Genomic DNA, 52,563 nt, shown 5'->3' with positions numbered 1-52,563 from the left:
AAGTACATATTTATATCATACGTTTTTAAAACTTGGCTGACTATTATGATAGAGGTGGGTGGCATCAAGATCTTCCAGGAATTGAGGTGGGGAATGATCCAAAAAACGATGGGAAACACTGTTCTAAGATATGTAATGGTCTACTTGTTTAATTTCCTCATTATTGAATTTTATTGTTCTGGTTGGATATAGCTATTGAACATAGCTTGGGGAATCTTTAGGCCAGCTGTTTTTTTGCTTGCAATTTGGAGTTCATAGATGCGAATCTGTAATTCATGCGCAGTTGAAGTAAAGATAACTAAGTCATCTGCAAAACGTAAAGAGCTTAAATATCTTCCATTTATCTTCAGACCGTTCCCTTCCAAATCAAGAAGTTTGAATATTTCTACTAGACATGCTGAGAATAATTTTGGAGATATTGGGTCGCACTGTCTTATACCTCTCGGCATTTCCACAGTAGAGATGTTTCCATTGAAATGAATTACTACTGTGGCATTTGTGAAAGCAAATTTGATGGTCCTGATGTAAGGTTCCTCCACTAGCTGATTTCCTAATGCTTAAAGTATCGAACAAGTTTTTACTGAATCAAAGGCTTTCTCATAATCACTAAAAACAATACATTATGGTAACTGATATTCATTACACCGTTCGTTGTACAACTTGAATATGGTCCATTCTACTAAAGCCACTTCGAAAATCTGCCCGTTCGTTTGGTTGTAATAGGTCTAGAGTCGCACAAAGTCCATGAGCCAAGACTTTTGTAAACCACCGATAGTAGACTGAGAGGTTGGTATGTTCACCTTTTTTATGTATCAGAATTTGGGTAGCCTTCTTTTATGTTCTTGGTGCATCATTTTTCTTCAGATATAAGGTGAATAGTTTTGCTAAGATTTTGTAGATCATTTCTCCACCTGCGTTTAGAAGTTCAACTAAAACTCCATCCTCACCTCCAGCTTTTACATTTTGCAAGCTTTCAATTCTCCACATAACTTCTGGTAGAATCTGTGGTACCTCATATTATTTTTTATTATTATATTCTGCTTATTGTTATTTCTTCATATTTCATATTCTTCATATTATTATTACTTCATTTTATATTATGTTTTTAATATTATATTATATTATATAAAATCATGGTACAAGAAATCTTAACATCAGATTTTAATTCAGGTGAAGGTGATCCTCGTGGACCAGAGAAACCACACAAGTGATAAAGAACTGATAATCGATCCCGTGGTAATTGGTCTGCATGCACCTTGTTTTCAAAGGCCTACCGAGCAGAAATCTTTCCGATGGGGAGTTTCAAATTTCATCTCCTTTAGTGAACTAGAGTCACATGACAGTCCTTATCTCATAGATGATATTATATATCTAAAGATGGTAGTGTTCTTGACATAATTTCTGTGCTCTAAAGTAATAAATATCGAACTGCATATAAATGATAGACAGTTTTGATTTTTACTTCATCGACGTCACATGTGTGACCTCCAACAAGGCAATCTATACGTGATACGTTTATATAATAATGGGTGAACATCGCCTCTTTCATTAGAAATGAAAATGATAAATACAAAACTGATATTTGTTTACTAAAGAATAATTTTTGAACTTTATAAAAATATATAAAATATAACATAGAAATGATTAGCATGCTTATCTTTCCCACGATATAAATGTATTATAGGTTTTCTTTTCATAAGAAACACAATAATTATGACTGATTTATTTGACAATGTAGAGTGATTGTTTTCACGCTGCGTGGAATGTTTTTACTTGTTTTTTAGTCACTGACTTGACAAACGATGTTTAATATTTTCTAAATAAGCACTTGAAATGTAATGTCCATAAAAACATTGCTACATAAAAAATTCATCGTATTAAGGGAAGAACAAATTAGAATGAAATGAAAGGATAATTAAAAAAAACTAATTATCTGAATTATAATTTAAACACTGAATTAATACATTTATAATATTGTAAATAAGTTTATGTTTATATAATCACCAAGATATTCGCCAAACGTTTGTTTGCTGTTGTTACAGTTTTCGTATTATGATGAAGTCTGTAACTTTATCATAATATAAAAAATCGTTATATTTGATACACTAACTGAAATAGAAGATATCTGGTGCTACAAGTGGATCACGTAACCGGTATTTGCGATGAGAAAGTTTAAATTATTCTATGTAGAACACAGTTGTAAGATCACTTACTTATTCACTCAAGATTACTTTCAAAGCCCAGAATTAGGGAATTTGTAATTAGGTATTACCAACTCCTAACGCTAATCCCCTAAGTGGCCATTCGTCTGGATGTCTTTGAGCAATTTATTTTTCATCTCTGGTTAAATAAATAAAAAAAAAACGAGGCATTCAAGTAGCAACTGCAGTTTGGTGCCAAACAACAACACAAAATGGATGGCTGTGCTTAAATGATGTATCATTTTACAGTTCAAAGCTGAGGATGAAGTTTAAAGGTTGATGTTATCTGCAACCTACCGTTATGAAGATGGTGAACACAAATTGTGCATTATCTTTGACTAGCAATTTTAAGCCAAACACGGTTGAGAATTTTTTTGTGTCTATTCCATACTAGATGCATAAGAACCTATAACACATCTTTGCTGTTTATTGGGTACAGGCAAGGAAAGAGGCATACTGACATTTTTCTTGAAACGTTGGAGGTTGGAATTGTTGGGAACAATTCATGAAGAAGAGTGTTCCAGAGGACAGTGGTACATTGGATTAAACATAAATATGAGAAGCAGGTTTTGTGTGTTTGCAGTTGTAATGAAAGATATATTGGCCAGCTCTACTAGCTGGTCTTTTTTTTAAAAGACCCAGGAGTGCAGAGTCCATGAAAGTATCTGTAGAAAAGACACACAGTTGGTACAGTGCATTTCTAAGATGGAAGTTGAGGTCTGTCAGTAAGGACGGAAGTTATCGATGGCATGTGTTTATGACAGGAGGGTATAGAGATAAATATCAGTATGGAGAGAGCGAGACAGAGAGATCCGATCCCGTTCAGCGATATGTGTATTCATGAAGGTAAAGATTGGTGTGCTGACATCCTTTTTCGAGAGAAAAACACAAGACTTAGTTTTGATGGGATTCAAGGTGACCAGTTTATCCTCGCCCCCATTGAAGCACGATGTAGAAATCAGTGTTTAAGACATCAGTTACAGACGATCTTGAAGTCCAGAATTTCTGAGCACTGTGTGGTCATAGCAACAGTTCGATAGGCTATATCTGACATGAGAAAAATCGGAATTTTATATGCGAGATTTGAGATTTATTTTTGATAGGATCTCAAAAAAAAAAAACTTACGATAGAACTTACACTATTACATATATTAATACATGTTAGGATTTTTGAGCTACAAGATGAAAGCAGTTGATTTCACACTTTCTCTCTCTCTCTCTCTCTCTTCTGAATACTCCGATTTATTTATTGAGGATTTAGCCTCACCAACAGTAAATGCACGGGACGACGCGGTGGCATTTGTTACTGCTATTGAAGAAGCCGCATAAGAAGTAGGCCTGAAAATAAATGCCGAGAAGACAAAATACCTTTTAATGAGCCGCCATGCTGCTCAAGATCCAGAGGGAGCTGCACGGTTTGAGAGGGTGAAGGTATTTAGGTACTTGGGTTCTTTCGTGACTGAAGACAACAAAGTTGAGGCTGATGTCCAGAGTCGGGTAAATACTGCGAATGTGGCCTATTATCAGGAGCGTCCCCTTTTCGCCTCGCGCTTGCTCTCTTGGACTACAAAGGTGGGACTATACAATACTTTGATCGGGCCTGTTCTCCTCTACGGTGCTGAAGCGTGGACTCTCACGGCGAGACAAGCCGATCACTTGAGAGTATTCGAGAACAAGATGCTACGACGTATTTATGGAGGGGTCATGGCAGACAGAGTCTTGAAGAGGCGGTCCAATGCTGCCATACAACTCGGCAGACATCTTGATGGAGCTGCGGGCCCGGAGTCTAAAGTGGCTGGGGCACCTCTACCGTATGGGCCCCGAAAGGACTGTGAGATAAACGTGGGAGGCCCGACCCCGATCAGGGAGACCAAGAAAGAGATGGGCGGATCAGGAGAAAGAAGACCTGCAGGCTGTCGGGATGGAGACCAGAACGTGGCAGACAGTCGCAGAGGACCGTGCCCATTAGTGACGTGTGGTGCTTGAGGCCAAAAGTTCCCCCGAGCTGAGCGCCAGGCTAATGTAATGTAATGTAACAGTAAATGCTTGAAGGATGGTGAATGGTTGTACGCTAGTTTTTAGAAAGTTATTTAAAGCTAAATGAAACACCAATTCCCCTTCTAGGAATAGAATGCATTAATTGATTAATTTATTTTATTGTATATTAATATTACCTCTGCATGGCTCTCTCTTTTGAAACGATGTTAGTTGCAATAGGAGTTTCAAAAGAAACGATTCATAACTCACATGGTTTGAACCGCTAGTTTATATTCAAAACTTGTTTTCTCGATAAACTTTGCTTGTGCCAAAATATTCTAAATATCTTGCATTTATATGTCTTCCAGGATGTAGCTTAATCGCTCGAGGACTACACAGTATTAATTGTGTAGTCCTTGAGCTGTATTCTAAGTAACTTTATGTTGGGTGGAGTCTGTACCTTTTCATCAGCTATGGAAGAGAGAAGGAGCTATGCCAATTGCATTAGCTGTAGTTTTAACCTCTGCAACATATCCATGAAATATTTCTGCGCATTAGTGACAGTTTCAATGCGAGAGAGAGAGAGATGAAAGAGACAAGAGGGTAGTTTTACTTGCTAATCTGTATGCACCTGTGTCCAGAAAAAAGAAATCATTTATAATGAATAATGAAGTGGGAAAGGCGAAAAATATTCGCCTTTCTCACTTCAAAGAATAGGAAAGCTAAGCCCCTGGCATATTAAAACACTTAATAAAATGTATAGAAAGATATTTATAAGAAATGTTAATCGCAACATCATTATAGGATAATCGATAAGGTGGGTGGGTACTACACAGTAGTTATGGATGTTAAATATAATATTTAGTGTAAGACCATTCAAGAAACAGCTCAAGTTAGTCTCCGACCATGCTGTAGCGAAAATCATTGGAACTTTTCTCACCTACTTCCGGCCTCCAATATAAGCAAGATGATATTCTTACACCGGATGACATTAGGATATATCATCGAATTCCATTATGCTATGGATATTTGTGAAACTCATCGACTTTTATAATCAACCATTCCATAGCGGAATACAAACCGACAACTTGTTATGGATAGGACGGAGTCACAAATTACTCTCACTCAGGTTGGCTCGTTTTAGTACATATGCAAAATAAAATACAAGACATTAACTAAAAAAAAAGCACTTTATTAAAGATACCAAGTAATTTTATATAAACTTGGTTTTAATCCTATTTCCTAAGTTAGCAAACAGACAAGTAAGTCAAGTTTGCGCCTGCACGCAGTGCAAGTCTGAGGCAACGGGTGGTAACATAGTGTCATTCTAAGGCAACGGGTGGTAACATAGTGTCATTCTAAGGCAACTCGTGGTAAAGGTGGAGTAAGTTCCGATCACTTTCCTTAGAATTTTCCTGTAATGCAAAGCACATCCTCTTGCGGAGATGTATGATACTATGCGATGTGATGCAATATGATATGATGCATCATATTGCATCACATCACATCCATCTGATGGAATGGAAAGTAGAATAAAAAGCTGACGATCTTTACACTATTATATACACTTTATTAAACTGAAAATATGCACACAACGTTTTTACTATTCTTCTTCCAAATTTTCAAAATCTCTTCAAGGTAAGTCTCCTCTTATTCAGTAACTTGTCTCTGTCTCTTTGCTAAAGAGAAGTCAAAAATCTGTCCAAAGTTGATTGAACTTTGTTTTTAAAGTGATTCAGACACGTCGTCAACCAAGGCACAAAGTCTGTTAATTTCAGCTTTGTTGGGATGCCACTTTGTAGCCAATGACTGAAACTCTTCCCAGTAGTGCAGCATTTTTTTAATGTCACCTGTTGGCATTCTTCCCTTTTTTATTGCTGTCCTCCTCCTCTGATGAGCACTCTTTCCTGATTCAGTTGCTTTTTCAACTCTTCAAGATCTTCTGTTGTCAGATCTTTTGAGCATTCTTCAACTAGTTCTTCTATATCTTCATTTACCTTCAAATGTAATGCTTTACCCAAGGAGACTATCTTATCCTTTGAATTCTTCCGCTGCCTTTGCTGTACTGTGTCCTGCCACATTTTTCTTCAAATTTTCATCAATCGTTCTGGCTTTGCTTTCAACGATTTTCCTTTCAAACTCATCACTGCAGCGAAAAATGTTTTCGGATTTATCCCAGCAAACTGAGTGACTTTGGAGATCATTATGAGGATTGTTTGGGAAAAGAAAATGGCTGGATTGTGCTGATGCATGTGTTCTTTTAAAGTCTTGAAGTCCAGGGAAATCCTCCTTAATCCTGAACATTTGAACAGCAATTTAAGTTACAACATCCCTGATAGCCATGCTGCAGTTATTCAATACTGGCGTTCACGACAACCCACAAGTACGAACGCTATAAATCATGGCGCGTTGGATAGAACAACTTAAAAAATACAACAATTATGTATTGCATTTTTGCCTGTAATTCTCATTTTTTGTAACTTCAATTTTTATTATTGTGTTCTACCTTTAGTGGATACCTGAAGAAGGCTGTAAAAGGCTAAAATTAGTTGTATCGGTTTCATTAAAACTTAATATTTTATCACGGTAAATATCTATTTTTTTAAATGTACCATAACAACTGAGTAGAAGCTCAGGAACACACACACACACACACACATAACACAAAAAAACTTTAATGAATCACGACTAGTTTCATCGGTGTCCCGACTTCTTCAGGTGAGTAAGAAATAACACAAAAATGACTTAAATGGCAGGAAAACGTAAATTGCGGGAACGTAAAAACGGGGTTTTACTGTATATATATAAATTCCTCCTCCTTTATGATTTTGTAGGGATACAATGTTTCTTTGTGGTGTTTTTATTTTGCTTTCAATGTTCTCACGCCTGAAGAAGTCAGCTTTCCGACGAAACATGTTGCGGGTTCAATAAATTAATCGTTTGTCTCATTCTCGGATTTCAGTCAGTATAAAAAAAATGTGAACATATCGTCATACGTAAATACAACAGATTATTATATTGCTATTGCTGTTACCCTCCTGCCATGATTAGAGCTCATATCTCAATAACACCCTATCCTTACATTGCCCTCTACAGATTACGGGGAATATGAAAAGCATTTTTACTTCGACAATCTAGCCAATATATATAAATAAATAAATAAATAAATAAATAAAATATATATATATATATATATATATATATATATATATATATATGTATAATTTTGTACTTATAATTGCGAGGTGCTTGCAGTATGTACGTTATTTAGCAAGTTATTTCAAAAGGCTGAGTTCCGTTATTGATTTTTGATAATGCTAATTCTTCAAGAGTTTTTCCAGTGTTTGGTAATTCTGGATGTACTTTGTTCTCTCTTGCAGAGAACACACTGTGTCTCCAGTGTGTTCAAGATTAAATTAATTAAATTTGGTTTAGTGGATTTGTTTTGGGGGGGGGGGGTGGCTGCCTTTAGTTTGATGACCTATACTTTGGAATATAAACTTAAAAAGTGAGAGAATGTGTTTTTACATGAATTTGATGAAAAATACTATTCATTTATAATCATTTACCCCATTGTAATCTAAGCATCTAAAGAGAATATGAAATGAATACCAGACATGTAGAAATGCCTTGGGAACATTCAAAGAAAACACGAAAGTTAACAATAAAGGTAAGTACTTGCTGGATTTCTGAATCTAACATGACGATGTTGGCACATAAAGTTAGTAATGCTTCATTCCCACAGATTCACACGGGTTAAAAACACATGGTGAAAATGTGTCATTGATATAAAAAAAACTGATATATAAAAACAAAAATAATAAAACACGGAGTCCCGCAAGGGTTTGTACTAGGACCTATCCTATTTTTAATACATGTTAATGATTTATGCAAATAAAAACTTTTTGATGAAATGATATCCTTCGCCGACGACACGACATTAATATACACCGAAACAACCCATGAAGATCTAAAAATTCGGATTAATAATGATATGTTAAATCTAAGCAAATGGTTTATCAATAATGGACTTAACATTAATACCGATAAAACGAGACTTATGTATCTCACGTTAATAGATAAGCCAGACCACGATATAACCATAAAATGGCATGAAAGGAAATGTAATGACATCCTAAATTGTAACTTTAGCTTAATCAAAAAAACAAAATCAGTCAAGTATTTGGGCCTCCTTATCGATAGCAATATGAAGTGGAACTCCCACACCACTTTCTTAACAACTAAGTTTAGGTTTATAATTAATAGAATATATTACGTTGAATGAGGGAAGAGATCATACCCTTGGAGGGTAATGGATGGCAATGCTGTAGCCAATGAAGTTCTAACTGAGGCTCGGCTATTGCTGTTACCCTCCTGCCATGATCAGAGCTTTAATAGCCCAATAACACCTTATCCCTGCAATATCCCTGCAATGTCCTCTACAGATAACGGGGAAGATGAAAAGCATTCTTGCTTCGCCCCTTTAAGCCAGTCCTTATAAGGACTATAAGGACGTTGAAAAAAAGAAAAAAATATAGGGTTCAGCACGTTAATCGACCGTGAGCTGCGGTGATTAATAATACCATTGGGGATAATGGATGGCAATTCTGTAGCCAATGAAGTTGTAACTGAGGCCTAGCTACTGCTATTACCCTCCTGCCATGATCATAGCTTTAATAGCTCAATAACACCTTATCCCTACACTGTCCTCTACAGATAACGGGGAAGATGAAAAGCATTCTTGCTTCGCCCCTTTAAGACAGTCCTTATAAGGATCAGTACGTTGAAAAAATTGTAAATGCAGCATTCTTACGATGCTTACACTATTCCTGGGTAAATTCCTCACGCAATATGGCATCACCTGTTAGGGTGGAGATTATTACAACAATCTGCTTCCATTAATAAGAATACAAAACAGAAGAATTAGACCCATAACCACTACTGACTTCGCACATTCAACCAACGATCTGTTTTCAATCTGATAATAGACAACGATATGTTGTCTATTATACGTAAAAAGGAACGCTCAAAGTTTCTTTGTATATAATGTAGAGTCTATGGATCACGCTGCGGCCAGAACATGCTGGAAGTACCCAAGGCAAACAAAGAAATTTTCCATAAATCCTTCGAATACCTAGCGACAAGCAGCTACAATAAACTCCCAAATAAAACTAAATCTATAACCTCAGCTTATGCATTCCGAAAAAGATTGAGAGACTAGATTTTCAACATTGGGACTAAACAATGTTGACAATTAATTTAAACGTATAGTATAAGGGATCATTATAACTCTCATATCATATCCAATTAACGTATCAATATACTAACTAGTTTCATTCACTTAGGAGACTATTATATTAACATGTACATCAAATCAAACCGTGTAAGTGAATCCTCATAGATACTGTCACTGGACTCGCAGCGACTATTTCGAACTGATATAATTCTCTAGTAAGCAATATGGCTACGGCCCTTGGTTACACATAAATACACAAACTAACTTACTTTATCACTGAAACCAGTAACTTATCATAAACTAATTTGTATATATATATGGAAAATGTCGAAAAATGCTAACTCACTCACGGTTGAAATGGTTTAAAAATATAATGAGAATGAATTCAGAAAGACTACCATAAGAAGGTATGAGATGAAAATGGATGGAAAAAAATATAAGAAGAAGAATACCATGGAAAAAGTGAAGAAATGAACCAGTCGCCGGAACTATAAATATAAATATATTTATATTATATAATTATAATTATATATAATAAAATTATAAAAATTATCATAAAATAACGAAGAAAGTCAGTAAATGTTACAAGAAGATATAAAAAAAGTATTTCTGATATAACCCGCATTTCGTATTCTTTTTTGAGGATTATCTAATTTACATCATTAGGTTCTGTATTCTGTTAAGTACAGCCAACAAACAAAAATTCTAATCGTCACTGCACTACTTATATAACTGTAGAACATAAATATAAACATTGCTCGCTGAGTAATAATCAAGCGAAGGATAGTGACAAGGTACTGTGTTTGTCCGCGGTACATTCCAGTTTATTTTAAACTAAAATAATGTACGTTGAAATTTTTATTTTTTTGTTTTCATTTTCAGGAAAAAAAAAACAAAAACATATTTTAATATTTTATTTTTGGTCTTAATCGCATATATTACACAGCTGTGTGACTTGTGCGCCTCACTTTGTTAACATCTGGTTTACTACTACAATGTCTACTCCAGAGAGATGCGATCAATATACTTCAATGCGATCCCTGAAAACACAAGCAATAAAGAGCCTAAATATTAAATAGACGCACTTAATAATAAGGAATCCATGAAATTATTTTGCGTCCAGCTACGGTAGTCGCTCAAAGACAATAACGCCACCATTGATCTAATAGTCTGCCAATCAAATCAGATATTTCTGCGCAAGAGATTTGCGTTTGCTTACATGTTTATCTGTTGATAACATATCTGTTTAAAACCAAATTATAAACTTCACAAAAATGATACACTATAAGAATATTATCAAAGCTTATGAATTAGAAATTATTATAACTATTATTATTGAAAAAATTTCGTTTACAAAAATGCATTTTAAACTGTATATTGGCTTATTGAGCAGTGACGGCATAATTCTGTTCACACAGTAACACACACTGGAATATAATTTTTATGAGTTATAATATTGTATAAAATAAATAACAAAATACAAGTTCATTATATTTACATTCCTTGGAAAAATGAACATGCCGGTTATAATTTTTCTAATTAAAAAATCACAAGAGCACTACTTCTCAGAGGTGGAAGAATACATCCAACTACAAACACAAGGTTATTGTATTTCACTCGTGCATGAATACAGTTACAAACACGACATCGGAGATGAAAGCATCTGAAAATACAAAGAATTTCTACATAAGTTTCCATATCCCGGCGTTGTAATTTTCCAGTCGAATGAACAAGCAGTGCTCTTCCGTTGTGAACTTCTACATGTCAGCCATGAACAGCTAATGTTTATTGACACGCATGAATAAATAAAATCCGGAATTTTCTGAATTAAGAATAACTTTGAAAAAAATAAAAATAAAAATTTCCACACATTTTGTGTCTTTCATGGCCCATCGTATGGTCACTGAAATTATACTTGCTCTATGGTCACTTTTTTTTTTTTAAATCGGAATTAAAAACCGAAGGTTACCGAATAAGAAATCGTACACCTCACGTTCCTTTAACAAATATTTCGAAGTTAGTTTTATGAACACCTCGTAAATTCAGTTAACTGATTTATTTAAAAATGAAGGGCTTTATATTTAAATATTTAGAAATATTTATTTAGAAATGTTTAGAAATGAAGGACTATACATATGATAATTACATAATATAATATCACTGATAAATGATATTCAAAATGCCTTATAGTCCTTATAAGGACTGGCTTAAAGGTGCGAAGTAAGAATGCTTTTCATCTTTCCCGTTATCTGTAGAGGACAGTGTAGGGATAAGTTGTTATTGAGCTATTAAAGCTCTGATCATGGCAGAAGGGTAACAGCAATAGCCGAGCCTCAGTTAGAACTTCATTGGCTATAGCATTGCTAACCATTATCCTCCAAGTGTATTAATCACCGCAACTCAGGTCGATTCCCCAAACCTAAATTCCAATACTCAAAATGGCTTTATGTCCTTATAAGGACTGGCTTAAAGGGGCGAAGCAAGAATGCTTTTCATCTTCCCCGTTATCTGTAGAGGACAGTGTAAGGATAAGGTGTTATTGAGCTATTAAAGCTGTGATCATGACAGTAGGATAACAGCAATAGCTAAGCCTCAGTAACATCATTGGCTACCGCATTGCCATCCATTACCCTCCAAGGGTATTAATCACCGCATCTCACGATCGATTTTCCACCGGCACCATGCTTTTCTCGATTAGAGTTTTTTTGTTATTGATGCTTTTCTCGCTTAGGATTTCTTTTTTTTTTTGTTATTTATACTTTTCTGGGTTGGTATTTTGGTTTCGGAGGGAAGTTTTTTTTTTTCGAAGTCCTTATAAGGACTGGCTTAAAGGGGCGATGCAAGAATGCTTTTCATATACCTCGTTATCTGTAGAGGACAGTGTAAGGATAAGGTTTTATTGAAATATAAAGCTCTGATCGTGGCAAGCGGGTAACAGCAATAGCCGAGCCAGCATTGCCATTTTTCATTACTATTCCTATCAATAGTAATGAAAGTGAACATATCTCAATATTTGCCATCCATTACCCTCCCAGGGTAATGGATGGCAAATATTGAGATATGTTCGCTTTCATTACTATTGATAGGAAACATAAATTGGTGTAATAATAACATGGAAGATTAAAAAGTAACTTTTTAAAGAAAATTAAAAAAGATTAATGTCTTAAGTTATTATTTAATTTATCTAATGTTTTATTAAAATTATTACTTTAGCCTTAAGAGCAGAGAATGATAGTAGAAAAGGCGACAATACAGATTGTTGTGAAGTTTGCAAGCATATCAAATGGGCCAGTAAAAATAAATTAATAATTGGCGACTTCAATTTGCTCAAAATAATTAGGGATTGTAAAATAGCTGTTATGCTCACGGTATGCATTTTCCTCACGATCTTTTTTTTTTTATTTTTATTTCCTATACTTTTTGTTTTCCTACTTGGTAATCATATCTGGAGTTATGATTACGAAATCCCGGGATACTTAGAAGATCATAGGCGCTTAAGTGCCTACTAGAGACACATATGATATGTTGCTGTAGATTATCAGCGAATGGGATTCCGAACAGTATACTGAATTTATTGGAGTTACGTGTCTATAGGCTACAGTGGCGGCTCGTGGCTTGAAATCGTGGGGTACTTAAGTTTCGAAATATAAATACACACTGTAAGTACAGTGTACACGTGTTTGGATAAAATATCAAAATTATGGTAAAAATTTAAAAAAAAGTAAACATAAAAAAATATTGTTTATTATCGATAAAATCATACAATTTGGTATAATTCTAAATTGCTTAAAAATTACCATAACAAATATTATGTCATTAATTGTAATGTCTAAATATTTAAAGAGACGGAGTAAACACGATAAGCACTACGAACACTCTACTACTGGCGCAAACTGCATATAAACAACTGTGGAACTGCGCGACGGACAGTGCCGTATTACGCTAATAGCACTCATCTCACTATGACGTGCATATGTTTGCAGGAGTAGCAATATACCACTATGGTAAACACAGTGCCGCTAGCATCCTTTGTCTTCCCAAGTGCTACAAGATAGATTATTATTATTATTATTATTATTATTATTATTATTATTATTATTATTATTATTATTATTTTTACAAAATAAGATAATTGTATGGGTTTGTTGATGGAAAATTAAATATTACAAGCAAATATAAATAAATTAATAAATATATTTATATATCGAGAAAAACTGGGGGTACTGCAGTTCCGCAGTATCAATGCATAAGCTACCCCTGATAGGGTAATAGAACTGCGGTGTTTTCACGGTTGATAGTGATGAGAACCAGTGTTGTAATTCGAGGAATGCAGATTCAAGCTTCTTACTTAGCGATCTAGTTTCTTGCACTGTGATATCATTCAAAGCCTAAAATCGGAAATTTTAGGCTTTGAATAATTTAATTTACAGTCGGTCATAATGCCAAATCTTGTGAGTCTTTGGCAATATCTAAGCAAACTGGACCGGAGTGTTGCTGCTAGTCAAAGCTAATGTGTTTGACAACTCAGTAAATCTGAGTCAATGTGTCGCTGTTTTCCTTTCAGACCACCAAACTGCTTGTCCAGAATATTTCCTATATTTATCACTGCCTTCGCTAGGTGCGAAATAACTCCCCGAGAGATCTTTCCTAGACATGAGAACAGGCTGATGTGGTGATAATTTCTGCAATTTCTGTGGAAATTGCAATTTTTTGCCACGTAAGGAATTAAAACATCGACAGCAAGTTTCCAGCGTGAAAAATAACGAAGTTAGATTATTTCATTCATGATTACAGCTATGTACATAATGTCTTTGTTAAGAAGGCGTAATTAAACTTTTCAAAATTCTTTCTGGTGTTGGCTCTTTCTTGCAATTCAGTTTTTGGAAATTCACATGAATCACATCTGACCAGCCTCATCGGTTTTCTGCTCTTGACGCTGGTCTGATGTGATTTTCATGTCTTCTCACTTGGATGTATATATATATTATCAATGAAGTTCAGATCAACATACCTCTATGCAATTAGGACCGTAATGTTTCTAATTAATTGAGGAAAGAAAGCCTCAGCTTTTCCACATCATTGAACATGAACAGTTCGTTCTCCGCTGATTGACGGGAAAGTTTGCGATCCCTGAGAAGAACCTTCATTTTCCCTAAGGATTGGTTTTTAGTGAGAAAGAATTGGAGTTTTCTCCCATTTTCGGGTCCGAAAGTACTTGAACGCATAACAAAAATAATCAGTGTTAGGTTGAATTTCTTTCGATTGATCCACGCCATAGTTTTCTAATCGCAAAGTCGTTTACACATACCGGCCATTTAATTAGAAAACTTTATGCAGACGTGCGTAAACATCACTTACACAGGGTATATGTAAATTAAGTGGTCATGCTTAACCCGTGTTCTAGGCAACCACCCAAAAATGGTTCTGGTCAATCGTCAATAGTGTTCATCACAATTGGAAAAACAAAGGATAATCCAGAGTTCAGTAACTGCTTATTTTGAAAACTAACAGTGGAAAAATAACTCGCATTGCTTGTCTAAGAGGCGTAACTGTGATCCTAAGAAGTCTGACAGGAATGAGATCGCCTTCGTTTGAGTAAGCTTTCACGAGGAAACAGAATGTGTGCGGCAATGGACTGATATAGTAATCAAGACTGTTCCCGAACCACACCTCACCGAACTATATACAGAGAATGGAAGTGAATCGGTACTGGCAGTCGAATGCCTGTACAGAAACCACTGCTTCTGGAATGAAAGGGAAAGCTCGACTACACTGGCGTCAGGAACACCACTGGACACTAGAAAACTAGAAAAATTTAATTCCAACGAGTAACGGCACACGTACTGAATGTAGGCAGAGGATTTGGCGCGCGTCCGATGAAGCAATGAACATAACTTGCTTTGTAAATACAACTCAAGGTTTTGCAGATGGTATGGGGCATGTTATGTTGGTATGGTACGGATTTCCTAATATTACGGGAAGTTTGGGTGTCCTGGATATCTGAATATTATTGCCGATGAAGTCCTTCCTGCAACGTTCACTTTTTATCCAACAAGTGAAGGTTGTTTCTTGGACAACAAAGCTACTATCCATCACGGAATAATTGTTTAGCAGTGGTTCAGCGAGCATGATAGCGACTTCCACCATCTTCCCTTACCAGCATAAAGCCCAGATCTGAACTGCATTGATAATGTATGGATATGTTAGAAAAACAGATCCGCGAGCAAAGTCCTCTTCCGTCAAATTTGAGATAGATAAAGGACTGTCTTCTGTAGTCCTGGTATATTTTTGGCGTATATGAAATCCAACACCTTGTGGAATCTATGCCAAACCGCATATTTGCTGTAATTCTAGTTAAAGAAGATCCTACAAGATATTAAATAATAGCGGAACCTGGTTGATCGAGTAGTTAGAACAACCGCTGTTCAACCAATAGGTCGCTGGCTCGAATCCTGCTGTGAACATATTCGAGATGATATTCATCGCCCAATGTGAGACCATGGTCTTGCTTATTGGAGCCTGAAGTGGCTTGAAAAAGTTCCGTCTGGTATCTAGATTAGGGTTTCTAGAGTAGCTAAAAAATAAATCAAAAATACAAAAAATATCTAAAATTAATAGGAAAAAAATCCTGTAGCCCACCTCGACTTTGGTATATATACTCGTTATGAGTATATATACCCATAACGTGAGACGGATAAACTATTTATCCTAACAAAGTTTATTATTATTATTATTATTATTATTATTATTATTATTATTATTATTATTATTATTATTATTATTATTATTTCAGTTGAATTCTCTTAACCATCCTGAATTAAACAGGTGATAATTATGTACATGGTTTAGATCTAAAATTCCCTGAAATTTTATTTCGATCTAAATTTTTTATCTGAAACTTAACTTTAAATAAAATCTAATCTCTAAACTTTTAATATAATAATTTAAAAAGAAAACTGCGTTGAGTTTATTTAAAATATATTAAAGTACCATTTTGCACCTTATTACAATGACTAAAAGAAATTATCTTTGAGACGTGTGTGAGACCCGTGTGGTGGCCGAGATAAGAATAGCCCCAATATAGCTCATGCGTGTCGTATGAGATGACTAAAATCGGTACCCTGGGAGGGTAATCGATGGCAATGCTGTAGTCAATGAAGTTCTAACTGAGGCTCGGCTATTGTTGTTACCCTCCTGCCATGATCAGAGCTTTAATAGCCGAATAACACCTTACCCTTATACTGTCCTCTATAGATAACGGGGAAAATGAAAAGCATTCTTGCTTTGCTCATTTAAGCCTGTCCTTATAAGGATAAGGACTGGCTTTGTGTGAAATTATCGTTTCCATCGTGCACATTTTGAAGCAGGTTGTCAGAAACCTGAACCTTTCTTGCTATAGAAAGAATACATTGTTAGATAAATGCATATACATTTGACAAAATGCTCATCTCGAATTAATTATTAATTTTTTTCATAAGTTCTGTTCAATATTTAGGCAGTTCTTATGCATAACATCTTTTTATCCACTCTCTGTCATAATCATTTTCAATTTGACCGATGTGAGGATTGAAATCCACATTTGTGATCATATGATGAAATAATACTTTTTTTTAGCTTACACGTTTTATTTGATTTATTTTATAATTTCATATATTTCATTTTTTATATAAAAATAATAAAATTATATATATTATTTGTTACTACCCTTGGATGTATATGTAATTTGTTAAATTGTCTAAACTCATTAGCTTACACTAGATTTAATTATTTTACTAAAATATTTCCCTCATTTTCGTGTGTGTGTTTGTGAACATTTCTCATCATTATGTTTTAGAACAGCGTTTCCAGATTTTTCCTACGACAGAAAACTTCACAAATCCTGAAATTTTCACGGAACACCTTGGTTATTTTGTAATGTATTAATAATTAATTATAGCATAATCATAAAGAGTATTAGTACACTTACACATTAGTACACTGTATGTATACGGCGTGACATGATGACAAATATAATATTACATTTAAATCAGTTATCAATCATTGAACCAATGAAATTTTGTAGCATATTGTAGTTTCCTCAGGCCAACATCATTAAATTAATTTGTGCTGGTTTTCACCGACATATCCCATTCTGATCACCAAAAAGTTGTAATATTATTATAAGTACTTACGAGTGAATGCAGACTTTTTCTCCTGAGTGCTGGTAGTTTTCCACTCCTTTTGTACATCCTGGAGACAGCTTTGTAGGTTTGAAATGGATGAATCACTATCTGTTGCGTCATAAACACCTTCAATAAGAGATTTCTTAACACCAAAATTAAACAAAGTCCCTTATTCATATTAAAATTTAAATCTGTAGGCCTATTACTTTTAAAAGATCACTGCACAACTGCTTCAAAATAAGCACTTTCACTCTACAATCAATGGCGTAGCTAGAGCTTTTGCTGCCCGGGATGGTCTCTGACTTTGCCCAGCCCCCCTCAATACACACTAAGTTTATTTTTGAAGTAAAACCAGAATTCCAAAATGTTAATTCTAAATTTTTCTTGCTTTTCTGTTAGCAAAATCGTCGATGACATTGTCAAAGTCTATTTCATCACTCAGTTGCTGTTCTATAGACAGTGTGGCAAGATTTCTTAAACGCAAAGCTACCCCCACTTTAGCTACGCCCCTGCCTTCAATGCAAACTTGCGAAGAAAGTATTCAGTATTACTAGGAAAAATTTTCTTTATACTTCCTGCAGATTGGTCACTAACATTTGCAACACAGATGTTAATTCGTTCAGTTTTGAGAACAGATGATACGCCGCCCATTGTTGTAATCGGCTTGCAGGCAATTTTTATGACCGGTCATAAACAGCGGTATTCCGTTTCCCGAATTAATTCCATGTTCAAAAATATACGGCTTGGTCACTGATATCACGGAACACTTATTCACTTTCCGCCGAACGCAATTTGGGAAACCCTGTTTTAGAGTATAAAATAATACTGAGAATCAGTATAAAGTCGATGTGAAGAAGTAACAAAGTGTAAGATAGTAAAAAATTAGAAGCTTCAGTCTTCCAGATTTAGCTAAGTAGGTCACATTGTCATGGACTGTTGGATTTTATTCTCCTAAAAGTAGCCTTAGGAGTCCTTTCGAATTAAGTTCTGGTGAGATGGGTTCTCCCAAATTATTTTTTGATGTTCTTAAAGACCTCCTCTTCGTTGATTCCCAAGTTAGGATAATCATGACCAAGTGGTCGGGGACAGTAAATTTATTTGCAGTTCAACTGTCTTTCATCTGCCTTTCAACACTTGATCGATAGCAGTGGCGGATTACCCATTAAGGCAATGAGGCATGTGCCTAGGGGGCCTCAAGCTTTGGGGGCCTCCAAGCCAAGACATTTTCCTATACTGTTTTAAAATAGATTAATGTTTTCAGTAAACATCATAAAAATCTTGATTATTTTAAGCGAAAATTTTTTAAAAACAATTATTACGTTTTAATACGTATTTTGAACAGCGCGCACTATCTACACTTTAAATAATGCCGCAAAACCAATGTCGGCGCTAGTTGATAAGTTTTGTATTTTGTATTTTGAACAGCGCGCGCTATCTACGCTTTAAGTTAAACCGCATTACCAATGTGGGCGCACGGCGGTGTTGACAGATTCGAGGTCACGAAAACTGATTGCATTGCCAGATAGGAAGTTTCGCCTGGTTGCTCCTTAACTTCACTTGTTATTGAATCGTGTAAGAGTGAGGTGATTGTTTCAAAAATAACTTTTTAGTGTGACTTTTCGTGTTTTCATTATTTGAGTGTAGCGCAAGTAAAAAAAAAAAAACTTTGTAAAATTGTAAAAAAAACATAAAAAAATAAATAAATAAATAAAACGTTTTATTATTTATCATCCTTTAGCCCTTTAACAGGCAGAAAAATCCACAAAGTTCAAAAAATTCAAAAGTACAAAATTTTATTTATTTGCCACCTAACTTTTATTTTTTTTATTCTTTTTATTATTGTTATTATTTTTTGGGATCCCCAAATATAATTTGTCTAGGGTCCCCAACTATCCTTAATCCGCCACTGATCGATAGGATTCTGGTTAATTTGCAAATTACTCAAACACAATTTATAATAACCACATTTTTTTAAGAAAAAATGCTTAGAAAAATGTTCTCTGATTAGTGAAAGTACATTTATATCAATATGCAAATTCCGTATACAGTTTGGAATACTTCCAACAATCCTTTTCTTCACACAATATTTTAAAATTGAAGTATTGTATTCGGTTACGCTTTAAAAGTGAACAGAAATCATGCAGTATAAACAGCTTTCGTGGTCACGAGTATTGTCACTGCCAAGGACATACGTTGCTAAAGCAACAAAATGACGTCACTTGGAGCAACATAGTTCTGACATTATAGCTTTATATCAGCTCTATAAGCTTGTTGTAAAGTTCTTCAGCAGTGATCTGATACTCGAAGATCCATAATCAAAAGTGTTTGATTAGACATAAAATCATCATAATTTTTGCAGATCGAGGTAAGCTAACATTTTCTCGTGTTCTTCTGTACATGATAAAGTATTGTATTATATACATGTAAATTTTATTTTAGTAATCTTTGTACGCTTTCAGAGGAAAACAATGCGTTAAGTATTGCGTTACCATAACTACGAAACAATAACAAACAAGCCCTTGAGACTATCGCTCCTCGTATCTCAGTTCGTGTCTAGACTCTCCTCATAGATATAAGCAGTGGCGCACTCAGGAATTAATCTTGGAGGGGGCCGAGCACTCAAGATTTAATCTCGGGGGGCGAGTTGAGTAGAGGATTTGAGAATACACACTACGCATTGCATACGAGCTATGACTGAGCATCTGCAGTGATCGCCAATACATCATACCCGTGATCTCCTCTAACCAGGGCCTCTTGGCCCCCTCCCTGGGTGCGCCAATGGACATAACCATTCCCAATTAAAGAAATGAATATAAATGCTTAATGTATAAAATTAAAGTAAGCATTGGTTAGTTGTTGTTTAACTTCTTCTAGCGAAGCAGGTGTTTCAGATTTTAGAAATATTATCCACGTTTCATTGTGGACAATTTTAAATTAAGTTGAACAAATCTTAGCGCTTAAATTAAATAAACTTATTGTATATGAAATCACATGAAATTTTACGCAACAATATCATCTAACTTATTATTCTCGTGAAATCAACTTTCCAATCTTTCATAATTAGGATGGTACTTCTAAATGACGAAATCATTCAGAACGCTTTGGTTTTTTTTTTCAATTATAAACTTGCCGCAATAAAACTTTGCCAACAATGTAATTATCATTACATTCTGGGATAAAACAATATAATGGATAAAACAAATTAAAAGGAGTTTAGTTGGAGCACTTTCTATATCGACCAAGCTAGAAAAAGCGCCCTCTGTCATTGTCTATCGGTGGAATGTCTTACCCAGCAATAACCCAGATCAACTAGAATTTTTCTTCATAAAAATTCTTCATAAAAATAATTAATAATTCTTCATAAAAAAAAAAAACAAAAAAAAAAAACTACCTTCTCCCACAAGATATATATATATATATATATATATATATATATATATATATATATATATATATATATATATATATATATATATATATATATATATATTTTTTTTTTTTTTTAATGAAGAATTAAATGACTAGAACCGAGATTTAAGTAAAAAGGTTTTAATATAAACACACTACTGGTTTCGGCCTGTAACAGCCTTCTTCAGGTGACATTATAAAAGAACGTGCAGGTGATTATTGAGAAAGACTTTTATTAATATTTTTTTCTTAAAGATTGAAGGCCGCGTTTGTTTAGGGTTCATGAAGAAGGCTGTTTCAGAGGACAGATGTTGACGGATTAAAAGAAGAGAATGAGAAGATATATATAATGAGAAGGTTCAGTGTATTTGCAGTTGCTCTGAAAAGAAAAGGATGTTCAGAAACTGCTGGTCTTATTTTAACGGGTGGTTGGATGTGCGAGGACTGTATAGTTTATCAAATTAGCTATCCGTAATGGAAAGCTCTGGAAATGTTAAAGTGAAAGTACGTTTCTCCGAACTTTTCCGTGGTATGTGACAATGGAAAGGTCTGAACATTTAGCAAATGTCAATAATTACCTTTGAAATGCATTACCTACACGTTCATGCCATCCATTTTAAAGAAGAGTTCGTTTCAATTCAGTTATTTATCATTTAAGTTAGGTATTTAATCAACAAAAAAATTACATAAAAATCATAAATTTATAATAGTCGTACTGTTAGCTTATTTGCATAAAAATATACTGAAAGTTTTAACAAGTTCAAAACTTTTAAAGCAGTAATCAGCCCGCTATAACCATCTTTCATCCTACCAACTAATCATATGTCATTCAATAAAATAAAGCTTGATGTCAGTAACTGAGTTGACAACATACTCGTTTTCCATTAGACGGGTCTGTTTATTTTTTTTTTTTTGACTAGATAGGTGAAGCAAGAATGCTTTTCATATTCCCCGTTATCTGTAGAAGAAAATTTATGGATGGGGTAATATAGAGCTTTAACCTCTGATCATGGCAGGAGAGTAACAGCAATAGCAGAGCCTCAGTTAAAACTTCATTGGCTATAGCATAGCCAACCATTATCCTCTCTGGGTACCCATTTTAGTAGCCTCGTACGACATGCATGGGCTACAGTAGGGCTATTCCTATCCCGGCCACCACAGTAGGCTCTTTTTTTTTTTGAGGGGGGAGGGACGATGGACTGAGTCCTTGACTCTTTATCCATTCATCTGATTGAAGAAAATCTGTGTGGATGGGGTGTTATTGAGCTAAAACCTCTAGTCATGGCTAGGTAACGGTAATAGCCGTGCCTCAGTTAAAACTTCATTGGCTACAGCTTTGCCATTCGTTACCCTGGATGGCAGCTTATAATCTCCCGCCCCTCACAGTAGGCTCTCGCAAATTTCCAAAACGTTACTGTCTATAATGGTGAAGCAAAATGCTTTTATAATCCCTGCTATCTGACAAGGTTACTGTGTAGGGGAACGTTTATGAGCTAAGTGCTCTGCCCGACTGGGTGCGAGTTATTGATCCTTGTTAAGAACCAGGATGACCTTAGGTCTCCTGTATTTGAAGAAATCCGATTCATCATAGTTTGCTGCTTGTTGAACTAGTTCATTTGGATGTTTAGAAGATGATGAAGTTGAACATCTCTGATGTACCATGGCGCATTTAAAATCATGCATAGGCATTTGTTTTGCACTCTCTGCAGGTTGAAGATATTTGTGCTTGAAGTATGGCTCCAGGCTTGGGACGCATAAGTTCAGTAGGCTCTGGTTTCAAAACGTACTATATTAAGGATGCTTATAATAGTTCTTAGATGGTAGCAAATTTTATAGCCAATATGTAAATACTATCCGAATTATTGGAGGTCTAATGTAGCATTAACAATATAATATTTTTATTACTAGAAGAGTGTTTGCAAATTACATGGCACTTTAATTTACCAAATGAACTGAGAAGTGTTAAGTTTCCAACTTTTCTAAAATATTATTATCCTAAAACAATCTTTCACTTATTAATTTAATTTTTTCCAATCATTAATTAATTAATGATTATTTTTTTTCATATTGATATCAACAACTTTAACAAATCCAAACTAAAGTTTTGAGTATAGTATATAAACATATAAAATGCATCATCGTTTTGTGCACATACAGGGGAAGTGTTGAAACACGTGACAATTGACAAAGCACACACACGACACACCCAATCTCAGCTATTGTTTTTACTGGTGAAAAATGATGATTGTACCTTTGATATGACAATGATGACATTTCTGCTTCCTAACTAATCGGTAAATTAATAAATAAATTAATTATAAATATAAATAAAATATTAGTAAATAAATGTTTCGGCAATATAACGAATAAAAATAAAGCAATTAATTTCTTCATCATTAGAAATGCGTTGAGTTTTTTGGCCGGCGAAGAATCTAGGGATGGGAAGTTTATCATAAATCTTTTGTAGAAATGGATTGGTTAGAAGCTTGTTATTTCAGTAGCTCTTCTTCATCATAATATACAATGCGTAATTATTCAGATTTCTGATGTGAAGAAGAATGGAAGTATCTGATAAGGGATTGGTTTCTTATTGTTGGAGATGCTGTGTCTAAAAATTAAAAAAGAAATCGTTCTCATGGTTCTATACTAAGAAAACCTCATCTACATACGTTTTTCATATCTTATATTTAAGAGGATATGCTTGTAATGTTTTTTGTTTCTCAAATGCTTTGATGAACAAATTTTACTAGAACGGGGGGGGTGATGTTTTTTGGAGAGTTTATCTTGTAGTAATATAGGAAGTCTTCATTCGCAACATTGGTAAATAAATTGAATTAATAGTTAATAAATTAAAGACTTAATTCGGTATGTTAGTCAAGTAAATAATTGTTTAATATCCGACTAATATCTGTCAGCATTTTCAGGGATACACTGGTAAGCAATGGAAAGTAATAAAAACTAGGAAACTAACCGACAATTCTGAAAATTAAATAAAGTTATCACTGTGCGTGATACAATACGCGTGTCTCAAGTACAACGTTTTATTTGTTGAGATATATATTGTAATTTTCATGAAAGTTCATTTCTTTTTGGTTAAAACATCTGATTAGAGTTTTCCATATATCTGGTTTTCCATATATAAGGCCCAAGACAGGAATAGCTGGACTCTTTACGACCTGTAGTCATGGAGAAATCCTGACTGAAACCACAGGTCCATCAAGGAAGGAATATATCTGGTAGGATTAGGCCGTGATTCTTATTTAAGTTACTGTTGTACTGGCGACTGTAGCAGCCTCTCTGAATGTTCTGGAATGGTAGTTCTCGTCTATGCAGGGCATATGACTCATATCCCATTCAATATTATGGTTGGTAGAGACGAAGTGGGAAGAAAGGCCTGATATATCTTGTCTGTTATTCCTTACATAGCCTATGTGTCCTTTCTTTCTTGTTTCAAAACTTCTAGATGTCTCCGATGTAATTGATGCCGCATGAACAAGGTATGCTGTAATCTCCAGAGTAATTGTAGTAAGGATGGCTATCTTTCGGGGATCTTATAAACTTTTGAATGGTCTCCATAGGTTTGAATGTTACTCTGTTATTATATGATTTTAGAATAAGAGTTAATTTTTTGATATGGTACTAACAAATGGAATTGTTATAGAGCTGATGTATTTGGTTTCATCTCGTTGTCTTTGTGGTATGTCATTGAAGAGAATCTTGTTGATGATTCTTGTAGGGTAGCCATTTAGGGATAGATCTCTGGTTATTTTCATTAATTCTTCTTGTAAGTCGCCAGGGCTGTGGTACACTGCATAGCTCTTTTTATTTCTTTAAGATATGGATAATGCTCATTTTCTGGGATATGTGGTAAGACGAGTCGAAGTGGAGGTAGCGTCCAGTGTAGGTAGGTTTTCTCTATACCGATATAGAAATAAATATATTTATTTCTATATCGGTTGAAATTTATTAAATAAATTTAAATGTAAATTTAAATTTATTTCTATAAATAAAAATTAATTTATTTTAAAATTTATAAATTTATTAATCTATAGTTTTTTTAATTTATTTCTATATACCGATGTAGAAATAAATAAATAAAAAAATCCTAAATGCTATATTTGATCACATTATTTTAAATATCGAATTCGATGGATCCAATGCCATATAGCTACCAAAAACCTTTAGTAAGCCACGTTGTTATTATATTAATTACAAACATACATCAAACTAAATGCAGCATCATTGTTTCTGTGCATATCAAGGAAGTGACACACATAAGTGGTGACATATCATAGTTATGTACACAAAACATGATCTCAGCTGTTGTTAACAATGGTGAAAATTGTTGCATCATTCATATAGTGTACAGGATGACACTTCTACTCCTCGACATTTGCGCCTTGAACTTGAGTAAACAGCATGCAGTAAATAAATGTTATATAAATATTGTTAAATATAATAAATAAACATAACTATCTATTTAATATTTATGTCGAAAGAAGAATAGATCACACACAGAATATATTTTCAAGGTACATATTTTAAGTAACCGAAATATTCATGGGATATCAAAAGCCTTGAAAATGTATATTTTTTTTATCAAAAGAAAATATATTATTGATTATAAGAATAGTAAACGAAATAATCTTATTGGAGTTGAATTAGATGTTGATTAAAACTGCATGAAAAATACATGTGAACACTATCCCAACACTCCCGAGTTTCAGAGCGGAGTTCAGTTTAATTTATTACGCATACTGGTGTGTGTGTGTGTGTGTGTGTGTGTGTGTGTGTGTGTGTGTGTGTGTGTGTGTGTGTGTGTGTGTGTGTGTGTGTGTGTGTGTGTGTGTGTGTGTGTGCGTGCGTGCGTGCGTGCGTGCGTGCGTGCGTGCGTGCGAGTTGCGCACGCTAACACAAAGAGTTTTGTTTTAAAGTGGATATAAGACAGGTGATTGTCAAAAACTACAAAGGCTGCATGCAGCTATACAAATCATATGACAGGCTACATGATAGAGAATTAGTATATGGATATTTCTAAGGTAGCTGTGACTAACTGAGTTCCTAGAGACAGAATTAATTCAAAGACGTGAAATAGATAAATAAATTTGTAAAGCTCAAGCTACATAAGAAAGAAAATATTACGGAAACTACATCGCGTAAAATGTGAGGAGTATTCATATAAGAAGCACAAAGTACAGTCCAGGAGAATTTCAGGCATAAAAGAAGCGTGCTGAACGAATAAATGGATTCCCAGAAAAGATTTACCACTAGATAAAGGAAATATGGTAAGATAATCTTAGTAATAAACGACTGCAGGAAATCGAATGGACTGGATATAGTTGCGTTATTTAGTAAACATTTTGGTAAAGTATAAATTGCTAACAGACCTAATAGTTCTCAGAGTTGAGATAAATCAAGTTGAAAATAATTAGGTGAAAGAGGAAGAGGTCAAAATATTGCAAGAACTTGATGCATGCAACAGTGGGTTTCGATGGGACATCGGAACATGTGCTAGAAAATCATCTATGCTCGTAAACTAATGGTGTTAATTGGATCTGAACAGTAACACAATTTTTGATAAGCTAAAGGTAGAATGAAGTCCAGCACATAAGTGTTGAACTGAGTGTTGCAGCCAGATATAAAAGCATCTGTATTTCTCGAGTAATTATTAACGTATTAGCGAGGCTATTGAGAAATCGTATCCAGACGTGGGTAAACAATTTTATTCCTTTATACAGGACAACATTGACTTCGTTAGTGGCAGGTCTTGTTTTATCAATCTACTCAGCTTTCGTTTAGCAAGTTTAGCAATAGAGTAACATCGGAGTATAATTACTGGAATTAATATAGCTTCTTTTAGATTTTTCAAAGCATTTGAACCGAATTCTACACAGGAAGTTATTATGCATACTTAGGATATGCAAACTAGGTTTTTAATCGATTTCAGAGCGACTATCTGACAGATATGGCGATATGGAAGAGTGATGTATGGAGGAGCTGAGTCTTGTAAAATGAGGTTGATCAGTTCGGTACCACAAGGTTCTGTATTTGGACTGTCCCACTTTGAATGTACTTGGATAATGCAAATTTGGCTCGGGTCTAAGGGATATATATAATACAGAATCCTTGTAGCCTGAGGTGAACAGATTGATTCCGTTGAGAAAGGTTAACAACAAAGAAAAACCGGAATCATATCTAGCTTGCCGAACTTTGCATATGAACACAGACTGCAGGAGTGTGATCTTCAATGTTTGACAAATAGAAAGAGATCATCATCATCATCATAATATTCCTGATAATAAATTCCTTTAAGATTATTCGTGTTTCAATGAAATATATTTTAAACTTCTCTCAAATTGCGTTTGCTTCAAAGGGGTTCGACGGTCTTACTAAAATTTCAAAACGGTGCGTTGAAAGTTTCAGAAACACTATACTAGAGGGAAGAGACAATAAGCTACCCATTGTTTCCCTCCATTTGTTTAGATATCTTATTCTAGCAAAATTATAGCTCCCATAGCTTAATAAATGCTTTTCTGTGAACATCCTGGTATTCTTTCAAACTGGAGGATTTTGAGTTTGGACATCCTTATTCCAGTGCAACATCTGAATTCAATGTTCATGCTTCGGACTTTTATCTACAGCTCTGAGGAAGTAAAAGATTATATGCAATATTTCATTTATAAAAATGTATATTACAAATGAAGTTTACAGATTTGGATGCATTTATAGATATATGTCTCAATTAGCAAAGTATAACGTTACTATAATATATTCAATTAGCAACTTCTGTGAACGATTATTTTTCAGTTAGTTTTACTTCATTTTTATAAATAGGAAGAAACAGTCTACTAAAATATGGAGTGTTTATTTACAGCATTTACAGCTGTTGATAAAATGGCTTCTGACTTTTCTACGCTACTCGACTGTTTAGAAGTGAATGATAAATCGATATCCCTCATTCAGGAATGCTCCAAGTGCCAAAAGAAACGTATCAGGGTATGGCAGACTGAATGTGGACACGTGCTGTGCAAAAATTGCGTAGAAATAAAAGATGACAATTACGTCTGTCCTTCTTGTCCGATCAACGTCAGTAAAAGCAAAGATCAGGTTAGTGGATAAGGTTGAGCATAATTTATTTTAAAATATTTCTTTCGTGATCATTACATTGTCTTTATGCATGCTATTTAATTAGATGCAGTACTTCAAAAAGCAATACAGGTGACAATACATAAATCTAATATCATAAATCACGTTTGTTGGCCGAGTGGTTAGCCTACCTATTCTCCAGCTACCCACCCCCTGATTATTGATTATTGCAGGTCTGAAGTGGATTAAAAAGTTACATGTTTGGTCTCTGGAGCAATGTTTCCGGACTGTGTAAAAAATAAATTTAAAAGTACACAGGTGTATAACTGAAGAAATAGAAAAAGAAATCCTTAGTCCACTGATTACAAAATCCATTACAGGTTAGCAATTACCCTTTTGTGGGTATAAGCAACACACACACACACACACACACACACACACACACACACACACACACACACACACTAACGCCTTTAGCTCTAACTTTTATATAGGACTGATGCATCTAGAATAGAACAGATAAACGGTTTTTATTCTCGCAGTCTAACATTGAAAGCAAAGCAAGATGAGGAGGAAGCATTAGAGCTGTTACACAAACGGAATAAGAATTTTGCAATAGGATCTGATGGATATCAGCACGGATTCTAAAAGAGTGTTCAGTTGAACTGGATATTGCTTTGACATAGCTATATGATTTGAGTCTCAGAACGGGGAATAATTTTTTGTATTTTTTATTCATTTTTACCTGGTTGGGAAACGCTTATCTAGACATCAGATATGGAATTTTTTAAATCAAGTTGCCAGTTCAGGCCTTTATTAAGCAGGGAAATAGTGGACTCACACCAGGCGATAAAATTCATCTATCACCTAAAGACTATTACAAAACATCCATGGCCAGAGCGGGATTCGAACCCACACCTCTGGTTGAAGAGGAGATACGCTAAACCACTTGGCGAACTAGCCAGCCAGCAATACGAGTAAACACACACACACACACACATGATTAAGAAGCAGATATAAAAAGTCGGAGATACTTAAATAGACAGTTGTTAATATATTCCGAATACACCATAAATACAAGATTGACGCAGTTTCATAAGATGATAATTCTCTGTCTCCTTTCTTGTTTATACATGCATTTGTCTTTATTATAGGCCTTCAAGGCTGTGAAAATCCAGGTGGACGCTGATAAAGTCAATCTACTCAATGTCAAGTGCCTCTACAGTGACAGTGGATGCACAGTAGAACTTCCTGTACAGAATATCAAGGCAATTATATCTTGTCATTTTTTTTCACAGTTTACTAGAATTTCATTATAATTATAAAGAATACTACATAAAACCTAAATGAGAAATTTGTTTCATGTGTATATATGCTTATATAAAAATGTTTTTGTTTTTTAATTATCTACAGCATCACATTGAGTCTTGTACGTGTGCTACAATAGACTGTCCTCAAGATTGTAAGACTAAGATATGTAGAAAGGATTTACTGGATCATTTGATGAATAAATGTCCTGGGATTGTCGGAACATGTGAACACTGTAAGATGGAATTTTCCGCGAAAGAATTTGATGTGAGTAGTTGCTATCGACTTATTTTAGAAGAATAAAATGTAAGGTAGATTACATAGTGACTTTTTTTAAAAATAAATTTGACAGTATAATTCAGAATTACGATTCATTTGGGTGATATTAAATTTAATTAATTAATTAATTTTCATAGAATTTTCTCGATATAAAATCATAATAAATTTTATATTACAATTTGCATATGTTGAAGAAGTCTGACTTACATTCTGTTGGCGTCCATTTTGCACTAGACCTACATCACAACAACATCGTTTTCTTTCTTCAGTAAGCTGAGTGTTAAGACAAACGCACTTACAGGAATATGCATACATAAAATGTTTCAGTATACGGAATATGCGTCATTGAAATGTATCAATTCTTTACAATGAATTTCTGGTATAACTACAATTAATTAGACTTAATAATTATGTGAAATTTCTTGTTAATTGGTTGAAGTATTGTATTTCCTATCCCAATATTCCATCTTTTCTTAGATAAACTGTTTCATCAGCTCATGCAGATTACATATACTTGTGATCATTAACGACGTGTCGTGTGACATCATTACTATAAAGCGTAATTGTTGTTTAATGGGATATACTATATATGTTTGGTAGTCATTTTAATGAGATAATGCTGTGCATATTGAATGACTTTGTAAGTGGATTTTTGCAAACTTAGCCCTGATGAATTATATCAAGCGCTATTTTTTTCATTATGTGTTGAAGAAAAAGTATTATTTTATTTATTTTCGTTTATATTTAAAAGAACATCACATGCAAAAATAAGTGAGTCAAATACTGAGAAAGTACAAATAGAATGGATCATATAACAATGTTGTGTGTTCCATCTTGGTAACCATAGCAATTGTTAAATTCGATAAAATATTCTTTAATTTTTTTTAAGAAAGAGAAGATTTGTGATTAAATACCAATCTACAAACAATGTAATGTGATTCGTTGTAAGAATAACATGAGATGGTTTTCTGCTTAAAACTAATTAGATCTAAGTGGGTATGTCTTTATACGTGTTGTGCTAACTATTCCAGATTCATAAAGATCAATGCGAGTACAAGAAAGTTATTTGTAAATATTGCAAGAAACCAAATATTCTGCAAAAAGAGGTAAGAAATATTAATCTGGTATTTTACTAGTTAATTGTTTTACTAGTTAATTGTAGAGAAACTAGTTAATAGTTTCTGAAAGCGCAATTTCATTTATTGGAATTATTAATTTTATTAATTTTTAGCCATTAATTAAATTTTAATCATAACTTATATTTAATTCGATCAAATCATTATTTTTTAAATTAAGAACTAAGAAGTGTAAGTTTGAGTGTTTATTTTGAGCATTAAGTTTGAGCATAATTAAGAAGTACATAAATTAAATGCAACTCACATTTCATATTTTATGTGAATACTTGCATATTAAGACAGGGAATTGGTTATATACACAATAAAAATATTCCATTTGGATAACATACGGATATGTAACACTCAGCAAAACTCATTTATCTGAATTTTATTCAGTACGATTCCACTAAACACATTTGAAGGCTGTTCCTTATATGAAAATAATTTGTGTAAAGAAAAAACGATAAAAATAATTATATATATATATATATATATATATATATATATATATATATATATATATATATATATATATATATATTTTAAATAATCCAATAAATTATTTAAAATGCTAATAAACTAATTATTATCTGAAATGAGTGCTATACAAATAAAATCGAAACATTTATTCAAGTATTCTTGAAAGAAGGGAAAACTGTGAATAGTGGCAAATGTGTCTGGAAGATCATGCAATTTTGAATCAGTGTTCTTACCAAAATAGTTCCGAGTCTTGTAGAAGTGCCGGTAAGGCTACAACTGCACGGTAAGCGTTTTTTTTTTTTTTTAGGTCCACATTGATAGAGATAGATATGGAACAGCAGCCAAACGAAACAACGTTTGAGGAAGTATACCGGGAATTTATCAGACTTGGCGAACTACTCAACAAAAATTGGCCAGGAAAAGTGAAACTTTATGCTACGTTTCCCTCGGCAAGTGTCACAGACGCCGAGAATATGGAAGATCAGCAAGAATCGACAAACCCCACTGCTTTAGATTTTCAAGAAGTCCGCGTACGTAAAAAGCGGAGAACAACAGATGAACCACTCAAAGACTACACAATGGAACAAGTTGGTCAAATTTTGAACTCCACTGCTTCTCCCAAAGAAAAGGTACCTCCGATTATATTAAGAGAAAAGCAGAGATGAGGAGCTTTAAGAAAACAATGTCCAACCTACACATTGGCTATGTAAAGGCCAAAAATGTGGATGAAGGAATCCTATAACGGTGATAGACTACAGGCAACTAACAAAAGGAATGGACAATACAGGTATACAATATCATACCTTTACGCTCTGCTCGGAGAAAAATTTAAAAGTGGTCCTCCTTGGCATCGTTGAAGACATTGATACAGAAGATATAGTTGCTGATCTTAATTTACAGGATCTACCTCCAGTTAAGGTCATCAGAATGTACAGATCCAACAAGACTCTCATGCCGTTAGTCCTCGTAGGGATCCATAACATATATAAAAATATCTACAACTTGAAAATAATTTAAATGTTTGAAATGTAGGAGAAGATATTGGTTCGGTGGCTGTTCCTACATTTCAAACATTTAAATTCAGCTTTACATAATTTCTGGGCATGGCTAAACTTTTGACACCTGTAGCATTGCCCAGAAGATGCCCTATTTCGGAGTGGCTCTGGTGTGACAATGAGCCCGCAAATTGTTTTCAAGTTGTAGATATTTTTATATATGTTATGGATCCCTACAAAGCCGAAAACAATCCCGGCTAAATGTGCCAACTGCGGTGGCCCTCATCCTGACAACTACAAGGGATACAAAGATAGAGGGAACCAAAAGCAAACAAGAAGTTATGCTGACGTGGCCCGTAGGTGCTGTTATTACAACCTCTCTAGCCAACATGCTACAAGACTTCAGCTTGTCAGCCCCTTCAGCAACCTTCACGAAAATATTTCTAAGTGAAACACAGGCCATCCTCACAGCGCTAATTGGTGAGTAGAAACAAACTTATTCCAGCCTCTTTGCATATCATTGCATGGAATGCAAATGGCCTAAGAAACAAAATTCTGGAGCTTCAAGACTTCACTAACAGGTATCAACCAGATGTTATATTAATCAGTGAATCACATCTAAGACCCTCAGATAACCCTAAAATAAGGGGTTACCGCGTACACAGAAATGACAGATTTGTCTACAGAGGCGGCGTCACTGCCATCTTCATTAAAAATTACATCAAGCACAATTCTGTGAACAACCCTACAATCAATAATCTTCAGATCAAGGGCGTCGAAGTGTTCACCAGCTCGGCTGGCAGACTGAAAATCTACTCTACTTACAACCCAGCCCTAAAAACTGTACTACACTGCGACCTAAATGGCATCTTATGCGTTAGAGAACCTACCATTATAGCCGGGGATTTGAACTCCACCCTGCATGGAATTGAAGATCCACCAACAAGAACGGTTGCATCCTTCACAATTTCATAGGATCAAACAATGCTGGTGTGGCAGGCCCCACCGAACCAACTCACCTTAGTACGTTTGGCACTGCCGACATCATGGATATAGCCATCCTGCTGAATATTAATCTTCAATACAGCCTAAGATCAATAAATGAGTTGTCATCTGATCACATTCCAATTCTACTTCAGATGGGAAGACAAGAATACCTGGCTCCTCCCTCACTCCTATATATCGTGGGAAAGATTATCGGAAGTGCTCAGGGATAGTATTGGCCCTGTTCCTCACATATACAAAAGAAGACGTAGAATCTGCAGTTACAAGCCTCTTCCAACAAATTAATTCCGCTATAACGGTAGCCACCTTCTGCAAATCTGTCCACAAGCCTACTCAGGGGAAAAACAGAGCCAGGAAAAGATTTCGTAACACTCGTGCGCCACAAGATAAAACAAATCTAAACAGACTTACTGTGAGAGATGCGCTCAAGGCTCATAGAGACTATCTATGGGAAGAAAAGTTAACCTCTATTTCACCTACTGATCACTCTATCTGGGGACCACTAAGAAATATCAAAAACAAAGGCAAATCCTTCCCCCAACTCTCTGACCAGGGCCTTGTACACATCGATGCAGACAAGGTGCAGGCCATGGCAAAAAATTTGGAAGAGCAGTGCAAACCTTCATATGCAAATCTAGACTTCAATCACATATATCAAATTCACAGACAGGTCAGACACTCTCTCGAACTTCCTGATACGAGTATTGACCACATTGCACCCACATCACCAGGTGAAATATATAATATTATTAAAAACTTAAAGAACAAAAAACTCCTGGGCCAGACGGCATCTCAAACAGGGTGATCAAGCTGTTGCCTCGAAAAGCTGTAGTGCACCTGACCATTATAATAAATGCAATCTTAAGATTTCACTATTTTCCTTCCACCTGGAAACTGGCTGATGTAATCCGTATACATAAGCCAGGCAACGACCCAGACCTACCTCAAAATTATCGTCCAATCAGTCTTATCTCCAACCTGGGTAAGGTTGCGGAGAAGGTCATCCTCTCGCGACTCCAAGCCTCAGTAAATGACCTAAACATCCTTCTTAAAGAACAGTTCGGTTTTCGGCAACACCATAGTACTACTCAGCAAATCTACAGAATTGTGGAATATATCACCACCAGCTACAACTGGCATCAATACACGGGAGCTGTTTTTCTTGACCTATCCAAAGCATTTGACAAAATATGGCACTTCCGACTGCTACACTAATTTATCTGAGCAGGTATATCATTAACAATGATACATTTAATCAGATCATATCTTCAAAACAGAACCATGCAAGTTAAAATCAATGGTACTAACCTCATATCAACGCCATATCTTGGCCGGAGTATCACAGGGATCTCTACTGGCTCCATTGCTGTTCTCTATATACATGTCAGATATCCCGCACAACCCAATGTCATCCATCATGGCCCTATATGCGAATATATGGATGACACAGCATTGTTAGCCAGATCTCTCCGACCAAACTTCATTACTAGAAAGCTTCAAAGAAACCTTCTCAAATTAGAAAGATGGTTCTCCGAATGGAGACTAGAAGTGAACCCACAGAAAAGCTCAGCCATTCTCTTCACGAAAAGGTCGATATCACCTGTAGGAGACGTTTTACTATTCAATACTAAAATCTCTTGGCAGACAGAAACAAAATTCCTTGGCGTTAAAAAAAAATTAACTTTTAACCAACACATCAAGGCTATGTGTGCAAAGGTATCTAAAGCCATCGCCCAGATGTACACCTTAATTAACAGGAACAGTAAGCTAAACGTCAGAATCAAATTGCTTTTATACCAGCTGATGATTGGTCCTATGTTCACTTACGCCTCTTCAGCCTGGAGCCACACCTCCACTACAATCATTATCAAACTGCAACGTGTGCAAAACAAGTACTTGCGAATGATTCTACACCCCCCGTGGTTCGCCAGAAACAATCAACTTCATCGAGATACAAATGTTCCTTATATTTTCTCTTTCCTACAGTCTTTAGCAGCAAGGTTCTTCCTAAAGACATCCATACACCCTAACAATCTGGTTCTGCAAGATGTGGCATACGAGGCAACAGATATATTCAAATACAAAAGACCAAAAGCCATTTTAATTTCCTGTAACGCTGCATAATCTCCATGCCCATCCAGGGCGAGCATACTGCTCATAAAACTTTACCCTCACTGTAGCAGTAACAGATAGAGGGAATACAAAAAGCTTATTGCTTCACCCCTAAAATCATTAATGCCATTTGTCATTTCAAGTATTCTTATTTTACATTAATTATGTGTACACAATTTTTTCTACCACTGATTTCTGATATGCTTTGTTTTTCCTACTTTTGTCTCTCATCGAAAGTATTTTAAAGCACATCTGCATTTTCGGTGTTTGGTATGATTGGAAATGACATTTAACCAATCATTTTTTGGAAATGATTGGTTAAATGACGTTCCTCAAAGAATAAGTCAATATTTGTCAATAAAATGTATTCAAGACTAATGAGCTTTCATATAATCATTCTGGAAATCCCAACTTCGTGTAGTTGAAAAGCTAATATTTTTCTTTTTCTAATAAAATTAACTAAAGTGAACAGATGAATTCAATACTTAAAACTGATATTATTTCATTTAAATTCTCTTGAGGTTTTGTGCACATTATGTCAGACAATATGATATCGAATCGTAAATTTTAAGAGCATTTATTTGAAGTATTTTCATTATATGTTAAGAGATTTATCATCTTAATTTGTATTTTTAATAGCTGGAATCTCATTACGAACAATGCCAAGGAATGAAAGTAGAATGCAAATTCAATGACCTTGGATGTTCTTTTAAGGTATATATTATGATTCCCTCTCTACTAATTGCTAATCTTTACATTTAGGAATCCGATGGCTGATTAAGAAAAAAAAATCCGGGATGAAATGTTTTTATTTGCGAGAAATATGATAGGATTATGTTTCGTTAGCGTTGAAGGTGAGTGGGCTATCCTGACCTAATTAAAGAATGGTGTGAAGACATGTCACCTCAAGGTGTGTCACATGAATAGGAGTAGGGTTGAGTACAGCGTTCTATCATCAGAGTAACCGCTTTACGGCCAGCAAACGATACGATGGTCCTTTTGTATATAGGCACATAGGATCGGGAATTGAACTGAATCCTATGCGCCTATACATAGTGACCACTGGCGAAGAAATCGTAAAAGAAAAATCTATCCACCATAACTCGCAATGAACAATCAGGGCAAAACCTGCCCCCCCCCCCCCAAAGTCATTGAAAGTCGGATAGGCTTCAATTAGGGCAGAAGAAACATTTGTTATTTTCACCGACAGTACTGTTTTGTAATACGAAAAGTTCCCAGGAAGGTTGATAGTTTAATGGTAGACTTTAACCACTTTTTAAAAGATATTTTAAAAGTATGTGCAGACAGATATAAAATTGATGATCGTTCTGGAGTACATATTTTAAGTGCAGTCGCAAAACATCTCTACTTAGGTGTGTTTGGAATATGTAGTCATATTCAGTTGCTATATCGTCGACGTCTTTGAAGTGTCTCCCATGTTGGAGCTCGGTAAGATGTCGGATTAGGGACCATATCTGATGTGTACATAGAGTGGAGAAAGCTACACTTGACCGAGAATTTCTGGACATCCAGGCATGTACAGAAACCAAGTGACATAAACTATAGGTATGATACATGAATCAGGGGCAGAAGGCATATCTCTTGAAAGCCCGGGTAGAAGTATTATGAAGATACTGACATTTTGCCTTGGACTAGTTATTTATGATCAATTACACCCAAAACAAACAAACAAAAAAAGAAGCATTCTGAATTACCTTGATATTCGACTGGACTTACCTTTCTTAAATATACTTGAATTGACTCAATTTTATTCTCAAAATACTTGTTGAAAATTTTCATACGCTAATCTGCTCGCCGTATGACATTTATGCAGAAGCACAAGTTCAGTCAAAACGTACTCAACCTACTAACTTATTTTCAGGCAGAATATGTTGCCAAAATATCCTAGATATTCATCTCTCGATACTGTCAATATTGGTCTAAAAAACATTCTGTCCAGGATAGTTTTTTGATCAGCCCATGTACATACTTCTTTAAATTTTCCCCAATTTAACAAAACATTCTTATCAATTCCATTGAATAGGGGACGCTAAAAGAGATGAAAGCGCACGAAAAATCCCTTGATCAACATCCAGATGTGTTGCTGTTCCTCATCAAGAAACAAGATGACCTCCAGAAAGTGAGTGACAATCTTAATTTAATTGATCAAACTTTATACAATTTGAAAGAAAAGAAATTTAAAAGAAAAGAAAAAGGTGACACGATTTCTTTTCATTTCACCTTTTCTCCAGTGAAGCAAAGAATTAATAATTATACGTTTTTATCTCCTTCTTCTTTTGACGCTCTTTTGCTTCCACAGACCTAGTCGCTTATTCTCCATAATCTACTGTATATTTTACGACTTTACCTGTTTTATGCAGTACTGTTTTCTGGGATCACTGCTTAAGAAATTACCTAGGTGGTTGTTCAATAAATGACAGAGACGGATATTTATTAGGAGTGAGGTGCAACAATGGATCAATGCTAAATATTGGATATTTAGCATTAAGGTGATTCTAGTAACGTTCAATGGGTCTGTTATTGTCTTTGGCTTACTGGGAATACGGTTTGCAGTACTATGATGAGAAATAATTTGAAAATATTTGGATAACAAAATCACTTCAAATATTTAAAGTCAGAAGGTTCTAATTACTGAAATGTAAATGTTTTGATGGAAACAAACAATTTTTTTAAATTCCAAGATGTTAATGCTTCATGAAAAAATGATGCGCACAGCGAGAAATGCAACATTAGAATATGTGGCAAAAATATCATTTTTTATAACAGTAAGTTTTTCACTGTAGAAAGAGTTTAAACTTATAACAGGAGGCACCGAAGAAAGAATTTTGTTCTGCCAAAAGAGATGAACAAACGAACAAATATTCCGGGTGTCTAATCAGTGGAAAAATAACTCATTTTGTTTATCCTGTGTGCAGCAATTTACCGAAGCCTTTAATAAAGGCTATTCCCGACCCATATATCTCACCGAACTATGTACACGGAATTGAAGGGGAGCAATATTGGTAGTGTCATCATTAACCGGAAAGTTAGTCTACACTGGTATCGGAAACACTGGGACTGGACACTGGAAGAGTGAAAAAAGTTGTGTGATCTGAAGAGTCATGTACACCTTGTTCTATACTGTACTAATGGTAAGCAGAGAGTTTGGCGGGAGCAACCACGAAGCAATGAACCCAGCTTGCCTTGTAAACACAACTCAAGGGTCTGGTCAATGGTGTCATGGTGTGGGTATGTTCTTTGGTACCGAGCGGGTACCCTGATATGTATGGCAGTTAGGTGTCCTCCAAGAAATATCTGAACATTGTTGCTGATAAAGTCCATCCTACAATATTGACTTTTTTTTATCCAGTATGCGATGTACACAGCGTTAAATTAACGTTAAGTTAAATGATGTCCAACACTGTATATTAAATAAAAGTTTTTACTTCAGTGGCCATATGTGTATATTATACAGGGTGGTTCAAAATTCCACGTACAAACTTTGAGAGGATGTAGCGAACATCAAAATCAACCATATTCACATAGGAAAGCATGACCGGAAACGTCACCCGAAAGTGATAGGTGGCGCTGTTCCCCAGCGCTCCAGGTGAGCAATTGGGGCTTCCTCATTCAAGCTTTCGAAGTCGTATGAAAAACATGCGTCGTTTTACGAACGTTGAGATAACAGACATGCACCTCATTTACGGGTTAGCTGATGGTAATGGACGAGCCACTGTACGAATGTATCGGGAAAGGTACCCAAACAGACGTGTACCGCAACACCAAACGTTTGCACATTTGCATCAGAATTTGTGTGAATATGGATCATTCAGGGATCGCAGGCGGTCACGATCGATGCGAAATCCCGCAATGGAAGAGGAGGTGTTGCATGCGATGGACAATAATCCAGAGACAAGCACACGTGCTGGTGCCTCTGCTATAGGAGTATCTCGATCCAGTGTATTGCGCCTTTTGCACTCTGAGTCCTGACATGCATTTCATCTGCAACGGGTCCAGTTACTGATGATCGAAGATTATCCTAGACCCGGATTTTATGACTTGTGTTTTGTTCACGGATGAAGCTTCATTTATCCGCAAAGGGGTCTTCAATCATCACAATGCTCATGTGTGGGCTCATGAGAACTTACACGCTGTGCGATCACATGCTGTACAACAACGCTTCGCCATTAATGTATGGGCAGGTATCTTCGCTGACTGTTTAGTCGACTCATATCTGTTACCACCCCAAATGGACTCCCAGAAGTATCGGACCTTTCTGGAAGAAGTTCTGCCAGATTTACTGAACAATGGTCGAATGACTGTGCGTCGGCAGGTGTGGTTCCAACACGACGGGGCTCCAGCCCATTTTGGAATTTCTGTGCGTCAGTATTTGGACAGGTCCTTTGGGCCTCGATAGATTGGGCGTGGTGGACCCTTCGCATTGCCCCCACGCTCACCTGATTTATCGAACATTGATTTCTTTTTGTGGGGGGACCCTTAAAGCCATGGTGTACGAAACGCTTGTTGCCTCTGACATGGACCTCATGGCAACAATCGCCAATTGTTGCTGCTAATATGTCAGGCATGCATCTCTGTTAATGGTTGTAACTTTGAGCACCTGATGTGAAACCATATTATGTATCCAACTGCTACTGAACTGTTCAGTTACGTCTAATAATTTTTTTACACTACTTACTGACTTGTGTTATTTCTGTATCTTTGTGTCCCTGTTAGTACCTTCCGGTGGCGGTACTAACATGCTTTCCAATGTGAATATGGTTGATTTTGATGTTCTCTACCTCCCCTCAAAGTTTGTGCGTGGAATTTTTAAATACCCTCTGTATATTATAGAAGGTAGAACAAAATTATTTTAAAACAGTAAGATTTTATCGGTTTCAAATTTATTATATAAATATCTAAAATAGTTTTGTTAATATTTAATAATTGGATAATATTTCTTAATATTATATGACGAAACGCTTTTTCTGAAAGGTATTTTCATTTTGAATTCGTTTTTTTTCAGACAGTACAGAGCAGCAAACTGCAGATAGATTCATTAAGGCAGGAAATATGTGTAAAGTGCTTTTATTTATTTATATACTAAATTATATTATTGACTGCATTAACAAGACTGCATATCCCTTCTAGTTTACATATATAATATAATATATATATATATATATATATATATATATATATATATATATATATATATATATATATATATATATATATATATATATATATATATATATATATATATATATATATATATATATATATATATTATGGCGTTTGAAGGATAGGAGAAAATGTGCAATGTCAATAACAAATCTTAGAAAAATGATTTTTCAATTTGAAAATAGCGGATCTACATCAGTGCACCACCTCACATCGGATTGCCGGTGCAGCGACTGTTACGAAAACACTTCACAGAACACAAAGTGATGAGTCATGCATTTCTCTCAGCGTGACTACCTCGTTCGCCTGATGGCAATCCCTGTGACTTTTGGCTGTGGGCCAACTGAAACGCGTGGTTTATGAAGAACATGCATAAAACAGGATCACCTGGCAACGATTGGTATGACACGTCACCGAGGAACGCACTGACCATTCGACATCTGATAATGCATAATAAATTAGCGAATGGATCTGTAACTCACGCAAGAAAAGCTCAATTAAATTAAGACAGATCCAAGACTGATGCCTATACCCCTAGGATGAAAGATCACTTATAGTTACTTTTGTGGACAAGGATTAACCAGCTACTTACTTTAGTATGAGAAGTAAGTAGCTGGTCAGGTAATTAGATTGTTTATGCCACAAAAACTAAAACCTTGGTAGTTGGTCGGTAAATTCTTACCAGCACGAAATGCTGTTGAATACTGAAGCTATTTTAGTAAATATGAAATCTGCTACGCAACTGAATCATCAATCGCAACAATATATGAAACAGCATTATAATATATCATAAATAGTAAGTATAAAATAAAGTATTGTTCTTTATTTAAAGCTTAAAAATATGGAATGTTTGGATAATATAGCGTTTTTATGATTATAAGAAAAAATTTATTAGTAGACCATACCGATAAATATATGACTAAAAACCAAGAAACAATGAATCAACTTCGTCGTGCATACCTTGCGGAACAGTTATTGATGTTTTTATAGACCTGTTTGGCGATTCTGGATTGGAAACGTTCTTTGAAAAGTACAAACTTCAGAATTATAATATTCTTCCGACAATTGTTTAGAAACATAAATGTGATTCAGAAGTTTGCCTTTCTTGCATTGTAGTTGTTCTAGTTCACGTACCTTTCGTATGACTTCCCGAACAAGTCTGTTCATGATAAATATGTCGTGTTTTTTCGACCAAGAAACTAATGTAATAAAAAATAACTAACACTGGGTTTATGAAACGTAATGATTTAATAAACCTACTGGTTTCTCCACTTAAGCTAGTGGCTTCATCTGGGTTAGGATAAACACAAAAATACATATACAACAAGAGTTTACATATGAATCAATACATCACTAAAAACCCCGAATGTGTAGGAACCGTTACACAAGAATATAAGTTCAACAGAAACATGTGGATGCTGGCACATGGTCAGTCATTGTTCAGCAGGTGCGTCCGATAGTTTGCAGAAAAAGTAAAGTCTGACATGTTTAATGATCTAATAGGTTACTTTCAAATGTCACACAAGATCATCCCTTGGTTTCTCTTTAAAGGTGAGTGGATTACCATCGTAGTCTCTTTGATGTTGCTGAAGTTATCTTCTGTGTACGGCATGGAGCGCTTATCCCACTCAGTGTTGTTGGGAGTGTGGGAAAAATGGAATGCCAACCCTGAGCTGTCTTCTCTGTTATTAACGTTTCCAATATGCTCCTTTTGTCTTATTTCTAAAATTCTAGAAGTTTGTCCTATGTAATAAAAGCCACAAGAACATGGAATGTTGTAAACTCCAGGATGTTTGTTGAAAGGGTTTTGGTCCTTGGGCGAACGTAACAGATTTCGTACCGTCATAATGGGTTTGAAGGCCACTCTGTTATCATCAGATTCCAGAATATTTGCAATTTTTAGCGAAAGTTCGCCAATATATGAGATGGAAATTGAAGCTCTGTAATGAATGTCATGGATCTGTTGTGGAGAGGGATTACAGAGTAGTATTCTTTGTGCTATTTGTTTAGGACATCCACTGCTGATGAATAGTTGGAGAATAGAATGTAATTCTGCTGTTAATGTTCCTTCATCTCTTATAATAGAGATGGCCCTCTTTCTCAGCGAATGTACAACACCTAATTTTTGTGAAATCTGGTGTAACGAGGAGAAATGCCTCTGTCTGCTTTTTTTCCTAATTAGAACATCTGGAAAAGGTAATTTTCCTTACTTTTCAAGTTTTAAAGTGAATTTGATTTTATGGAAGGAGTTAACAGATGCCAGAAAATCGTATAACTCAGCCACACTGTGTTTCCATATTCTGAATGTCTTCTACATATCTCCACCAAAGTGATGGTTTAGGATTTGCAGATAACAAGACATATTTTACGAACGTTTCCATGAATCTGATGATGCCTAATAAAATAGTGGTTGGATCTACAACTTATGCAAGAAAAGCTCACTTTTATGCCACGAAAACTGATGGACAGACCGGAGATGTTACACGCAGTTGATAGCTATAAATGGTGGCCTGCAACCATGGCAGTTGGTCCGTAAATTGTAACCAGCACGAAATACTGTTGAATACTAAAGGTATTTTAGTAAATATGAAATCTGCTACGCAAAGGAAGCATCAATCTCAACAATATATGAAATAGTATGATAATATATCGTAAATATAATTATAAAATAAATTTAAAGTTTAAAAATTTGAAATTTTTGGATAACATATCGTTTTTATTATGATAAAATAAAATTGATTAATAATCCACACAGATAAATATATGAATATATTTTAAATAAACTTCATTATTAAGAGAACGTGAAACTCTCCCGTGTGATGGCCGGGATAGGAATAGCCCGATGTAGCTCATGCATGTCGTACGAGGCGACTAAAATGGGTACCCAGGAAGGGTGATGGATGGCGCTACCGTAGCCAATGAAGTTCTAACTGAGGCGCGGCTATTGCTGTTACCCTCCTGCCATGATCAGAGCTTTAATAGCTCAATAACACCTTATTCTTACACTGTCCTCTACAGACAACGGGGAATATGAAAGCATTCTTGCTTCGCCCCTTTAAGCCAGTCCTTATGAAGGACTTATAAGAACGTGAAATCCCTGTGTGATGGCCGGGATAAGAATAGCCCCACTGTAGCCCATGCATGTTTTACGAGGCGAATAAAATGGGTACCCAGGGAGGGTAATGGATGGCTATGCTGTAGCCAATGAAGTTTAAACTGAGGCTCGACTGTTGCTGTTACCCTCCTACCATGATCAGAGCTTATAGCCCTATATTACCCTATCCATACATTTTCTTCTACAGATAACGGAGAATACGAAAAGCATTCTTGCTTCATCCATCTAATAAAAAAAAAAGAAAAAAAAAAAAGAACATGTGAAATTCGATATCTTTGCATATCGCATATATTAAGTTTGAGAAATCATCTAGTTCGTTTATATCTTCGCGTACATCAAATGTGAGAACTGATCTAGTTCGTTTATTTTATCATGATATAATATGATTTTAATTTTCATTATTTTTTAAAATTTTATCAATTAAGGCAACAACAATAACGTAACATTTATGACACTGTGTTCATTTACTTATGTAAAATGTATCATTTCACCTGTACATCAACAAGTTATCTGGATGAAATTTACACCCATCAAAGAAACTGTTAATAAGTATATTAAAGAATGTCCTTGACGAATAGACTTGGATGATCTGCTTGCACAATTTGACTGCATACCATTTTCCAAGACTGCATCCCTTTTTCTTTATATATTCTCATATACTTTGGACTTACACGAAAGAGAAAGTTGTTTCCAGAAATAAAGTAATATTATTTCATTTTCAGGAACTCAAAAAAGAGAATTCGTCATTTTTAAGAGATTTTGAGGTAAGATTCTTTAACATTGTCCTAACTAAAACTACTTTATTAATCTGTTTATGTAATCATCTTCTTTACAATCTACAACTTGTGTAGAGGTCCCAAGTGGACATTTCATTGGATATTTATCTAAAAGGATTGGCTGAAATTTAACCGAAATGTAAAAAAAAAAAAAAAAAAAAAAAAATTGAAATCAGCCTGTTACTCATGGACACGTAGGCGCAAATTTAAATATTCTGTGAATTACCTCCGGCAGAGAGTATCTGCTTTCCAGTGTGTGTGTGTGAGTGTGATATTAAAATAAGCCGCGTTTCCTGAGTATTTCCAACTGAGAATGATTGTGTAAGCCAGACGAACCAGTAAGAGCATCATTAAAAATAAAATTTTATATTAATTTTGAATAAATTATAATATTTTAAATATTTAAATATTTAAAAAAATACTAACGCACCTTTTTATTATTTGAAATTATACTTTATAAAAGTCAATCTCGTACATAAGCATTGTTTACGGCCCCGTGTAGTGGCCGGGATAAGAACAGCCCCACTGTAGTCCATGCATGTCGTACGAGGCGACTAAAATGGGTACCCAGGGAGGGTAATAGATGGCAATGAAGTTTAAACTGAGGTTCGGTTATTGCTATTAGCCTCCTGCCATGATCACAGCTTATAGCGCTATATATATAGCTCTACAGTATATTACCCTATCCATACATTTTCTTTACAGATAACGGGGAATATGAAAAGCATTTTTGCTTCACCCATCTAGCCAGAAAAAAAAAAAAAAAGCTTTGTTTACGAACGATGAAGGATTCCAGAGGGTAAAGGATGGCAATGCTGTAGCCAATGAAGTTTTAACTGAGGCTCGGCTATTGCCTTTACCTCGCCATGACCAGAGCTTATAGCTCAATAACACCCTATCCATACATTATCTTCTACAGGTAACGAGGAATATGAAAAGCATTCTTGCTTCGCCTCCTCTAGCCAAAAAAAAAAGCATTGCTTAGCTTCAGTTGGTTAAACGTTAGTTCAAGCCATATAGCGAATACCGATCGCACAATAGGTGATGTGAAATTCATGTACCACCTATATATAACCAGAGGTGTGCTGGAGGTGGCTCGTGCGACTCGGCTGTTACCGGCAATGGCTGTAAACTGTAGAGGGGTACGACTTCATTCCACAATGGCTAGCGACACTGGTTTCGCAAAGAGGTTAGCTGACATTAATATTTTTTTGCAAGACCTTGCTTTAATCTTAGACATTCTTGACAAATTTTCATTACTTTCAACTGCATTTCAGTCTCGATCTACTACCATTCAGAAAGTGCAAAAATTAATCAAACGCACAATCATCTTGGAAAATTTTTAAATTAATATATTAAAACATGAATTTTAAGTTCAAGTTTCGATGCGCTTCCTGGGAATAGGGAATTAACTTCCCCATAAAACAAACTAGTAGAAATAATCACATTTATTGAAATTTTAAACTATAAAATTGATTTGAACGATTTTCGGGATTTTGTAGATATGGAATCAAAGAATGTTTCAATATCTGGCAGTATTCTTAGTTTATTGAAGACAATTTGTACGAGGGTGTGAAAATCTTTAACACTGGATCACATTTCGGATTTATTGGCGACAAATCTTACTGATTCTCTCATTTTTTATTTTTTTCATTTATTTTTTTTATTATTTTTTTTTTAGACTTTGGAAAAGAATTGGAAACAAATGGACGAGGAACAGAAAAAGAAAGCAAAGGAAATCACAGTGAGTAAATTTAGAAGCACAAATTAAGTTAGTGTACATCTAAAATAATATACGATCCGAGAATCACCATTTAAATCTTGATTCTCAAATAGATTAAATTTCGTTAGCAATTAATGTTAGCCTTGCAGATGAATAATTGTTTGTCCAGTTGAAGGCTGTTCCAAAAAAGGTACACAAAACTGATTGCAAAACGAGCACCATGCCACCAATATGATGGATATAACGCATGCGCATCAGAACCTTGTTACAATTGGGCAGTCAAAATAACATAATCATTCACATAGCATTTTACAATCTTTCTGAGGGCGGAAGAGTACTTAAATATAATTCATATAAAATGGTTTTATTTTTCAGATGATTTATAATTTTCATTAGTATTTCTTCTCTAAAATTTATACATTTTAAATTAGTGAATTTATCTTTTTTATTTTCATATAAATTCATTACTATGCGTTCTGTATATGTTATTATGCCTTGTTTTATTTTTCATTTCTATAATAGTGAACTGCGAAATATAGATCCCAGCCACTTTAATTTGGAATCAATAAGAACATTTGATAGAGAATATTATGGATCCATCCATATTTTATAGCCAAGTATAGAAAAAAACTTGAAGGTTTCGAATTAACCTGAGAGATTTTGAGAATGTAATATTCGGTATCGGAATTGTCTTGGTTTGCACTTTTTAAAATCAACATTTGCTGATTAACGTGTACATGTAGAAGCAGGCAAAAACAGGGCGCTTACTTTAAATTTATTAAATTTTTTAGAAAAAAGTCCATTTAAAAAGATTAAATAAAATACTTAAAAATAAAAGAGTGTCCGTCGCTCAGTTGGGTTCGATGATGCGGTTTGTTTGAGGAATCCTGGTTTCGAATCCCATCTAGAAATCGAAGGATCTTTATCAGAGATTTTCAACTAAAGGCAGGTAACGAAGGAGAATTGATGATCATCCTTAATGTATAGATTCGGCTATTATATGATTTCATCTGTCTCTATAAAAATAAAAAAAATACTAATCATTTTATATAAATTCAACTCACTTAATAGTTATGTATATGTTACATCCTTTTTGTACATAAGTAATATCATATTTGCAATTCAATGTTTCTGGTAAAGATAGTGTGACAAGAATTGTACAGAACTTGAGCCACCTTCTCTACGAGTTGCCCTTCTCTACTGTGTATTCTAGGGAATGTGAACTTTCGACCAGATGATACAATTTAAAATTATGGATATCTCTATCCTGATTTTAACACACACACACACACACACACACACACACACACACACACACACACACACACACACACACACACACACACACACACACACACACACACACACAAATGAGATCTATAATCTTACGGCACATGGCGAGATTGTATTAGTTAACGATTTTATATAAGAAATGCAGTTTACAAGCCCTTAAAAATAAGTCTAAGTAAGAGACTTAAAAAGACATTCTGTGATGAAATATTTCTGTGAACACATCTAATGGTCTTACTAGTGAGAGTAGTGAAAAGTTGCCTAATTATAAATCTAAAAGTAAAATAGTTAATTCTTCATTTTATAATCTGTAAGATTTTATCAAAGAAATAATATATTATTTTTTTTTCTCTTAGAAAATTCAAGGTATTAACAGGCGCTTAGACAATGATATGAAGAAAAAAACCAGAGAGATTACTGTGAGTATCATTTTAGCCCTAGCAATCTGAACTATTACGGTATTCCAAGAAGGCTATTTGTATTCACCCAAGATAATTATCCTTCTTTTAATATTAGGAAGTACGAATGATATTGTTTTTGTTCCGTATGAAATAGTGAAGGTCATTAACATTAACTCCTAATTTTCCCCACTCATGTTTCTTTGAAAGGTGGTATTCACAGCAGCGATATTAATCCAAAAATTCTCAGCTGATTATACTTCAACTCATTGGTCCATCCATGTGCCAGCTTTTGCACTACAAATTTATTGGTTTCTGCTATGACAAACGTTTTTCACTTTTGTAGGAGTTGTCCGCAGAAAATTGCCACATTAGATTTGTTTTGTTAAAAGTCAGTGTAGTGTCGCCACCTATCAGAAAAAAATGAAACCTCATGAAGACTTTACTTCATATTTGTATATTCTGAATTGCTCATAAAAATAAGAACTACTATATTTTTTAATTATTATTTTAATTTTATTTTATTACTTTAATTTCTTTATCTATTTTTAGGTAAAATAAAAATTTTTTTTTTTTAGAAATTAGATATAAAATATTTTTTTTTAATCCGAATAGACTCTTAATAATTCTTTTTGCACACCAATCGATGCGGTGATTAATAATACCCTTGGAGGGTATGGATGGTAATGCTGTAGCCAATGAAGTTCTAACTGAGGCTCGGTTATTGCTGTTACCCTCCTGCCATGATCAGAGCTTTAATAGTTCAATAACACTTTATCCCTACACTATCCTCTACAGATAACGGAGAATATGAAAATCATTCTTGCTTCGACCCTTTAAGCCAGTCCTTTTAAGGAATAAGGATTCAAAATGGCGGAAGATGATTACCGGCATGATGGTTGTTGTTGTTGCGAAGAATGTTTTTGATTTCAGTGGTGATTAGTCAGTTTTAAATTTTGTGAATCTTCTTTGATAGCGGAATACAATGTAAGACTTTGACTTTTGATGCAATTTTCCGGCCCTTGCCCGTTCTGTTCGCCATTGTAAATATTTCTCAGGTAAGCATATTTGAATACTTTTAAACATGAACAGTTTAAGTCCCGACGAATTTGCCCAATCTCTGGATAAGAAGCTGGCGCTCGACCTCCTCAAAAAACTGTTTAAGAAATTTGAGGTAAAGTGGCCAGGGTTTCTAAACCTATATTCAGATGACTCCACAGAAGGGGACAACTCAACACCAGGGGAAGAAGGGAAGACGAATTTGATAATCTCTGCTCCCACACCAAAAGACGATACTGAAACTCATGCTCGAAAAAAGCGAAAAACAAATGTTTGCCAATGAGGCTGCCATGACTGTTGTCATGGTTGGAAGAATTTGGTCCTGCTGGATATCTTTGGATTAGCGGGCTACTTCGGCATATGTCCTGCTTCGACGGCGGCTTTCCAGGCTGTTGGTATTTTCCATTTGTGAGGGGATGGAAGAAGATGCCCCCAACACTGACCTCCCCATACCCAACAATGAAAAAGTTCCTCCAATTGTACTACGGGAAAAAGAACGATGGCCGGCCCTCAGGCGTATTATGCAAAACCACCAAATTGCCTTTTCATGGGCAGAAAATGTAGACAACGGAATTAAAATCCAGCGTGCCACAGTAGGCGACTACAGACACCTCACAAAAACCATGGATGAGTTAGATATTAAATATCATACTTACTCACTGAAGTCAGAGAAAAACCTAAAAGTTGTACTCAGGGGAGTAACAGAAAACATCTGCACAGATAAACTTACTGAAGACCTCAGCCTCCACGATCTACCACCTGTCAAAATCAGCAGAGTGTTACGGGCAGACAAGAGTCCAATGCCCCTAGTACTCGTAGAGATACCCAATACACACAAGAACATATACAACATAACAACGATCTGTGGTCTGAAAATCACAACTGAACCACTAAGGAAAAGAGTCTCGTCGGGCCAGTGAAACGGATGTTAGAAGTACGTAGACGCACAGAAACTCTGCAGAGCAGACTACAAATGCCTCATATGTGGGCAAAACCACCCCACTGCAACTGCTCAAAACCCAGAACCTCACCAGCTCAAATGCGCGAACTGTGGGGGCCACCATCGGAAAAATACAGAGGCTGCAGTCATTACCGTAAGAATAAAACAGACAACAAAAGGAAACAGATCCTTCAACCCTGCCAACAGGAACCAGAGTTGACGGCTCCCCAGTCGCCTGACATCCAACAAAAGACAAGAAAATACCAGCTCTCTCAAATGGAAAATACCAACAGTCTGGAAAGCCACCGTCGAAGCAGGACATATGCCGAAGTAGCCCGCTAATCCAAAGATATCCAGCAGGACCAAATTCTTCCAAACATGCCAACAGTCATGACAGCCGCATTGGCAAACATGCTTCAAGACTTCAGAAAGTCAAACCCTTCACCAAACTCCACAAAACGATTTCTAAAAGAAATTCAAACCATCATATCAATGCTTGTTAATGAACAAAACTAAATTACTCCCAGACTCACTACAGATCGCCGATTGGAACGCCATTGGCCTAAAAAACAATACACTGGAGCTTCAAGAATTCTCTCACAGATTCAACCCTGACATCATCCTAATTAATGAAATTCATCTACGATCTGCAGACAATTCAAAACTGAGACGCTACACACTTTATAGAAATTACCGACTGGACTGCAGAGGCTGTGGTACAGCCATATTTATCAGGAACTGCATCAGGCACAATAGAATACTCACCCCCCCCCACAACCTCCAACCTAGAACTCACCGGTGTCGAAGTCCACACAAACTCATCTGGAAGACTTAAAATCTACGCCACCTACAACTCCCCCGCTATTTTCTGACTTGGATGCTGTACTAAGCATAAATGAATCCATCATCGTCGCTGGGGGCTTAAACTCCAAACATCCATCCTGGAACAGCAGAACCACAAATAAAAATGGCCGTATCCTCTTCAGCTACACAGGATTAAACAACGCTGTCGTAATAGGATCCACCGAGCCAACCCACCACAGCCCAACTGGCACAGCCGACATCCTAGACATCGCCATCCTACACAACATCAAATACCAGCACAGCATTCAAGCACTGAACGAATTATAAAATAAGACCACAACCCAATCCTAGTTCACATAGGTAACAAAGACAAGTCACCTCCCCCCCCCAAACCTCCATTGTCAATATCAATAAAGCCATAACAGCAGCCACAGTATTCACGATTACCCACAAACAAAACCGTCTCCCAGAAGAAATCATGGACTTAATAAGGGAAAAAACAGACAAAGAAAAATATATCACAACACCCATGCTCCCCAGGACAAAACAGCCCTCAACAGATTAAACAAATCTGTCCGAGAAGCTCTCCAGAACCATAGGAATCAACAATGGGACAAGAAGCTCACCTCCGTCTCCACAACAGATCATTCCATATGGAAATTCCTAAATAACCTCAGGAACAAGCGCAAATCCCGCCCCCCTCTCCAAGCAGAACAGCATTTTGCATACACAGATGCTGACAAAGCCGAAGCCATAGCAAGAAACCTAGAGAAACAATGCAGTTCTGCATATGAGAACGTAAACCTCAGCCATGTATACAAGATCCATTGTAAAGTCAGGTTCACAATAAATCGTCCCGATGACAATCCAAGCCCTATAATGCCTGCCTCGCCTACAGAAATAATCGTCATCATCAACCATCTCAAGATCAAAAAAGCCCCAGGTCCTGACTGCACCACTAATCAAGTCATCAAGGCACTACCACGCAACGCCATAGCACATCTGGCAAACATCATAAACTCCATCCTCTTATGGCAGCACTTACCCCAGTCATGGAAAATAGCTGACATCATCCCAATTCACAAACCAGGCAAAGACCCATACCTACCTGAAAATTACCGTCCCATCAGCCTGCTATCCAACTTAGGGAAAATAGCTGAGAAAATCATCCTCATCAGACTCCAAGATCATGTCAATTTGGCTTCCGTCAAAATTACAGCACTACCCAACAGATCCATAGACTGGTAGAATACATCACCACAGGATTTAATTGGAATCAGCACATTGGAGCTGTTCCTAGACATCTCAAAGTCCTTCGGGAAGATCTGGCAAGAAAGCCTCCTCTACAAACTTATCATCGCTAACTTTCCACTAAACATGATACACCTGATCAAATCATACCTCTCAAACAGGAGAATGCAAGTCAAAATCAAAGAAACAGTCTCGAGCCAACGGAAAATCCTCGCTGGAGTTCCTCAAGGATCACCTGCTAGCCCCGATCCTGTTCAACATCTATATGTCAGACATCGCTCAAAATCCTCTCATATCCACCATCGCCCTTTATGCAGATGACACGGATTTACAACCCAGATCCCGCCAACCATATCTCGTAACCAAAAAACTACAAGACACCATCCTGAATCTAGAAAATGGTTTACATACTGGCGACTACAATTAAACCCCCAGAAAAGCACAACGATACTCTTCACAAGAAGACGAGCATCCCACAAAGGAGATATCACCCTGTTCAACTCTAAAATTCCCCGGAAAACTGAAGCCAAATACCTCGGAATATTTCTCGATAAACGATTATCCTTCAACAGCCACATCAAGAGCACATGCATCAAAGCTTCAAAAGATACAGCAACTAATCTCAAGAAACAAAATTCTACTATACCAGACAGTGATCCGTC

At 35.5% G+C, this 52,563-nt stretch overlaps 1 protein-coding gene across 1 annotated transcript; it reads left to right on the top strand.

The window, feature by feature from the left end:
* Positions 1-27,839: 27,839 nt before the first annotated feature.
* Positions 27,840-47,868, top strand: LOC150092241 (TNF receptor-associated factor 3-like; the record flags this gene model as incomplete). The annotated part of the gene is made up of 9 exons (XM_090415186.1): positions 27,840-28,091; positions 29,225-29,338; positions 29,484-29,645; positions 30,689-30,763; positions 36,004-36,078; positions 37,409-37,504; positions 40,388-40,438; positions 46,118-46,180; positions 47,806-47,868. Coding segments are annotated over exons 1-9 (951 nt in total), but the record flags the coding sequence as incomplete, so codon positions are not given.
* Positions 47,869-52,563: the final 4,695 nt, after the last annotated feature.

Source organism: Typopeltis vanoorti, unplaced genomic scaffold (genome assembly GCF_054136105.1).
Source record: "Typopeltis vanoorti isolate ZY-2024b unplaced genomic scaffold, IOZ_Tvanoo_1.0 HiC_scaffold_107, whole genome shotgun sequence".
NCBI lineage: Eukaryota > Metazoa > Arthropoda > Arachnida > Uropygi > Thelyphonidae > Typopeltis > Typopeltis vanoorti.
The sequence above is the reverse complement of the archived record's forward strand: the minus strand, read 5'-3'. Positions and strand labels throughout refer to the sequence as shown.